This window comes from Anoplopoma fimbria, chromosome 20 (genome assembly GCF_027596085.1).
Source record: "Anoplopoma fimbria isolate UVic2021 breed Golden Eagle Sablefish chromosome 20, Afim_UVic_2022, whole genome shotgun sequence".
Classification (NCBI taxonomy): Eukaryota; Metazoa; Chordata; class Actinopteri; order Perciformes; family Anoplopomatidae; genus Anoplopoma; species Anoplopoma fimbria.
Genome location: NC_072468.1, coordinates 21,142,627 through 21,214,715, shown reverse-complemented (window position 1 = coordinate 21,214,715; position 72,089 = coordinate 21,142,627). Strand labels below are relative to the sequence as shown.

At 41.3% G+C, this 72,089-nt stretch overlaps 1 protein-coding gene across 1 annotated transcript; it reads left to right on the top strand.

The window, feature by feature from the left end:
* The first annotated feature begins 32,976 nt into the window (after positions 1-32,976).
* Positions 32,977-64,390, top strand: slc9a1a (solute carrier family 9 member A1a). Its single transcript, XM_054620973.1, is given in 13 exon segments — positions 32,977-33,871; positions 44,191-44,663; positions 45,444-45,694; positions 47,142-47,359; positions 49,132-49,334; positions 52,324-52,413; positions 54,296-54,366; positions 54,594-54,770; positions 56,218-56,344; positions 56,699-56,800; positions 57,504-57,585; positions 58,423-58,556; positions 58,559-64,390. Coding segments are annotated over 13 exon segments (2,382 nt in total). The 5' UTR covers positions 32,977-33,594; the 3' UTR covers positions 58,736-64,390.
* Positions 64,391-72,089: the final 7,699 nt, after the last annotated feature.

The following is a 72,089-nucleotide window of genomic DNA, read 5'->3' as shown; positions in this document are numbered from 1 at the left end:
AACACTGCTGTTGCTCCCTTCACATGCCAGCCTGGCTTATGTGACCAGTGTCTGCAACACATCCCTGGACTGGGAATGCACTTTGCAACTCAGGGTAACACAGGTCTCCCATAAAAAAAAAAACTCTCTACTGAAGCTGTTTATACAGCACAGTGCATGGACAGAATTCTGGGCACATCCCTCAAATCTCCCAGAGTCTTAAATTATGAAGGCCTGCTCCCACACTGTGCACCCTCATTAAGCTCTCAGCTGGTGAGAATGCTCTGAAAGACAGCACTGTCTGGCCGGCTTCCAGATGTTTTATTTTCACCAAGTCGGCACATTTTTCACTCTGCCAGGCATATATGTCTGCTTCCCCAAAGTGATAAAAGACGCTTCAGTTGATGGGATCTGTTAGACCCGCAAACGGCAACTAAAATGTCAAAACATGGTAAGTGGTGTTAAATCATACACTTGTGTACCTGCAGTTGAGCCGAGTGAAACTTCACCACAATAAAAGAAGTGACACCACACTGTGATGGATAAACATGTCTTCATGGAGAGGGTGGAATCCACTACTTCAAGGTTTTGTTTTTAAGATTGAGGACGTTGAACGAGGAGATTTTTGGTGATGCTCAGAACTTGGAAAAACTGAGCTCAATAAAAGAACTCCCAGAGCGACAAAAGAGAAAGAAAAATTAGTGTAACATCTGTGTAACCCCACCCTCTTTTCACGCAGACACACCAGGTGGCCAAAAGGAACATTCAAACAACATTTGCAGAATTATTCCAAACACATGTTGCTGATGTCAGCAGTAAAAAGGGGTTAGCACCGACTTGTGAGGACTCGTGACGGGGCTTGTTTGGGGTTCGTTAGAGCTTAAAGCTGCTCCAGCTGTGCTGTGTCCCCAAATACTGGGTCGTCTGTGACTGTAGTGTCAAATCCCCACCCCACCCCCCACCCCCACCCCACTCACTCACACCACACACACACACACACACACACACACACACACACACACACACACACACACACACACACACACACACACACGCACCACCACCACTCTACACCACTTAAAATGTGCCCACATCGATTAGCTTTCTGCACAGCTGAACACTGTTTGGTCAGGTTCATTTAGTACAACAAAATGCTCCACCAACACTTCTTATTCATGTACTGTTTACTGGATAAACATCATCCAATCCTGGTTTTTGAGGCACACCATTTAATTGAAAGTGGTTTTTTTTTGCTTTAAAGTAAAGTATTAAAACCCCCTGAAAACATGGTTTCAAAGCTTGAGTATTTCTTTAGAACAGCAAATATTACTAATATATAATAGACATTGAAAGATTAACAGTCAAAAACTCTGCTACATCAGGGATGTGTAGGTTTGATCAAATGTAATTGACAGTGCTGAAATCATTAGCAAACAAACCACACAACTCCAACTTTGATTCAACTGTTGCTGAAACCTGATTGGTGCAGAAACAGAAATAAGTTCCGCAGTTCCTCTTCATGCCAGTGACAAAAGAACAAGGACAAAAGCACATGTGCAGAAATCTCTGGTGTAAAATAACAAAAACATCGGCCAAAATAGTTCATGTTAATGCCCCATCACTCCTAAAAAGCTGATTCAGAAAAGGTTTTTTTAGGGCCTTACATCCAACATTAATCTCTTCCAACATTCCCAAAACAAAACCTCACTCAAGCATAACTACTTTCCAACTATTATAAAACAATCACAGAATAAATCTCTCACACAGAGACCTTCGATCGAGCTCTTCTGTTTATCCTCGCTGCCATCTACGCTTAGCTGTTAACCTCCCCTGAACCTGCCTGCTGTCCTCTTTCATTACCGATCGAGCGACCTGCTTCTCGGCAAACGAGTGCCACGGAGAGAGACCCCCCGCCGTTTCCGTCCCTCTCCTCCTCCTCCTCCTCCAGTCCTCTCCTCCCTCGCCTCCTGTCAGAATCAGAAAACATCTGGAGGAGCCGGAAGAGTTTTGTGGAGCTGCATCGACGGTCCCGCATCCCGTGATGGAGGGACCGACGACGGGGCCTGTGTCATCTTCCTCACGCTTGAGCGGCAGCGGCGCGGCAAAAAGTTGAGTGTTATGGGATGTGGCGGAGCTACAGAGGCGCCCGCTCGGACTGTGAACAATTACGGGGATGTGAGAGCAGCGGAGAGAAGGGCTGCTCTCACAGCTGTCACCCACACACAGGGGGCTGTCAGGAGATGGAGATCTGTCAGATCATGTTTCATGATTTCGTTGGCCACAATGAATTATGGATTGAGTTATGAGCCCCATGGCGATGCGAGTGAACTTCAGGCCTGCAGAGAACTACAAAACTTATTATGGTAATGATCAAATCAGCTCCAGAGTCAGATACAAACATTCGGTGCAAATTTTAATTTCTGCCAGCAAGCTAAAGCGAATTCAAAGGCATTTCTTTGAAGGAGAGCGCAGCATCGTAAATATTTCAAGAGATAAGCCAACAAGTAGAGGTTTCACTCCAAAAGAGATACATCTATTTGGAAAAATATGTCTTTGCTTATCAAATTATCACTTCAATGAACACATGATTCCACACTCGGCTGTTTACAAAACAGGAGAAATACTAGCTTGGTACATGCAGCAGATGGTTAGTTTTTACTTCTCCTTCTCAACCAGCAATCTTTTATAAGAGAGGGTATCACTGTTTCATAGCGTACCTGCCTGAATAAGTTGTTTTGATGCTGGATGTAACTGAGAACTATGACTTTTTTGACAAGCTCTTCCTCTTTTTCAAACAGTTCCTCCTGAAAACTGTCAGCGATGAAGTTCCCAGAGACAGACTCCACAACGGAGGCCCAAACAAGGAGCAATAAAGCTAAATTATAAGCCTGGTGTTTAGTATGTGTGTGTGTGTGTGTGTGTGTGTGTGTGTGTGAGAGAGTGTTTGAAGTCTCACACTGTTGTGAACCTCAAATCTCTAAAACCAGCTGCTGTTCAACAACACACACACACACACACACACACACACATACACACACTTACGCAGTGCCAGGGGGAAGATGATGTCATTATCAGGGTACGTTTTCTTCTCTAATTAGAAACTCGAGCTTCCCGCCGTAACTTGGGGGTCTTTTCGTGCAACCATGCAACAAAACGGCGGATTAAACAGAACAAAAATGTTTGACGTCCGTCTTAAAATGTGACGTTCTCAAGGCTGCGCTCTGCAGGAAAACAAAAACCATGCCTCCAATGTGACTGTGGTGCAGCTGAACCGTGAGTGATAAGAAACACCAGTGGCCCATTGTGAACTAAAACCATGAAATATCTGCCGGCTTCCGCCAGTTCTCCGCAGTCAGCACTGATGTGGCTCAAGCCGATCAGATTATACACTTGTAGAGCCTCAAAAAAAAACCTTCTTGTTCTTAGGGGAGAAAGATTGGACAATGAAAGACTCAGAGGAATCCTTGTGTGCTATTATGTCCCATAAGATATTCCTGTCTTTGACCTGTGCTTGATCATGCGGACGCCAATGGTCTGCTTGGCTTCTCTTTAGACGCCTACAGTTGGGGTGAGCGTATGGAAAAGTGTCTCAAAAAGTCATAAAGTGAACATGATTCTTCCTAAAGTCTTCCTAAATTGTTGCACCACCAACAACATCCTCATCAATGTTTCGCTGCTGGTGCCATGAGCCAAGCTGGGAAGGCAGAGACCTAAATTACATTTAATTTAGTCACGTTAATGATGTCAGGCCTCCTGCAGCCATCGGCTCTGCGCCCTCCGGCTCTCTCTGCTCTGTAACGGCAGGAAGCGTTCTCGTCTGCTCCGCTGGGATAAAGCATCAATCACAGATGCAGCCGTTTTAATAGGAAAACTGGCGCACTGCCACATGAATCGAGGGGAGAACCACAAAAAAAAGGAGGGACTGTTTACGACTGCTCCACACGGTCATTTCGCAGGTACGAATTCAGTTGGGAGAGATTTGTTTGGTTCCTGCGTTTAAACACGTGCAACATGTTGGACGTAGGTGTTTACGATCTGTGACTCATTGTGGCTCCAAGGCAGAGACGCAAGCCGAGTCAGATTAGTGAGTGCAAACTTTCAAAGGAAAAGAAAAGTTGAATCATGGAAAGGTAGGGAGATAATGGGCCTAAATCTTCCTTCTAGTAATTCATTATACGTCATGCATAACAAGTGCCTTGAGGGTGATCGCACCCAAAACTATGATGACTGTAATCTTATATGAGTTTATCTCTTCAGCCAACATAAACTCCTTAAAGTGCTCAAAAGATGGAAAGTTACGCTTTGTGTTAAGTCAGTTAGTTGGAGTAGAATTTAAAAGATCACCCCCCCTCTGCTCTGGAAAGTAACAGCAGAGCTTCATAACTGCACCATCATGTCGGCGATCCGCATCAAAAAGCATGAATTAAACCTGCACGCGGGCCAAACCGACGCGTGCTCACCTATGAATCTCGGGGCGAACGTGTTTACAGGACACGTGTGGTCTGTTTAGTCTGGCTGCCAGTTGTTTATCCTCCTGACCCCACAGCGATCAGACCGTTTGCATGAAACACATCAGCAGAGAGTGAGGTGGGTGGGTGTGGGGGTGGGGGTTGGGGGTTGGGGAGGGGCAGAGGCGGGTCAAGGTGGAGTTGACCCCGAGGGCACGCGATTGTCTCCTTTTGGAGGAGAGACGGTCTTCGCAGTCTTTTCAGCTTTCAGAGAGTGGGTGCGTTGCATAATGGACCCCTCAGGTCCCCAGCCCACTTTTGTTCTTTTTAAAAGCTCTCAGGTGACGTAAGCTTTATAATGTTTCCATTCATGCGACCGACTACAAAACGACGACATGCGTATGTCACAAATGAACTGATTGGTAGGAAAAATGCTTTATTTAATTCAGCATTACAAAAACCTTGTCCTTCCCTGATTGGACGTCTGGAAGCCAGAGCCTCACTTGTGCCGTCTCCCCTGATTTCATCCAGATGTAAATATGTTGTGTGGAGCCGAGTTAAGATGGGATAAACCTGCAGCCCCGGGTTATCTGCTTCAATCAGAGCACAGTGGCCCGACATCATCATCTCTCCATACCATGTGGCTATTACTGACTGCTGCTGGACTTCAAGGCTGAGTTAAACCAGGGAGAACACTTATAGGTCCACATGGCAGATGAGGAACTGCTGCATTTGTCAACTTGTCAACCAAAAAAAAAAAAAAAAAAAATAACATCCATAAACCTGGCGTGTTGTTTATGGATCATCCAGCTACAAAAACTCTGGCATCCATCACAGACATATACTGCCAAGCAGCCTCATAGGGCATCGGCCATAAACACACCATAAAGATCTCAGTCATGACTCTTAAGCAGACAAACTGTCAGTAATCCTGGAGTAAACTTTAAAAGGGCAGACACGTGTGCTATTACTAGGAGGGGAGAGATTGATCCAATTTAGGATTTAACTTGAATTAATCAATAGTAGAATAGGACTTTTATACCTAGTAGCCCACAACGAGGTCTAGTAATCAGCAGTGAGTGCCACACTCAGTGCCACAGCATTATAAGGTCATTTAGTTCCCGTTTCAGCTGTTCAATTGGCATATGGTTCATTCAGTGCGCCACCGATCCGTGCATAATAAAATATTGCTGCCACATTATGAAAGCAGAATTCCAGAGATTACAGATGAATCAATTCATACCCAAATCCTCCCTGATCGGTGCCCAGAGAAAGAAAAAAACAAAAATAAACTTCCCAAATGCATATCTCGACTCACGCATTCACTTATAAAGGAAACAGCATTAAAAAAAAAAGAAGAAAAGAGCCAGCTCTGTCTGTTACCTCGTTTGTTCGGTTTGTTTTTATCCACGCTTTTCCAGATCCCGTTGAAGGTGCGGAGGTCCTGTCGCTCTCTGGGACGGTGCGGGGCTTCAGCGCGGCTCTGCTCTGCGGGGACTGACGCTCCGCCGTGGAAGAGGGAGGGAGTCCCTCCAGAGGGGGGAGGAGGGAGGGAGGGAGGCAGGTATGAGTGTAAACCGACTCCTGGGCAGCATGTAGGGAGCTGAGTGGAGGGGTGTGTGGGTGTGGGTGGGGGGACTGCAGACTCCAGTGTGTCAATTTGAACCATCATACACATTATTACAGTATCAGTAGTATTATTGACAGAAGTGTAATCAAATCAAGATGCATAAGATAAGATAAAATAAGATAATCCTTTATTAGTCCCGCAGCGGGGACATTTGCAGGCTTACAGCAGCATAGAGTAAAGTGCACACAAGAGACATAGTAGAAGAAAGACAAGATAAAAGTAAAAAAAAATGAAAAATAAGAAATAAAAAAAACAAAAAAAAACACAAGTATTATAAATAAGCAATAGTAGAAAAACACAATAACTGAAATATAATATTTACAGACAGAAAAAAAACTATTTTAACTATTATTGCACAGTGTTTTTATTGTCATGTGTCATGTGGTCTGCTGGGAGCAGAGCTGGTTGTGCATATTATCCAATCTTGAGATCTGTCATTGATGTAGAATAGGCAGTAGTTTGTTTCTAAAAGAGCAGCTTAACAGGAGTCTGACTTAAAGCTAGGGTAGGCAATCTTCTTAAAAAGAATGTTTTGGCAATGTTTGTTGTTTACGTTATGATATGCTGTCCGTGTTGCTGACTTGGCGATTCATCATGTGTGATTTAGCAACTTTTGGAGCTGGTGCTGCCAGCTACTTTCATTGGAAAAGATATGGCAACATTAGGCTGTTTTATTTTCTTCGGTTGGGTTATTTTTTAAATGTTGCATTCTCTTTGCTAAGTTTCTCAAGATTACCAGCCCTTCCATTAATAAGTTATTAATGTGTTGTAGACCGTATAGGCAGGAAGGATTTTGGGTCTTCAGATTTGTGAACAAATCCATCAATACTATATCATTAAATTAATAAGAAATAGTTGTGTTTTACATTTGTTTTTTGCAGTAATCTTGTAGCCTATACTGTTGTTGTCAAGGCCTTACTACTTATTTTCTGGAAAGAACTGGAGAACAGCTGAAGCAAAATATGTTTATTAACAATTTATTAACTTATTAAGTCTTTATAAAGTATGAGGTAGGGGTAGCCCACCAAAAAGTTTACTACCACTGAGACCTGCACATGACTAAGAGTCAAGACAACAATATTCTAGCAGCTTTGTGGTGCTTTACTGAGCGAAATGCTAACGTACTCATGCTAAATGATAATTCTAACATGCTAATGGTTAGCAGGTAATGTGTTTATCATGTTCTCCATATATTGGGTTGGAGTATTAGGATGGGAACATTATTGTTAATCGGCACCAAACTCAAAGTGCCACTTTAACAGATGTTTGGTCATAAACCAAAGTATGACCAAAATATATTTTATTTTAGAATTAACTTTCCGACTAAGTAGTTTGATAATAGCTTCATTCATGCTGATTGGTTATACTAGCCTACTTGTTAACTAATGTCAATCCAGCATTCAGTTGACTGATTGATTGATTGATCAGGATTGTTCTCCTGCTGTTGATTAAGGAACCTTAACAGTGCACTTCACACATTATCTTAGCAGACTTTAAGCTTTTAATAGCCTCACAATCACCACATGATCTGAGCAGCATTATCCCCTTTAATGTTGATAATAGTCACATGTGATGCAGTTAAAATCAAAACAACACCAGAAAATGTTCCTGATGTGTGAACCATGGAGCTGGGAAAGCATCGCATTCACATGAATTATTTTAATGTAATTATTTTTTATATCTGGTCCTCTGCTTATTGCTGCCTTTTCTTAGTGAAACGTATTTGCTGATTAGCTGTGGGCTATTATTGATTAAGTAACAACATGCTGTTGTCCTCCTCAGTAAGTGATTCAAATCAAAGAATAAAGAACGTTGCAGCTCTGAGTTGCTCGTTCTCAGCAACCATCCTCTCTCCTTCTGTGTTTTCTCTGCTCACCCTCCTCCCTTCACCCCCCGTCATAAAACACAGCTCACCAGCTCATAGAGGTCGGGAGAAGGGGAGGTGGGGGGGAGAGTGAAAGAGAGATAAAGGAGTGATCCGCACATTTCACACACACCTGTTTCTCATTCTCAAGCTCATCACTCCTGACAGGGTCGACAGGCGAGTGAGGAAGCACAGCGCACGCAGATCCACTGGAAATATTTCACTGAGAATATAAACACGCTGCAAAACAGAGCCGTGCTAGGCCTCACATGATCCACACAGAGTGCGTACATCACATGCACGCTGCTTTTCCTTATTCTGCTGTGGTGCCCCTGCAGAGTACTTCACACTTAACAGGCCAAAACGGAGGCAGCTCAGTCTGCCGCTCACAGGAAAAGTGTTAAACTGATAGGAAAGTGCGTGAATGTGAAGTTTAAAAATAGCAAGCACGCTCAGCAAAGCCTTGAGAGAATAGAAGTTTTAAAAAAAGAGATCAATACGCTCCAGTATTATTAGAGTTATGGCATTTCTTAAAATAGAAGTTCCTCTTCCTACAGTCACGCTACAGACTGGAGCCGTGGCTGGCCTCGGCCACATCTGGGCGCAGGAACACGATCCGCCGGTCCCGTTCCATGACCTCTGACCTCACAGCCGCGACTCAAGGAAGCCACACTTCCTGCGGAGCACTGTGTGCGAGGTGGCGAGCGACCTCAACCTTGTTTGAATCCATCTTTCTCGCCCCCCGCCCCCCACCCATTAGGGCACTTCCTGTGACCAGTTTTTTCTCACTGCTGTTGTTATGTGGTTGTGGATGGCCGATGTAGCAGGTGGCTAATTCCTAACTGTGATTCCTGGTGCCAGTCAGCTGTTTAAGACCCTGTTAACTCGGGGCGATAATCCTGTAAAAGCTGTGAAAGATCACGCACCGAGTGAAGAGAACGGAGATAGGATCTGAAATGTTTCAACTGTGAGAGATCAGATTGGTAGTGGTATGCATCTCGAATAAAGGCGTCAACCAATCATGTTGTGATATTACCACAACAGGGTTGAACAGAGAAACACACACATTTGCTTTCGTATATTAGAAAGGACCCTCAGTGGGTATGTTTGTGGGCTCTTGTACTAGATTTGTGAGGACCAATTTTGAGTTTTAGATTTTAAGGGTGAAGTCATTTTGACTGGTCCATACTTCATGAATGGGCTGTTTGAGAGGTTAAGGGTCACTATTTCGTAGAAAAATAGATTCAATGAAAACTGTTCATAGTAAGGTTCTGTGGGTTATCTGGAATATACTGGAAAAAATTTTTAATTCTGTAAGCACCAAAAACTTCATTGGCTTCTATTATATTTGGATGGGGGCAAATTTTCGAGACAGATATTTTAGTTTGTTTTGCATGTTTTTTATTGTAGATTTGTATCTGACGCTTTTAGGAATAAGTGGTGATATTTAATATTTTTCTAACTTCCTACAAACTAACGATGCAGTAATCCTACTAGTAAGTTAACTAGTATCTCTGTGACCAAAGCCTGATTTTCTTCTGTGCTGTAGAGCTCCATCATTGTTGTCCAAAAACTTTATTAAAACATGAAACAGCCTCGCCATTAAACTGAATGACACATTCTCTCAGTAACATGAACATGGACACATGTAGTTTATTTTGAGTTGATCCAGTGTACACCGTCCTGCTGCTGTAAATACTCAGGCCACCAAATGTTTGCTGAACCGCTGGAAATAGTTCAAATAATACAAATTTACTTTTTACTCCTGTTTTAGTAGCTTTTGCTAAAAAAAAACCTACTGTGCCCAGATAGGCGATTACAGGACAGGCAAGTCAGAGAGTATGATTAAATACTTCATTGTTGTTTTTCAGTCTTCAGAGATTTATGATTGTTGGATCACACGCACATGCATTGGGAAAATTGATGACAAAATATCCTGACTCTCAACATCTACGTCTCAATGTGGTTCTCAAAGAAATGGAAGAACAAGAGCACACACACACACACACACACACACACACACACACACACACACACACACACACACACACACACACACACACACACACACACACACACACACACACACACACTCACATACACAAGCTTCAGAATTAATGACACTTCAAAGGAAGGAAGCCGCACCGTGGCCAGCTTCCTGACGCGGACCATCTTGGACCATTTGCTGGCATCTCTGTAGCTGACGACGGACTTCTCGGCCATGTGGTGACTATTTGGAGCCACGGAGGTAATCGTCTGATGCAGCGCTTTGTCTTCCGTATAGGTTAAGTTCAACAATAAGCGGCCTGGGGCACCTTAACCAGTTGTGGTATTGCTCAAACTTGATGGAGCTTGATGGATTTGTCTTTGAATGAAAAATGTTTGGCGAGCTTGATTTTGAATGCAGTTAAAAGAGGAGGGTTGTGGAGTCATTCTTTTCTTTCTTTTTTTTCCGTTGACCAATTATTTATTTTGTTACCAATTCAGGATGTCCCAGGTTATGTCGATCTTTGAACTTGTAAGGACTCTTAAAGAGGCACTAATCAAAATGTTCACAGTAACAATGGATCATATCACCCAACTCTGAAGTGTTTTAACATCTTTCAGCTTATTGTTTCGGTTTTAAAGCCCACAAAAAAATAATAAAAACACAGCACGACACATTCCCTGCACCAAATGGCATGCAGAAACAGTAAGAAACAAGCTGGTGGACATAGTAGAGCATTTAGCAGATAAAGAGCCCGATATCTCCTTCACGAGTCGGAGACTAAAAACGGAGCTAAATGGAGAGTGACTGTCAAGCGTTATTTCATCAGTTGTCCAGAAACATGACTTCAAATGATACTAGTGATGTTGGATATCAACTTTATAAGACAATAATATGTTAATGTTGTGTTTACAGCTTGTCCCCTCTTCCATGTGGCCAAAAGAAATCCATAAACACAGTTTTAATGGTGGTGAAGGATTAAGGTTTTAGTTAGATATTGAGGTTTAGAAAGTTAAACCTTTATTTATATTTAACCAAGATGTTTTCCATTCCTTCTCCGACCTTAATAGAGTGCTTTGAGTTACATAAGTGTCCTACAAAACTTTTTTAAGACTATAAGTATACTACTACTACAAAAGAACATAATTTCTGGGATACAGCTTTGGCTTTTTTGCATTAATTTCATCTTCAGTGCTGCTTTAACCCACTAAGATATCTTGTTTTTCTCTCCAATTCCTCTCATTCTCTACATGGGTGTAATGACTTATGACTGACCTAAACATGCTCCCAACGGTGTGTCCTCTTTTGTTTATCTTGCCCCCTGTACTGACCTTTACCCTTCTCCCCACCACGCTCCTGTCAGTTACGACGCCTTTTGTGTGGAGTTTGGATCTAGTGGAGGAACAGCATGCCCTTACATTGTTTAGTTTTAGCACTTACGATCTCACAGAAAGAAAGGGAGGAAGATGTTCGCAAAAATAGAAAGTCCTGAATATGTTAGAATTGTTGACCCGTTGCCACAGTCGTTAGGATGAACATGAAGAATTGTTGTGTTTGAGCTCCAACATGCAGCGCCTCTGACTGACGTCTGGGTTTACGGCCAAAGTGTGAAGTGCTGCGTTTTTGGATCGGAGCCATCTGCTGACATGTGTCTGGGCAGCTCACAGCTCTTATTGTTTACTGAAGAAGTGTATGATGGGAATGTCAGGAATGCAGTGTGTGTGTAATATTTCCTAATATTGAAGATCAATATTTGTGTACTGAGAGAGGCAGCTATCTTATCACAAAGGTAGACATTCTCAGGGTATTTCCACTTGGCTGAGGGACTCACAGACGTTGGCAGAACTTCTTTCCTGTAGTGAAACAATACCAGACGTTGAAGCGCCTCGCCAGAGAAGGAGGTGGCATTATGAAAAGAGCTCTACAGTCAGACTTAGAGGTTCGTCAGCCAAAAGGTCTTCACATTTAGGCTTTCTGTGAAAACAAACACTGGAAAGTAGGGGATTAGTTTTAGTATGTCGGTCGTTGTCTGTCAGCTGGATGGCTGGAGAGGTTGTCATGTCAAAATGGCAGCTCTGCCACCTGCAATAATATTGAACATTGTGAAAGTTTGTTGGAACAATACGAAAATGAGGACGGGATATGTTGTTTTATTAAAGTCCTGATATTAAAGGGATTCTTCACCTAAAATCAAACATTTGACGATCAAATATTCACCTCATGTTGGCTTGAGAGTTGGCTGCGGAGTTTGATCCATCGGTCATCTTGAGCTTTCAACTTGAAGCAAAGTAAAACACAGACTTGAACATACAAAATAATAAATACATGTCACATATGATAACATAATTCATTCCAGGTCAAGGAATCCATAATTTTCACAAGTTAATTCAATTTATACAACAATCAATATCCCAACTGACTACACAGTGTGATGATAGTATGACATAGAAGCAGTATATTTAGTTAAATTGAGTGATATCCAGAGCTTACAGGTGGACAATGGAGATGTGATTTTTTTGTTTCCATGGATGTTTATATATTTGTACAGAATTTATGCAACCAACATACTTATTTAAGCTAAACACAGGTATTCCTTCCGCTTACCTTATTTAGAATACTTTGGGTTGTGGCTTTTGAATACATCTAAATTATCATGCAGTATTTCCTCTTCTGATGACCTCACTGTCTGTGGAACATTTTTCCATTGTAAAGTGCTACCTTGCAATTCATATTTTACACTTTCTTTTAGAGTAGAGACTTTTGGAACAAACTCCAAAGTCATGTCAGAGTGTTTTTTTTTCCCCTTTTGAATTACTGTTATGCCCTGTAATGGAGGATGAATCTGGACAGTCGGCGCTTTACTGGAAACAAGGCAGACTTCAAAGGTCTTTTATAACAGAAGGGAAAACCTGCCCATGCCCTCCAAAAGAATCTGTCCAACAGCTGGCACGGAGCAGATGTGGATCTCCATCCGGGCTAATCGCCTCAGTACAACCTTCCACTCAAGACACAGCAGCTCCAGCCTATAAACCTGCGCCTATTAGCATCATTATGGAGCGCTCCACATCCTAAACAGGCCACTTCCACCTCAACTGTACCCCTACAGCAGAGGGACCAGGAGAATTCAAAATAGTTCCCACATGCCTGGTGATGTATGGCTCCTGTAGGCCGGCTAATGAGCTGCATCGACCATTATGCAGAGATGGTTAGCAGATTGGGGCCTAACTCCCACCGTTAGAGAACAAGCTAAACAAAAGCCTCACCTAAGGAGAGTCATGCTCCAACCGCTTTTCCTGTTCTAATTCACTCTCGGATGAAGCCGACCGAAAGAGGATGTTGTCCGTCCGATAGTTCTCTCTGATGTATCCTTGTCCGCCTGCAGGAAGACGGGAGCCTCATCACCTGAGCTGTGGCGGAGGTGTTGAGCAGGGTAAGTGTCCCTGTGACAGGCCTTATTGTCCCCTCAGGGATGGAAGTTCGGCCTCTCTTTGTGCTTGTCCCTCAACAGGAGACACACTCCTTTAACCGTGCAGGGGTCTAAGCATGTGGGGACATGCATGGATTCACATTTACCTAATTTAGCCGCTCTGCTTTTTGAACAACGGGGTGGTCGGATGTGGACAAAACGAAGCTTGTCAACACCTATGTCGTCCCAAAACACGGGACTAAGTGGACATATCTTGTACGTGGCTCCAGGCGTGGTGACGTGGCGCAGTTTGCTCGTCTCTCGCTTGTTCCTGATTAGCTTCACACGGGTACGACTTTCCTGAAGCTGATTTAATCTCTAACAGATCGTTTGGAGCAGAAGTCTGCATACTTAAAATGTTTTTTTCGGTTTTAAAGACAGCAAGCAAGCATTATGATATAATTTGAAGCATGTGGTGAAGTTAAACACAGTTCATATTTTAATTAGTGGGGGCTTGCAACTGTTTGGATCGGCCATGTGTTCACCAAACGCTGTTCCGGTTGATGAGGGTTGGAGTGCAGCAGCTTGCTTCCAGGCCGTATTGGCTTCACACCCATGTGCCAAAGTGTTTGTTGCCTTTTTTTTTTGACGAGGACAGTGACAAGCAACCGGCGTCCTTGCCAAGATGTGAGCTGTAACTCAACCAGTGTCCAAATGAGCATGAAACCACAAGTCATGGATCAAAGCGGATATGAAGTTCTTTAATGTCCTACTCGTCTATTCGGTAGGGCTTGATTTGGAACGACAGCCGTTTCTCAAACACATCATCTGAATTTACAACTTTGTATGATGTTGTTCCTATGCAGAGAATGTCTGCTAGTCTCTAATGAGATTGCGACCCCATGGGGAAACAAATTTACAGTCGCTTGAAACAGCAAATGTTTCATGTTAACTTGTTCGGCTCGAAAGCGTTGGTACTTTTCATAATGTGTCCCAGTAGGGCATCTGCCAGCTCTCTGTGCAACCTTGCAAGAGCTCAACAAGCTTTGATTCTGCTGTTTGGCAAATGTCACTGGCAGTTTGTGCGCTCCCATGTTTCATGGCTGTCAGTCACAGAGGTGGTCTTTGCTTTTTAACCCCGTGGAGGTTCAAAGAGAATACATTTTCCCAGTGCCATCAGCCTTAATCAAAATCACATTGTCTGCAGCTATTGGCCCATGGTGAAACTCGGAGGCTTATCCAGAATTTAACTTTGATTAGCCTGCCTCCTGGGATTGAGTTGCCCACCGTCCCCTGCTCTTTGATCTGCTAGAGCTCTTGCAGGAAGCTTTAGTACCCCTAATCAGCAGTTGGTGGACCAGTCCAAGCTTCCCTGAGGGGTGAACGGAGAAGACTGAAGGAGAAAAACAGGACCAGATTGGCAGACACACAGTCTGGCTCCAGCCGTGGATAACCTCAGGGTACTCTCACGCCTAATGTCACATGGTCATTAAATCAAGGAGCCTCCATTAAACTGGACACAACTGCTATTGACGCCAGTGTCTGACACAGTGACACCCTTTATGTGACCATTAAAAGAGATCACTGCCCTGTGCACAGTTGTTGACATAAAGGGGAAGTTTAACAATGCTTGAGGGCATATCTGCAAAACACTTAGCTTGACCAGTGGCTTTATTGTGTAGCGTCTTGTGTAGACTATGAAGTGATTCCAGGTTAGGAAGCAACCACTGGTCCGGTGCTTCCAGGTGTCCTGTTTTGCTCAGTGAGGTCATTCTGGGACAAACTCAAACACAAAAGAGTTAAGAGTTTGATTCCTGCATGCATGTATTAAACTGTGGAGGTTCTAAATATATAAGTATTTTTGCGGATACCCAGCATTCTGTACTGCTCATCTGTAAAGCATCCTTCAGACGTTCCCGGGGTCAAACAGTTCGGGTTAGGCCTTGGTTGGAGACCTGAAACCTTTATGTTCTCAAAACAGTGTCAAATGGACCCTGACCTCAATCTCTGCCTTTTGCCTCAGACCTCCCACTCACTGCTTGTTTTCCAGAGGTCACAAGTCCGCTTTGGTCAGTATCGCCTGTCATTTTGTGCAGGAGCTTTGCCTTTAGGATCATCTTTTTTTCTTGTTTTATACCTCTTCCTGCTGAAACTATTACATAGTCCTTGTATAATATTAGATGTAAATATGTATTTCAGAAAACCGGTTGCAAGATTTCTTTCACAGGGTCATATCTCCCAGTTTTTTTCTTTGCGCCTCATCCCATCCATCTTAACATTGATATGTTGTGCTGTAAAGTGAAAGAAAGCCACTCAAGCCCACACTCTTTAAAATAGACAGACACGGCTGTAAAAGTTTCTGGTAGGTAAGTATCACCATGTTTACAGATAGTGCTACAAGATTACTGTTCTGATATCACTAATAAGAGATTAGCCGCGGTAAAAACAACCCCATCGTAACTTCAAACCTGTTAGTCCTCTTGTTATTCTTAACCCTTCTTCTGCACCTTTTATCAGTTGGGAGGTTTCTGTGTTGTCTCCTGGGACAAAGCATTAACAGCGGAGATGCTATAAACAGGAAACAGAGGCCCTCTCTGCTTTCGTTCCTCATTGCTCCCAGGAAGAGACAGTCCTGTTTCAGTGAGTGACAAGAAACAGAACACGCACACACACACACACACACACACACACACACACACACACACACACACACACACACACACACACACACACACACACACACACACACACACAAACACAAAGTCCTCAGCATCGATCGGGTATCAGGGTTTATTTACCAACTTGACACCTTAATCCTCCACTTGTCGACGCAGTGAGTGGACATTTACCTCGGGTTTTACAGTGGCTGCCCCGAGAACAGTGATGCTGTCTGAAAAAGTACAAGAACTTGTTATCCCATTTGAAAGAGACGGACATGGATGTGAGACATACTTACTGTAGGTCATGACGCTTTGCAGTTATCAGAATTCAGAGATATGGCGTGAAGGAAAATCCTTTTTAGTGGAAGTCTGGTGATTCATAAATGTGGACGCTAATGCTGTTATTTCTTCACTTCCTTGTTAGCTTTAGGTTGTAGGAGTCATGTTTTCTTTTGATTCTCTGGCTCTGACAATTAACAATGCCTATGAATCAGAGGAAAACAATGCCTTGATTAGATGTTATTTTAAGTCTGAAATGTTGGGAAACCCCAAAGAAAAGTTGCCTCTCAGATGCCGATAACACACTCCGTATGAATTATTTACTTTGGAAAAACTTTCCACCGAATGATAGCGAATGGCAGATTGAATGCCCTTTCGCTATTAGGAGGAATTTATCTCTCTCTAACAAACCTCGCCTCGTCAGCTTCTATCAGTTGGACAAACACACACCCACATACAGATGAGGATCATCAGAGTGGGAGTCCGACCTGGCTGACTTGCAGCTGTGTCAGCAGGAGTTGGAAAAAAAACAACACAAAAAGAGAGGGATGGATTGAGAGGGATGAAAAGGAGATAAGAGAAGGAGTGGAAAGGAAATGCAAGTGTTTATGTAGGCCCGCCTCTTCCTTCGGGCCCTGGAGTTTTCCTTGATGTGTTTGTGTAAATATGGGTTTGTATGTCCTGTCTGTGTTTTTGTATATGACTGAATGTATACCTGCATGGTGTTTTGGAGTGAGTGAGTCAGTGTTGGCAGGTTGGTGCTAATGGCACTGATAATGCTGAAGGATGAAGTGGCTCTCACTGACAGACCGCTCTGGGCTGATGCGAGCAGGACTGTCAGCCATCCGTAAACTGTATAATGATGACTCATAACTCTTCTGATTGAATGTGATTATGCGACTGTGTTTGCTCTTTCTATTTCTCCCTTTTTCTACATTTTTTATGGGGAGTGGCGACAACTAGGCCAACATAAAATAACTGTAATTGTAGATGGATTCCAGGGATATTCAAGCTGCTATAAAAAGACTTATTCTCTCTGGAGCTTGATGCGTTCATGGTTGTCTGGTCAGGCATCTCTTAAGTCTCTAAAGCTTGAACACTGCATGTTTATATTTTCCTTGCATGCTGCATTAATTCACACTGCACGTTGCAGAAGGACACTTCTTCAAAAAAGAAATCACAAAATAGGAACATTAAGGACAGGCAGAGTTACTTTGTGCAATTCTACTTTTAACAGGAAGCAAGAAGAAACAACAAAAACATGGAGCTGCAGATGGCTGGGCGATGCAGACAAAATGGCCTGCAGCAGAGTCCTTGTCCCAGTCACAACTCCATTTTTAGCCACAATATGTAAAATACTACTCCAATTATATTGAAACTTTTGTACATTCTTTTTACAGCTGCCATGGAAGAAATGAAATCATGGAACTGCTCAAACTGCAGCCAACCAAATAATTGACATGCTAGGACTTCTTCCGATTGTCTGACAACCAGATCATTGATCATTTAGGCAATTAACTCTATGTCAAACAAGTAGTCTGGCAGAAATTCAGTTTGATTTCAAAAAGTGTCTCGGGCAGACAATTCTGTTTTTAAATGGGAATAATCATGAAATATTCACTTTACATCAAACACTTTAGGAGACGGAAAGGATGCACTGAGTGAGAGATAAAATAAATCACCTATGCTACCTTTAGTACTAAGAATAAAAATATTTTTGGATTGCTCAATTACGTACATGAATGTGCTCCTCATTGGTTGACATTACATTACAGTTACATTACAGTCATTTAGCAGACGCTTTTATCCAAAGCGACTTACAGTCAGTAGTATATTACATATCATTCACCCATTCACACACTGATGACAGGCTACCATGCAAGGTGCCACCATCAGACTCTAACTAACATTCATGCAACATCTAGTCCACACCGATGGCAAGCCTTCGGGAGCAACTTGGGGTTAAGTGTCTTGCCCAAGGACACATCGACTGCCGAAGCCGGGTATCGAACCACCGACCCTCTGATTGGAGAACTACCTTGCTCTCCACTACACTTGGTTGAAAAGAAGTCAGTGCAATCCTGTTGAACCCAATAATAATAGGTCAACTTTTTTTGCTTGTGAAAACAACAACATTTCTCTGTGTGGCTACCAATAACCAAGACAATTAGGTTTAAGATCACAAAATCTAAATATGAATTGCACTGTGGTGTACTGTTGGTTAATATCACATGGTGGGAGGATGACATTGGAAAAAACTGTGTCTACATGGACTCCCCTATTTTTACTTGAGAGGTGGGGCTCATCAATAATTTCATCTGACGGAGGCTGTGATAGACTGAGGATCTTGTTACACACAGACTGAGTTACATGGGCTGTAATTCAAGAACGACAAGTGTCCTCGAATAAACTCTGGAGGGCACAATGGAAGACTTATCATTGAATACAGAAGGTCAAAATTAACATTTTAAGTTATTTTATTAACTTTTACTGGAACAATTTTGATTCATCACGTGACCAACAGGAGGACAAACACAACTTACTTGGTAGTTGTAGTTTGTTTCTGTAATATCTGTTTATCTTTACATTTTCAATGCTGCAACTGCTGCACATGTTCTACTGTTAATACTGTATCAAGCATGCTCATATCACACCATTCATACTGTATATATCTAAGCATATTCATATATACCCTATACAGTTTGTCCTATATATCACGCACAGTACACATGCACATTACTTAGCACGTTAGCAACCAACAAAAGGTGCAAAAAGCAGTAAACTGTGATTTGTTGCCTCAGTTCTTATACTCTGTGCACTGACAATGAAGTTGAATTAAATCTAATTTCATAATAAAATATGTTGATCTCCAACAGGGCATTGCATGTAATATCTAAGTACAGTACAGCATTTTTAGTTGGCATTTTAATGTGCATGCATTTGTGATATGCTGCTATATCAGCCAAAGGGCCTGACCCTAAATTAGTCCCTATAAATAAATAATAGAGTCGAAAGCTTTAATCTTGGCCAGAGCTCAGCAAACGCATGCTATATTAAGTATGCATTGTTCTTATAGTGGAAACTAGCTGAGCTTTATCGGGACATGAAGTACAGACATGTTTACATTTTCCGTTCCTGCCTGTCTCTCTTTTACGTAGTACAAACATAGGCCCATTAAAATCTAACAGCTGGGATTATATGTATGCGTTGACGCATGCAGACATACAATGAAGTTATCACACATGCCTCCACTCCACCCTGAAACACCAGCCACATCACACAGTCCCCATCGCTCTCCTTAATATTTAGGGACTGTGGTTCTAGTTCTACCCCAAACCAACACCATGACATGTTTCTTTGTTTCTCTTCCCCCCCTTTTCGTTTTTTCCTCATGATCGCTGACATGCACAAACTCAACAATCGCTCACTTTTTTCTCCCCTGCCAAAAACAGTACAATTGTTTTTTGTGTCTGTCTTCTTCCTTTGCTGCTGTTGTTGTTGCTGTGGCTGCTGTGAACTAAAGACTCCAGACAATGGCGCATTCAGAAGAAGCCCCTGTGAGTGCATCTCCTTGTACCAGACATAGACGATGTGGTCGAGACAAAAGAAGGGATCCTGTGTCGCTGCAGCAACGATTGAACACATCTGGATGACCTCTTTCAAAGGCTTTTTCTCAACTCCAACCGTTTTTTGGGTTGAATCTTCTATGAGCAACCTTCCCACTCACAATTAAATACAGCACCTTAATCATCAGTGTTAATCTCCTACTTTCCGAGTCCATATTGAGTCAGCTATACAGTGCTACAGTAACAAACCTGTTTCAAACATTTCCTCTATTTTGCATCAGACTGAATGTTCCAGTTCCCAAACAGACTTGTGCAGAAGATGACATCTTCATTTGGAATCCATCAGTGGGCGGGGCCGATTACAGAGCAGTGTTTGTCTATTGTATTGTTTCCTTGGTTGCCAACACGTCTGGCTCTCCAGCGGGCATTGTTAGTGGCTGTGACTCAAATGAACACTCAACGCAGCGTTGTTTTTAAATGCATTACCGTATGTGAGCGTCGCGCTTTACAATGGCTATTGTGGTTAATGGGTAGATCTTACAGAGTTTGGGCTTTGTACTCGTGTTTGTTTTGTTTAGTTAGATCATGTGGAACTGAGCTGCCAGATGTGCCTTCAACATCTCTCTTTTATCATTTCAGAGTGCTCCTTACTATGAGATATAATGTAGCCCACATAATGTAGGTATTTAATGTTGAAATATTCCCTATGCAAAAGCTAACTTTGAGTCTTTATACCCACATTCACTTGTCTCTGAGTCTGTATATTCTGCACTGACGTTGGTTTTCAGGAATTTCGGACATCTTCCTGATTTTTTCTATTCAGATCCTTATCCCTGCTCTGGAGTTCAGCCCAGCCCATGACTGCATGCTCCCACCCTTCTTCACTCTAAACACACAGGGCTCTTGTGGTTTTGGGTTCGGTCCAGAATGCAACTCTGTGGCCAGCCGCTACTTAGGAAGGCTGAATGAAACGGGAGCTCAGTTTCCCTTTCCTCACAGTAGCACCTACGAAACATGTCATCACGTTCACACAGGCAGACACACGTCAGCAAAATGTGGCTCAGACTCAACCATGGGAAACTCTTAGTAAGATACACTGAGGAAGAGTCTGGTCCGGAGTTATCAGGTCAACCGAGGCTGAGGCTCTGTGGGTGCCTTCCCCCAGATTGAGGGTTCAGGGCTGGGCTAGAGCTCCACAGAGCCTTGGGGGGTACGGGAGAGATAGCTCCAGTGCTCTAATGCAATATTCAAATCCAGCCTGTGTCTGATGCAACAGCGTGCCCCGCTGCTGTAAAGCTGTCCTGTCTCATCACCGTCCACGCTGAGTCACGCTCCCCGCTGCCTCCACTGCCTCCGCTGCCTCCGCTGCCTCTTGACATTCTCTGTAGCACTCGAGGGCCGCGGGGGTGAACACACATGCAGGAACACGGGCGAACACACACACATGCACACATGTTCTTTAAGACAAACGTTAGTGAGCAAAAACGCACTTCATGCACCTACACACATGTGTACAGACACATAAACACATACTGTCTGCTTCAAGCTCAACACTTTAATTATAACAGCCTAAATGAGTGTAAACACACATATCCGCATGACCCACTTTGACATGCAATTATGGGTCATACATTTTATATGGTCCCGTTAGAATGCTCATATTGCACGATATTTCATAATTGCATTGACTTTAATACAAATATAACTCAAACATGTAGAGACGTTTTTGGGAGTGGTGAAAAGTATTTACTCAAAATGCTGTACTTAAGTACAGTTTTGAGGTTCCCCTTGTACTTGACTTCCATTTTATTTTACCTTTTACATAAACTTCACACTATTCAGAGAGAAATATTGTTCTTATTACACCCCTATATTTATCTGACAGCTATAGATACTTGCTTATCGAGATTTTTCCAACAATAAATATGAAGCATAGAATTAGAATTAAGTTGTAAAGATAGTTTGAACAGCACCTACTCGCCCGGTACAGTATGAAAATTAGAGCTTTAAATTTGTCCACTACAGAGAGCTGACGATGATTTTTTTCTTCTGCAACTGTAAAATGTTTTTGTTGATTTTTACGTGCTATCTGCCCTTATATGGCTAAGGAACTTTTAAAAGTAGAATATTATATGATTAAAATATTGCTTACATTTTAATGCATCAGACATAATCAGCAGGATTATCACATGTGAAATAATATAGCACTCTGGAAGGGGCCAGTCTCCATAACGAGTACTTTTACTTTTAGAAACTTTGTAAATTTGGCTGGTTTTGTGCTGATAATACTTCTACCCTTTGATTTAAATACAATTATATATATAATATGTGTATTTCCACTCAATTTAAATATCAGAATAATTATTTCGCTACAATTGTTTAGTCAATCTTAGGTCTCATTTGATCAAGTTCAAGTTACAAGCTGATTACTTACACTCTCCCTTCAGGTCTTCACTTAAACTCTCATTACATCAACACAATAAAACCAACAGCCTCCTGCCGGTGATGATTTGAATATCAGTGTATCTGCTTTTGTGCAAACACTACAGCAGCTTTTCATAGCCCTCCTCTTTGCAGCCATCTCTTCTGAAATGAGTATGTGTTACACTTTAAGGCTACTCCCACAGAATTACTACTCAGGAAGCATAATTCCGATGTGCAGAATGGTGCACAGAGATACAGCGAGAGCCAGGAAGGATGTGGCCTCTCCTGTGCTCTGCTTGCCCGCTCTTCCTGCCACTGTACTATACACTGTACGTTCACAGGCAAAGGTTACGCTTCACATTCTCTCCCTCACTCATAAAACAAGTCATTGCGTTGTAACAGTGAGTCTATAAACCAGTTTAAGGCATGCCCCAGTAGGTCCCATAGCTCCCTTTAGCACAAACGTGCTGTCTCCCAGAAATAGACCCCTGCATATTTTACGAGGACTTTTATTTTTGTCCTTTCCTGCGCTGAAAATGGGGTGAAGACACAGAGTTTTGTGGTTCTTTCTCTGCGATGGGCTGCTCCCTTTATAGACTTGATGGTCAGTGAGTCTCTCTCATGTGGTTTCACTACGAGGCTCACTGGCAGTGAACTCTGGAATTGACTCGTCACCCTAAGCTGACGCAGTGGCAGCGGTTATGGGACTAAAACTGAGAACTGCTGGACTGATTAAAGAGGTTGATGGAGCATGGTGACATATTTAGCGAAGCAAATGACAGTTTACTTAAGAGGAGCAGTGTTTAGAGAGAAAGGCACACGGCATTGTGACACATGTGACAGTTTGTGGGTGGGTAAGACACACAATTCTCACTATGGAAATAACAGCTTCTCTGCCCAATCAGAAAGCATCTTGTGTTGGAAAGGACAAAAACGAAATACAGCTGGGAACAGAGTCAAGAAAAGACATAACTCTACTGTTTAAAGGAATACTCCAACCCAAAATTACTATTTGTATATCAGTTAATCATCCCTTGTTACTTTGAATTCTTGAAGAAAGCTTTTCTAGCATGCCTCCATAGTGAACGGATAATCCGAAAACTATGATAAGTACTGATGAATTGACGTTAATGAGGGCCGCGTTTGACAACAGCATAACTACGTAAAAATTTCCATTTACAAACTCTTGCACGTCAATTTTCGCTCAAACCTTAAAACACTTACGTATAAACAGACGCAAGAGCACAACTCGTTCAGACTGGCATGGACAAGTAGCATGTTTTAGCTAGTTTTGGTGACGTTACAGACCTTATTCTTTATTCGGCAATTAAGGAATAAAAATCCATAAAACATTATACATTATACAATTCTTTAAAATATCTTGCACATGTATGCATTTGGTTATTTCTCCTTATTCATTGCAGTATATGAGTGCATGTGCATACTGTTATGGGTGTCTGTCTGTGTGGTGCAATACAAAGACTTTATCAGTATATGTCTATCTATGTGTATCTGTTCTTCTATCTGTGTGAACATGTCCATGTTGTGTGCTCGAGCCAGTGTCCAATTTTTACTGAACTATTTTTAGATCAATTAGTTTTTTTTTTTTTTTTTATTGGTACAGCATTCTAAGAATCTATTCCATTTACGAAATAAGACGACTGACCACAAGTAGTTTTGTGCTGTGCAGCTACCCCTTGATGATCCAGCTGATGATCCCCTAATGACTATTCTATTGGTATTTATTTTTGTGACCATGGACAAAGTACAGCTGGGGCTTGATTGTTTACACACATTTAAAAAAATCTGTTTAATAAAAGAAAACTTGAGAAACTATCATAACTAAGCAACTTCTACTATGTAAGAATGTATAGTGATGCAATGTCTTTTTTTTTTTCATTACTTTTAGTGATTTAAATAGCGATGCAACAGGTTGACAGTTGACTGTAAAGCCTGGATCACCTAAGTAACAAATAAGTTATGTACATTTATTAATTGGGAATCCGCTGTTTCAGCAGAATCCACAACTTTTGCATTTTATACATCTATAATAGTGTTCCTTCTGATACTCAATATCTGTTTGTGCTGTATACTGTATACATATTTTAATCATTAAATACTCCTAACAATGTTTCATAGTGCATTCTGTCTCCAAATAACCAATTATAGCTAGTAAATAAATATACCATAATTAGATAAAGTAAAAATATAGTCATATAACCTAATAGAATACACAGCCTTTATGCATCCATACGCTAAATTCACTCTATTTAGTTTCTAAATTGAGACCTACCACATTATTACATCCGACTATTAGTGTCTTTATTCAGTTTCACTACTCCCAAACTCTGTCAGCTCTGTGGACATAATTGCACACGTTCTAACAGTGCAGAGTCCAAATGATGGGTTATTCCGTTTAATAATACATAGAAGAGGAATTTCTTTTGCGGTGGTAAATTATACATGAAAACTGTGTTTGGTGAAGTACATAGCCGCCATGTCAAGGTACATGCTGGAACATCTCCTCGCGGCTGGCTGCACCTCGCCGAGAGGATGATTTGTGTTCACGCCGGTGCATTGTGAGAGGTTGAGTCAGAACACTGTTAGAACGCCAACAGCTTTGCGAGTGGCGTAATGTGTGTGTGTGTGTGTGTGTGTGTGTGTGTGTGTGTGTGTTTGTGTTTGTGGGTGGGGTGTTGATCCGTGAAGTGTAAGGACAGCAGCAGATAAAGCCCGATGTGTGCATGTATTTGGATAACAGACAGAGTTTATGCTCTTTTTACGCCGTATGTTGATATTTCTCAGCCTGTAGAAGGTACTGATATACGACTCATATCACAGCTGGCCTTGGCTGAGGTAAGCCGTGCACCGTCTCCCTCTCATCCTCGGCCTTGGTGATGAAGTCATAACTCTAGCAGATGTTCTGCAGTAAACATCACTTTGGAATTAATAGGGCCCTCTACAGGTTAAGTAACAAAACTGACAAATTGTGGCGTAAAACAAATTTGCTGACTGAAATAATCAGTCTCTTCTAAGAAAATGAATGTTCTGGTGTGCTCTAAATTTTGCAGATAGTTAAAATATTTACGTGAGATACCTCTCAAGTGCTCAATCTCTGCTCAATACAATGTCATGTGTGTATACAGTGAAATCCCTCCAAGCAAAATTTAACGCCTGCTTTGAAGTTCAAGGTGTTTCCCCCCCCACCCCTTCACCCCCTTCCACCTCTTCCCCGTCTCGTCTGTTCTGGGTGGTGCCAGATGTGACCTGGGCAGAATCGCTGAGCGAGCGCACCTTTCATGGTTAATGAGGCAAGAGTTATGGTTCGCCCCCGGAGCCAAAAGGGCTGCCTGGAACACAAAGAGAAGAACACCTTGGCAACCTCGACCCCGACAGCACGGAGCAAAAGTCTGGCTCTGCCGCGCTGAAGAACACTTTTATTAGAACAGTGTGTGAAGGAAAACAACATGTGATGTTTCATTTTGGGATCAGGCCTCATGGCTCCCATCTGAATTTGATCTACATCTTTTACATATTATGTGCGTCTTTGCTCAGGGATTTAAGCGTGTCCTCACTCAAGGAGCTGAAGTCATTTCTTTAAACCACAACAATAGAACATAAAGGCTATTTAATACAGTTAAGTATCTTGCTTCTAGTCCTGTCAAAGACTGTCTGGACCCTGATGATAGCCATACTAGTGAGTTCAACCTCAGTTGCAATGTAATCTTCCGAATCCAAAACATCATGATGTCAATTTCCCCAATATTTTTCCTTACATTTTGCACTACATGTTCCCTCAGTGAATATGGAAACAGATTTTGACCCGCATGTTGTGTCTTTTTGATATTTCCAGACAGATGGCACCACCTTCAGGCAGATAGTCGTACGTGCACTTTTTCACAATTGCAAGCAATGACATGTGGTTGACTTTGGGAGGTGGTGCTGCATTAACATGAGACAGCTCGAGTGAGTCAGGGTTTTTCTTTAGGTGAAAATGTCTTCTGCATTCAGGTAGGTGGCACTAGGAGGAGAAAGTGTGGGGGGGCAGAGGAAGGAGATGGGAGGAGGGAGGGAGGCTTTATATCTAATTAATGAATCTCATGCTGCAGTGGAGAGATGAATCCGAGAAACCCTGTCATCACATCAACCACATTCATTTGGTTGTTGGTTTTGTAACTTCCTGATGTGTTTGCAAAATGTTCTTATTTCTCATCTGTCATCAACTGTTTTCCTCATCCGGCAATTTCAAAATGTATTTCTCCATCTTTGTTTCGCGGTTTGAGCCGAGAACAGAAAGAAATGGAAGAAAAATTTAATTAAAAAGAAGAATCAGGGCAAAGCAACCCAGCCCACATTTCATAGTAATTCAAAGAGGAGCATACTCCACCAGTTTAGCATTGCACTCATTGTCAAACTCACAATTGGACAGTTTAGAAAATGATCAGAATCAATGCAGCAAAACCAGTTACATTACAATTACACACATCCTTCTTCCTCGTCACAATCTGGCGCTTACATTACCCACAATGCAGCTTGATCGCAGACTGTTTGGTCAGAGATTTGGGTGTATTATGCTAAAAGCGGCTAATGTAGCATCAAGCCCACAACCATCAAGCACAGATGAGTATTTGGCCTTTGTAGAGGGTCTGGTAAGCTCACTTCTTCCTAACTCCACAAGCCCAGATTTGTTTTTCATTGACAAACTCATAGTCTTCAATTCAAACTGACGCTGACTCAAGCGACATCACTTGAGGCAGTTTATCAGATTGTGTGCTACTCCCTCTAATTATAATAATTAAGGTTTATTAGTCCCACAATGGGCATTTGGCCCATCCCAGAGGAGCAGTGGGCTGCAATGAAGCGCCCGGGGAGCAATTTGGGGATAGGTGTCTCGCTCAAGGACACCTTGGCATGTTGTCTGTAGAGGGGTTCGAACCACCAATCTTGTGGTTGCGGGTCAAGCGCTCTACCTCATGTACCTACCTCATGTACCTCTACCTACATACCTCCGCCGAGGTTATTTTTGTGTATGTAATAGTACGCCTATGTTTTAAATCTGTAAGGTTCCCCTTTGTGACTCCTATGTGACATGCTCCACAAAAATAATACTTTCTAAAATAATTCAACATTGTGTTACTCCTGCAAGTAAGAGATTGGACTGCACTGTTCTGCACACATATACAGTATTTCAGGTGAAGAAAAACACCTCTTCCTGTTGTGTCATTTCTCCATGCTCTAATTTATGATAATTCTTGGTAATCTGGTAATGATAACCTACATCATGCTGTCAGCTACAGTAAGCTTCAGAGTGCGTTTCGATGGTCATGTCGATTCTGAGCAGCCACCAGATTACACCAGAGACGTTACGTGGATCACTGTCTGACCCTTAGGCCACACGGCCATAATCATGAAAATATCCCTTTGCCGACAATGATGGGAATTATACCCCAGGGCCACCAGCTCTGCAGGAGCTGTTGTATACTCACTAAGCATGATGTGATCTGGCATTAGTTGAAGCAATGATATTTGCAATAGCACAGGGGAAATGGGGGTTGAAGTGGTTTTTCAGCAATACGATGAGAGAGAGCTGCACTCTTAGAAACAAAGGTGCTAACTAGAACCATATAGAGTTCTTCAGTTTTGTAGGAGAATGATTTTTTATTTCTGATAAACATTTTAAAAGGTTCCACCTGGAACCCATTCATAGGGTTCTACCTATAACCCGACACAAAGAGTTATAACTAAAACCACCCGAGAAAAGTTCCACTCAGAATCTTCTGCGTAGGTTCCATCCAGAACTTAAACACCTTCCAAGGGTTTTTAATGTAAACCCAGCAAGGGATTCTCCCAAAAACAATTTTATATTCCAAGGGGTTTAATCTAGAACCCAACCAGGAGGTTAAATTTAGAATACTTTCATTTTCCAAGATCTTTATCTAGTCAGGGCTGATACGGTGCAGCGCAACCCACAATGTCTCAGTTTTTTGTAGGGGGGGGGGGGTGGTCTGGATTGTGGGAGTTTCCTTTTAACACCCTTGCCTTTAAAAAGTCTTAAAGAACTCTTTCATCATAAAAAAGGTTATTGGGTTCTTAATGGAACTTTTAGTCTTTCAAAGAACAAATGAAAAACCCTTTCCTCAAAAAAGCTTTCTTTCAGAAGTAAATGGTTCTGGGTAGAACCTCAACCCTTTAAGGAAGAACCCTAATTTCTAAGAGAGGACATTATTCAGATGCTGTGTCAGAAGTGACGGTTTGCCCAGCGAATCCTCAAACAACCACCTCGGCCTCAGGGGGTTCAGAGTGCGTTTGAAACCATCGGCCCCTGCTGACAGACGTGCTGTCAGAGCTCGTCATCATTTACAGAGCTTATGTCAGGTGGCATCATGTCACCATATGATTTGCTTTTAACCAGTTTCATCCCAGATTCCTGCTGGGTCATCATCCACCAGGAGCTGACAGCATGAGATCCTGCTGCCAGCCTCTAATGTTCAGCTGAAACAGGCATCCAGGGACAAGTCATTCTGAGCAGGGGAATGTAAAAGAGAAGTTTGCACATAAAATGTAAATTTGGTGTATGATTTATTCATTTATTCTGACCTTTGGTAATCAGCATGTGTTTGTAATGCAGAAACTATGATCCCATTTAGCCTGATTTTACTTGTTTGTGTTTCTCTGAATAAATGTGATTCTGCTGTAAACTCTACAGGGGTTATATATTAGAGTCACTTTTTCCAAATTAAATAAACATAAACACAAAAAACACACACAAGGCTCGTCATTTACTCTGTTTTTAATTCAAGTGGAAATAGTCAAAGTTACAGCAAGTTTTTTTTTTCTATTTTTTAATGCCGCCTGGCAATAATTGACTTGTTTTGTTCCACATAGCGTGGTTTGTGGCAGAAGACACAGTGACTAACTCCATGCAGATAAAGGCAGAAAATAGAAACTTCAAAGTGGATATCTGACCCTTTTTGGGGTCAGGGTGAGCTGGTGGAGTTTTATGATCTGAAATTGTGTAATTGCACAGTTCAGAGTTCTATCACTGAGACTGGACTTTCTTTAGCTTCAGGAAAATGAAAGAAAACCTCTCCCAAAAGCAAAAACAAATAAGCTTTGGACTGCAGGCCTGCTCGCTTGGGTTCAATAAAAAGGTTTTAGCGTGATCTTGGATGGATAGAAGGCTTTCAAAATGCAACTCAGGCGGAGGATATATTTTTAGCAGAGTGCAATTAATCTTTGATCAAATCTGAATTTCTGGTTTTCGCTGTAGGTCGCCGAGTTGACTACAGCATTGACCTCCATGTGGCCTTAAAGCACATGTTCTTTTCTGCTATAAGTAGTCTCAGCATGAATGCTATTGGCCAGGCATGTGTTTAGCTCTTTTCTCCGGAGTAATTTCCCTAAAACCACAGCAACATGTCTCCTTTTATTTTCTCTAAGGTTTTAGTGATGCTTGGAATCGTGTTGTATAAATGTGGGTTTCTGCAGCAAAGCTCTTGGCATCAAAGTCCCACCACCACAGAGCCGAAGGAGGTTGTGTAAGTTATGCATGTATGTTGCGTGTTCCAACATGGACTTTTTATTGACAAACTGTTTTGTAAAGTCATGCTTGGTATGGTTTTACAAGTTCTGTTGCAAAGTTATTGGTGTGATAGCGAGAATTTCAGCGGTAAGCATGCTTATATAAATGGACTGAAGAGGAAGCAGAAATAGATGTTGTGAATGTGCACGTGAGAAAATAGAAGAGACTTTTGATATAAAGTTGTTATGAGACCGTTATTGTAAAAAGAGAAAGAAACACAAACAAAATAAACACGCTAAAACAAACAAAATAGCATAATAAGCTAGCAAGATATCCTGACAAAGAATAACTAACACCCCCCCCCCGTCTTACAAATGACATGTACAAGTACACATAAACAATGCTGCTGATCCTGCAGATGTAAAAGGCGTTTGTAATAAATTGCAGACAGAAGGACATGCACTGAACCCTGATGCGTGCTGTAACTTTTTCCATGACAGCAGGTCCCAGCTCCCCTGACCTTATTTCTGTAGGTCAGCAAAATGTCTAACTTAGCCTGCCTAAACAGAAAGTGTTCAATTGTATATTCGGTTTTCATTACATGGGAATTGGAACAAGAGTTCAAAGACACAGCGGTCAGTTATAAGTGGCTGGTGGCAGCAAATTCCATACTTCATACAACTTCAAACATGTTTTGAGTGTGTTCTTATTTTAGATATACTCGAATCAAAACAGTAAGCATACTTAAAACCCACATGAAAATGCATGTGTTGGTGTGGATGATTGTCCAACAACGCAGTGCACAAAGTAAATAGATGGACTGCTCGCAGCTGAATGAAATGGAACATTTGAATATGCATCATAGGAAAAGCACGGGTGTTGATAATAATATTAACAATGCTTCTGTTCTGTTAAAGTTTCAATTTACAATGTCTTCTCTGAGGATTGGTAATTGTGGTGAGCTAGCGCTAAAAACACTTGAATTATTAGGGAGAAATTTAGCTTTCTTTTAGTGTTTAATTTTCAGTGACGTTGCAGTTTGACCGCTAAAGATGTATTGCATAATTTCCTGTTGTTATTATATGAAACAATAAAGCATTTGTTGTACAATAATGGCAAAACCATTAGACTGTCTACATATATCATGTAAAATGAATCAGGACTTGTATCAGTGGTCTTTGGGTGTTTTCTCTAATCACGATGCATTATCTTACTGTGGCGGTATATGAGGTTGTAAAACATCAAAAACAACCTTTCAGTCATAAAGAGTGATAAAGACATAGTCAGAGACAGAGACAAAAAGCGCCACAGACAGTCTGTCGCTTGAACTCTATGACGATGTTTAAATGTAGGTGTGTGGTGCAGGACACTGTTATCAACACTGACCATACCTTGTTAATGTTCCCCTCCAAGATCATTCTGAGAGACTAGACATGATTTAATTCATATTTATTTAGCAGTTTTGCCACAGAGCAATTAGTGACTTTATAATTTGCCTTCACTGGCCAGTCTCTTCTCTCAAAAGTCCAGAAAACCACTATTCGAGCACAAAACTATAATTAAACCATAATTGTTGGGGACTCAAGACAGGTTACTGGCAGAATACACAAGTGGAAGTACTTCTCAACATTTATTACTGTAATTTAATGTTAAATCACGGTAGAGACAAATGGGTTGTTTGGATTATAAAAACTTTGAACTAGCTATTATTATTTTCATTATCAATTAATCTGCTATTTATTTTCTCATTTAATAATCTAGTCCATAAAATGTCCAAATAAAGATTAAAAAAGCCGCACATTAAAGTCAATCAAAAAGTTTGGCTTTTCATTTAATATCATATATAACAAAAAAGCAGAAAATCTTCAAATTTGAGAAACTGAAAGCAGCAAATTGATGGCATTTTGCTTGAATAATGACCATACAGATTCATTATACACTTAGGGTTACCCTGTGCTGGCACAGAGGCAACATCACTGTTTTGATAACTCGCTGGTGTCACTTCAACACGGAACAACAGGCCTGCTTAAAGGAAATGCTTTTGTTATAAGGGGAATTATGTCTTACTAAATCTGAAAGGTGTGCTTGGAGATAAACTAGTATTTACTAGTTGACTCATAGTTTTCAAGGCCCCACCCACAGCTACACACCAGGAACAAGAAAACAGAAAGCAGTAAACTGGTTAGTAAGACTATCCTTGAACATAACCACCTTGGTTCAACATGGCATCCTTGTGATCCACTTAAGTGTCTTTGAGCAATATATTGAACCTGCTCTCAGGGCCCTGGTTGGTAGTTGAAGCTGACCCCTAACATAATGTCCTTAAATGACATTTATCGCCAGTTTTCCATTCCAGCTAAGTCAATTTCCGCAAATGTATGCACCCCCACTCCTCCGACAGACACTGTGAAAATCTCTACTTGTAATGCTTGGTCACATCTCGCTTGATAAGTATTCAGATCGTGGAGCGACCTGGTGTTCGCAGGCCAACACTTCTATCATCTCAGAACATTGTTATCGTTTTCAGCAGAGAAGTCACACTAGTAACAACTAGTAAGGTGGCGTAGCTGTAAGATGACAATGTTAAAGCGTCAACGACAGCGAGCACCGACACTACGTACTCATGCATTCAGTGTCCTTGAGGAAAATTGACTATGCTCTCTGGGCTGTAATTGATCCTGACCTCTGACCTCCCAGCAGGATCCCTAAGAGATTAAAAACAGTATTGATTGCTGACATTCACAACACTGAAAAAGCATATCCAATTCAGGAACAGATGTGTAGATTGTTTCAGCATTTATGGAGATGCTGTTATTTTTCTTACCCCCACAAGACAGCTTAAACCTCCATTCCTATAGGTGTCACTATAGCCGGCCAACCCCCCTCCCCTTCCACTCCTCCTCCTCCTCCTCCTTCTCCTCCTCCCATCCAACAAACCTCCGCGAAAGGGTGTGCGTTTTGAAGGTTGTATGGAGCTAAACAACCACCGCAGACGCCACTTGCCTTGACATCAACCCGGGCGGCACACTCCCCAAGTCTCCCCCTCCTCCACCACCACCACCACCACCACCCATCCTCCTTCTAAGGCTGAGCCCCGGAGCAAGGTGTTGTCATCCTGGGGACACGATTGGAACAGGCGCATAGGCGGACATTAATATATATATATATATATATAAACAAAAGTTAAAAATACATAGGGGTGCTGGGCAAAATGCAATGTGGCAGCAGTGCGGCTTCTCTTCCAAGGTCACTATCTGAGCACCGCAGCCCAGCGGACGTGCTTTTTCTCGGGCAGTCGGAGGGAAGGAGAGGCGCGGATGGGATGCCGCTGTGTCTCGCTCGCCTCCAGCATCAACGACATGTTTCACCAAAGGAGGACATTGACAGTCACTGACGGGGGACACTTGTGAAACAACAACAACGTCGTAAAACAGTTTTTATTTTTATTTTTTTTATTTTAAGCAGCATTGTTGTGTGTGTGTGTTTTTTATGAAGAGACATTTTTGGCGTTTCCTGCTTTCTCTCCACGGCCTGTGTCGGCCGGTGGGACTGTTCACCTGACGACGACGACGGCGCTGACGTCACCTGACAGAATGGACGTTGGGTTCTGTTCAAACTAGCCGAACCGACCGTTAAGTGTCAGTTGGGATGTTCAACGTCTGAAGAGTCGGTCAACTAACCAACCAACCAACCAACCAATACAAAGTTGCATTCAACTTCCTTGAACTTTATTGACCCGACTTTCACACACACTCTCTCTCGTTGCTGTTTCAAATTACATCGCAATAAAACATTTATTTTTATTTTTTTTATTTTTTGTTCCACAACCATGCCTTCCAGGACCGGTTCACGCAGCCCGGCCGGTATCGGTACGCGTTTACCGGAGCGGGGGCTGCTGCTGGTGGCGGTGCTGGTGTTACTCCCTCTCGGAGCAGCGAGCTCTCCCAATGTGAACCGCCAGGAAAACTCTCCCGACCACACAGTGCCGCAGGAGAAACACAACTACACTAAAAAGGCTTTCCCTGTGCTCAGCCTCGACTACCACCACATACACATGCCCTTTGAAATCTCATTATGGGTGCTGCTGGCCTCCTTAATGAAATTAGGTGAGTATCAATGTGGAAGTCACATGCATGCAGCCCCGGCGTTTTGAGTTCAGCTCATCCAGGAAATGCTTGCTCAGGGTTAGGCTGTAGGGTTGGTTCACTGCAGGTACGTTTTGGAACATTTGCAGACATTTGTTCAGATGCATAAATGCATGCATGCAAAAAATAAATCAAGGTGCACAGGTGTTTTAATTAAAAAAATGACATGTCGAAGAGACAAACTTCAGATAAATCCAGCAGATGTGGCATCTATAAACCAACAGGTATGTTATCATACATATTACATGTCGCAGCACATCAATGATTGACAGAAAAGAAGATACAATGTATCACTTTACAGTTGCATTACATTACAGTCATTTAGCAGATGCTTTTATCCAAAGCGACTTACAATAAGTGTATTCAGCATAGGTATTCAAGAGAACTACTAGTCACCAGGAGTCATAAGTGCATCTCCTTTCTTAAACAAGCGTCTAAAAGCATAAACCAGAGCAAAAGTATAGTGCAGAAACAAACTAATACGAATGCAATAAGTGCAACAAACTAATACGAATGCAATAAGTGCAACAAACTAATCCGAATACAATAAGTGCAACAAACTAATACGAATGCAATAAGTGCAACAAACTAATACGAATGCAATAAGTGCAACAAACTAATACGAATACAATAAGTGCAACAAACTAATATGAATACAATAAGTGCTACGAGGAAGGCTCAGGGTAGTACTTCTTGAAGAGGTGAGTTTTCAGCCTGCGCCGAAAGATGGGCAGCGACTCTGCTGTCCTGACGTCAGTGGGGAGTTCACTGTGGGGCCAGGACAGAAAAAAAGCCAGAAAACGCATAAAAGCTCAGATAAATCCAGCAGATATGGCATCTATAAACCAACAGATATGTTATCATACAGATTATATGTCACAGCACATGAATGATTGACAGAAAGAAAGATACAATTTATCACTTCTACAGTTACATTGTAACCTCTGACCACCGGTCCACATTGCCGCCGTGCACTCTGCATACTCAGTGAAAGATGCTGACGTAGCAGGTTGGACCAGAATAGCTCAATTTAGTTGGGGTGAATCTATACTGCTGGTCACGCAGGTTACTCATCAGACTTGTCAGCTGCATGTGCAGAAGGTATTTTGGCTTGTGCTGCCCTTACACCTTAATGCAGTGATGACTAAGCACCTTGGTGCAGCGGTCTGGATGTTGGACAGCAACTGTTTAGTACATTTTCAAGACAGTGGGACTTCCTGCTACGCATGAAGGATGTCTCAAAAGCTAAAAATTTAAGTTGAACTACTTTACGATTGTCCCCAACTGTGAAACGCACTGAAAGACTTCTATCCAGCTCTTTACTTTCCTTTGTTGCTTTTGTGTTTTCTGTGTCCTCTCTCCACTCCTTGTTGCTCTCATTTTCTTCCCTCTTTCTTTCTATATCATCATGTTTCTCCCTCTTGTCATCAATGCCTCCCCGCTTTGTGCTTAACACACAAAACACCGCATTGTCCCCCTGCTGTCTTTTTTTCCGAGAGCAGGCAGCTTGTCGGTCGCCCGTGACATCAGGGGCCCCAGCTGAGAACCGGCCGGTTGCAAAAAAAAAGGAGGATACTGCCTCACTGTCTGGGCGAGAAGCCCGGTGTCTCCTGGGAGGTGGTGGTGGTGGTGGTGGGGTGTTTGGAGGCTCTCTGTCAGGTCGCAGCTCAAGGGCATGGAGGGAAAATGAGAGAGTTAAGGGAATGATGGAGGCGCAGGGAGTAAAGGGGGAGGCAGAAAATAAATGCGACGAGATGAGTGTGCGCACTGACAGCAGTGACCTTTAAGCCTCTGATTATCCCGGGATGTCTGAAAATGGGCAGTGGGTAATTCAACGTGGCTGCTACATTGCTCAGCCTTGCCACAGCGTCTGGCTCATATCTTACAAGCCTAGTAGCACATCCACGCAGTCCATTTGTCTCTTAAGCAAACCCTGTCACTGTGCATGGAGCCTTTCTGTCCTTATTTATGAATACTCTGAATTGATTTTAACCCGGTGCAGAAGCTTTTCATATAAATCAAAACCCAGGGGCTGTAATTTAGAAGAGAATAATCCCTAACTGTGGCAAATCCTTATATTTATGAGACATCCTGTTTTTTGGGATCCTGTAATTAGGCTACAGACCAGTACCACTAATAAATATCAATTCTTTATCAAGCTGTGACTTAAAAGCTATGATTAGCATTGGAAACCTGCTATCTAGTCCTCATAAAAGTTGAAAGGTCAGTTCAGGTATAATCAGGAAGAATGAATGCAAACAAGCTAAGCCGTTATCTAAACAACCTTGCTCCAATTTAAGTTTTGAATGTAATATTTAACAAGGAACTCATAAAGAGGACTTAGTTGGTACACTGTAGCAGGTAGTAATGCTTCGAATCCTTTATATCCTTATCAAACATCCACCGACTTTCATATTGACCTTTCGGCTAGATCAGATCTGATAATATTCACACTAGTAATACATGAGTGGGCTGTTGGACACTCCTTTTTATTTAATTACCTCTGGTGGCTGTGAAGCGGCTCGGCTTCGGTGTTCCCCTACTTCAAGCGAAGCTCCGTGTAACATGTCTTACAAGTCCAGTTAGTCTCCGCTGCCATTTATAATTCAAAACTGGTCAAACTATTTGAAGAAAGGGCGTGTGTTACTTCAGTGTGTGTAACTCCATGAAAGACACACAGCTTCACATACAGAGTGGCTGTTTTCTGAGTATAGTTTATTGTTGTTGTGGAAGTTGGATGCTCCCTTAACTTTAGTTCCTACAAGTAGGAGTGAAGAAAAGGGAGCGAACATTGGCTAAATAGAGTCAAAGTGAAATGACAAGTTTGTGGTGCTCCGTTATGGATCTGTTCAACAAGAACTGAAAATATGAAAACAATTTTGATTGCTTGTAACTTTATGGGAGAGTTGCATCAAATAAACAAAACAATAACAGCCAGGCAGTTCTGAGCTTGCAGTGATTTTAATTGTCATGTCATGACCATGTTCTCAGCAGTGATGCAAGTTTGTCACCATGGTTGTTGAGAATGTTTTGGCAGTGCAACAAAAAGAAATAAACTGGTTGTTGGCAATTCAGGGTTTGTTTATTATTATTATTATTATTATTATTATTATTATTATTATTATTATTATTATTATTATTATTAGTATTATCAGTATTATCAGTATTATTTATAATTATAGGTGAATCACAAAATGCCAGTTAGTCTATGCTAAACTCAATACTAAAAATGGAAGCTATTCAAGCACTTATAGAAGAAATACATATATTTAACAGTCGTAACAGTCAGGTTATTTGTGATTTTGTGTTTTTTATGTTTATTTAGACAGTAAGAAGAGACATAAGGGGAAATGCAAAAAGCCTTTACTCGCTCGTTACTGGGACAGCGTGGGTACATGCAGGTTCCAGAGGTTTGGGAGTGAAACTAAAAGTGTGCATACAAGTTCATATTTTGAAAGCGTTAACTTTGTGTCTTTTGTCAATGTTATGTAGTAAGATATGGCAAATATTCAATGGCAATGCAAAATTGTAATTCAGGAGACATAGAGTGATTATCCATCGATGTTGCTCATTGGTGTTTTGCCCAGAAGTGTTGTTTTTATTGTATCTATGGATTTGGATACTTTACTATACTGATGGGTTAGTCTGTCTGCCCCTTTTGTGTGTTTCTTGTTGTCATTTATTTATGTTGTATTTTTCTGAATTATGTTAGCTTAGTTTTTTTTGGTTATTGCTTGTTTTTATACTTTAGTAGAGGGGATGTCTGTCGTATAGGCCTGTGGCTTTTTGACCTTTCCTGTCACATTTCTTATTTTTTCATTATCTGGATTTTACGAGTGTGTTAGAAAAAAACAATGACAGATTTTGTCAGTTGGTTAAATAATTGTAGAGCTGATTATTTATTTTTTATTTTGCTCATTTCTCTGATCCCTTTATCACTCTTAACCCTGAGGAACTGCCCAGCTGCAGGTTGTTTTTTTGCCTTGTAATTACCAGACACGACTCTGGGATCTTAAATCTATTTTTCCTCACAGTGTGTAGCTGAATTTGAAAACTGCACCGAGGTTTAATTTTCTAAGACCCATTATCTCTTGATTAACCCTGTTTGAGGAATGCTTGTGTTGAGTAAATGGTTCACTAAAAGACCTGCCTGTTCCTCAAAGGGTTGCTTATCTACAGTAAACAGTTGGTGATAACTAAGGTGGGAGACATTATCAGAAAAAATGAGTTGAACAATAAACCCCCTGTTCAATCAGTCCTGGACAATACGTGTCCCTCCTAGTACTTCCTGTTACAGTTATTATGCTTAGATTAAATTACAACCAGTGCACTAGAATCAACCAACATACTTTCCAACATTACTGGTCCAACATTTGGCAAACCCAAGGGCCATAATGATGTCCTTATTGATAAAGCCGTCGTGGGAAAGATTCCAGGTACTTCATTAGAAGCCACACCCTTGGCAACGTTTGAGTAAATATGTCACAAGCTATACACATCTTATCTTCATTTTGTTATTTCGGTTATATGGCTTGGCACAGAAAGTGTCTTAAAGGAAAAAGAAAAGTAAATGCCCTTAATCTTAGAACTAGATGTCTTTGCCTCACATTTGATAGATCGATTCCATATTAACTCAATCCAATTTAGGTAAATAGCTTCTGAAGCAGTGAAGAATATCGATTGGTTTAATGGCTCTCCATTCCCCGCATCCGTCACAGGGTTGCAAACAGTAATCATCATTTTGGGTGTCATAGGATAAGGACGTTCTAGCAATTAGTAGCTGCTGTTGACACCATTATCTGTTTCATTGGTAGACCGGGGGCTTGGTCTCTTTACTATTCTAGAAATAACTGTCTTAACTGAATTATTGTTGTCGTTCCAATGAAACAAGCAATTTCCTGTCAGTCTCAAGACGACCTTATGAAGGTGGATCTACTGGTAGTACAGTGCGTTTCCTTTTAAAACATCAGACTAACTAAACATCATCACTAGAGGACCTTTTGTACAGTATTGCTTGCAGCCGACATTTGATACTGTCACTGAATTCTACTCCATTCAGTAGTTATAGTGGAAGATGTGCTTGTGAATTATAGTAAGGATCAAACATTTCTGTTGCTTAGAACCATGACGATGTGAGGAGTCACCCATGTGAGCCGGTGTTGTTGTGCAGATCTGGCGTAAGGGATCATACTGAAATATGCCAGCCGCAGCAGGCCATTATTAATAATTTAAACCAACACTGGCCTTGCATAAGCAACTCGAGGAGCACAATGATCTGCATCAAACAATGACTCACAAAAGTTTAGTTTGTACACAGCACTATTGTTTAGGAGGAGGCCTTCATCGCTTTGAAATAAATGTTTATCTTGACCTCCCTGTGATCTATGTGTCATGGTGTAGGAACGCCTGCCAACCGGTTTAACGTCTCGATTTCTAGGAAAAGAGTCAAATGAGCGTTTCATTAATCACCTTCTTCAACAAAGCGACTGTTTAAATGTTTTCTCTCTTTTGTGCTTGCCTAGTCCAGCAGATTTGGTTGCCAGCAGTGTACAATTAGTCACCTGGCAACAGGACACAGTTCCTGGATTTGGAAAATGCTCTTGTGTAGCGAGTAGCAGTCTGTGCTGACACTGGGTACACATGCAGAAGCAAAAGAGCGGTTACCCTTTATTGGTTCTCAATAACCTTGCTGCACAAAAGCACTTAGGGGGGGTGGATTGAGGTAAGGACACAGCGCATGTCATTATTGACAAGCGGCCAGAATAAACCACTTGATGTTATAGTTCAAGACTCTATAAAAAATACTTTCTCACACTTTTTTTTTTTTTTTGTTCTTCCATTGAGTCCACTTACCGCCTATCTCCTTGGCAGCATTGCTCTTATGTGCAATGACTTCTTCTTTGAAGTTCACTGCCCTCCTTCACACTTATCTTATCTCCTGCGGCATTGGCTCTTCACTTGATGAGCACTGAAGGCCATAATTGGACTCACGCTGGAGACATTTAAGAATGTGTGAACTGTCACCACTTAGCTTAGGTTGGAAAATTTCGCTCCTCCACTGAGCCTTTGGTCCTGAGTCCTGTATGTGTTGATCGTTTTTAGAAGGGTCAGCATTGATGGTGAAAGGGCTTTTTGTCTCGTTCTCTTCCTGGTTGTCTAGCATGCACAGTCTTCACTTGTCCCTCCTGGTCACCCATGAATGATAATGGGTCATTAAGAAGAGTGTCCTACTGCTTGAGGCCCCAGCAGTTATACGTTCAGGTCCATCCAGTCGAGAGCTGTTTGCTCCGTCCTCCAGGACTTCACTGCCCTTCTTCTTATTGAAGGATTTGTGTCAATGGATTTTATTGCTTCCTGTCCTTGATAATTGAAAAGTTATTCCTCTGTGAGCTGCTGAGACTAGAATACCACAATATCACAAAATGTTCAGACTCAAGAATGTAAGTTCTCACGCTGTGACGGTTTTAGGATTGATCTTATTTTGAAATAGGAGAACTGTGAAGCATTGCTTTGAAATGGATGATGATGCATATTAATATTGAATTTTATATGGAACCCTTGACAGGAACAGCCCAACAGAACTTTAGATGGTGTGTTGATACCATTTTCAAAAGATTTTATCTTAAATTGCATGATTCAACTTAAAATTCCAGTTTGTTCTGGCCTATTTATGAATCATGATTCAGGGAGTGAAAGCTTGAAGCCAAAAGTACCCTGGCCCAGGTTCATTACTTAATGTCATTTAGAAGGTCACTTAACACAAGGAATCATGGGACTCTTGTCCTCTAATAATACCCCCACTTGGTGTCCCCTTTCAGTTATACTTATTTTAGTAGAGCTGAAGTATGTTCATTTCTATTATGAATTTCAAAAAGCTCTGCAAAACCAGAAGTTCTCCATTTGGCTGCTCAGTGGCCAACAGAAGTTTGAGACCACTCCCAGGTGTAAGTGATTGATGTATGGAGGATTCATAAAACCCTGTCTACTTAAAGTCAAGTATCATAAGCTGTAAAGCAAATGTTGTAGGCTTAATTATTAGGATTAAAATACACCTTGAGGTTCAATAGACTGTATATAACAAGTGGATGTAGTCACAGTGATGTCACCCATTGGTTTACCTTCTGCCATTTTGAAGCCTCGAGTTAGGCATTTTGGCCGTCACCATCTTGGTTTTTGCAACCGACAGTGTCACCCTGAAGCATACCCTTCTTTATCCTTTATTTTACTATGAATTGGACCATACATTCTTAAGAGGGGAATCTTTGAATTATTTGCAATTCTCTACTCGAATGTGTTTCAAAGCAAATACTGGCAGAATTGTTACTTTTATTTTTTTACCATTCATTCTTATTTCTTTATTGCTAGCATACATTCAGTGGAAGGCCTGTCACTGTAATTTGTTCTGTTCATCTGGGAACCAATTAGCTTACTGGAGGTTTGCAGGCCCACTTGTGAGATCTGGTGTCCCCCCACACCGAGCAGAGATCTCGGCTGTGTTGAAGTCTCGACCACTTAGACACAGCTTATTAATTATGAACCAGTGTCTAAAGGGGGTTGAGATGTTGTGACCGTTGATGTGCTAATCCTTTTGCTTTTAATTTGAAGCCTTCAGTGCAGCAGATTGATGCTTTTTATTCTGAAGATGCACTGAGCCGGGATAGTCTCGAGACTAGCTGTGGAATTTACATCCTGCTCGCCACAAAAGCCTTCAGGGGGAAGACACACAAGGTTTCTGTTCAGTGTGTGTTTTCAGGCAGTGATCACAGAATATCTTTGTTAACCCACCTGGTTCCTGTTTTTCTATAATTTTAAGCGCAATCGAAAAAGACAGACGAGCACTCAGTGTCTGACATCTCGCTGTGGGTAAATTAGGTCTCCTTAGACCGTTTAAGACAAAGACTCCCTCACTATCCTTCCCCAAATCTCCAGAGTCACAGCTGCAAGCGGCTGCACAATCCACAGGCATGCACTTGTTGAGCTTGTGTGCTGGAACAGTAATAGTGTTGTCTTCAAGCTTTTCCAAGTTTAAACACCCCCCCCCCCCCCCCCCCCCCACCTCAGATGTCTTGTGTTCTTACTGAAAATGTCTGTGATGCTAAAGTTTCACGTACTCTTCAGAGAAAGTCCCCTAACACTGACATGATGAAATGGAGCTTTGATATAATTCCAGCTCGTATTGTCTCGATTTTAAATCTATCTTTCAACACGTAGATGGTGCACACACGCACGCCTCTGTGCTCTCCTCAGCGCCGCCTCTCGGTATGCCAGTTTAGACGTACTTCAAAAGTCACGTTTTTGGCTCCGCCCATTATTCACAGCAGCTCCGGCAGTGCTCCCTCCACATGGCTTTCATCAAGCCTGATACAAGCAAATAGATTAGGGAATTCGCTACTCCGCCATCCTCATTGTACATATGTAAGCAAACCTGAGCAGGCCTGAGCTGTTCACCTGGCTGCCCCTCCCCTCTCAGCTCAGGAGGGAACACACCCCGTGGATACTGTGTGCCAGAGGGTGCTGCTGTCACGGCCCCCTCTACTGTTGTACCGAAGAGCTTCAACATAGTTTGACATGTAAGCTTGCAACACGACCACGGGCTCAAATTCTGATCATCCGTTTGGATCTAAAATATTAGGGCAGCGTGGACGAACAGCTGTAGCTTAGGGCGCGGATGTGAGGAAGAACTTGTTAACATGGCTCAATTAACACGCTCCTGTCTTTTAATATAGACTTACTTACAAACAGACCGCAAAGTACAGGTCTTACTGTGTCATTCACAAGGGCATACTGTGTCATTCACAAGGGCATTTTCATCCTCACGGAGCACGTAACGAGAAGCAGGCGCCATTTTCTCACGTTCTATTGGATTCATTCATCAGTCATTCTTTGCCCCCATGAGATTGTTTAACCTGCATGTTAGCATGTAGCCTTGCTTGGTTCATATTTCTTGTTTGTGTGCCAGCGTTAACGCAGCATGTCGTTGACTGATACAGTGCAAGCTGGAAAATCACATGTCCGCATGCTGCTGTAGTTTACAGTAAATATAGCCGGTGAAAAGCTTCTCACTATGCCATGACCGCTGCGGCCTCTTTGAAGTCTTCAGCTCCTTTTTGTTTACCATTTAAGCCCAGGATTCAGTTGTTCCGTCACCTCACCGTGTACATATGTAGCCTTGTCTCTGTTAAGAGTTTCATGTGAAACGTCCCAGCAGCTCAGGAATGGTGGTATTTGCGGTCCCGTATTATCTAACTAGTTACTTATGTTGGGCTAGCCTTTTTAAGGTCACACAGCTTTTGTTATTTGTCAGGCGGTAAGTCTCACTGCTTGTAAAGGCATCAACATTAACATGTCTCGGGATTTCCCCGGAGAGCTGCTTGTGCTGTGACGTGTGAGCCCTGCAGCCTCAAGCAATAGCACATCATTGCAAAAAGGTTATTTCATTTAGGCGGGAATCCTCCAAAATTGCATTCGTACGTAAACGAGAAGACAAATAGAAGCTGAAAGGTTCTCTTTTCATTTCAGTGGCAGCACATTTTTTACTAGTCTCACTCTCTTTTGAATTTTGCTTCTTGGCAGCCATTAATCGCTGACTTGTCATGTCAGCGATTAACAGTTTGCATGTTATTTCCATTTATTTATTTCAAGAATTCCCAAGCCCATTGCGTTGGCTATGTGTCACACCAGTAACTCCACAGCATACAGTACACTTATTATGTTCTTTACACAAACTATACACCTTCAACACTGGAGATACCAATTTATTTATATTTTAAGCAAATTTTTCTGTTACAGACAGGTAATAGTCTAAATAATGAAATGTCTGCACAGCCTACACTAAAAGCAGAAGTGTGTACCCTTTGCATTTCCTACAAACGTTCACTCTGCAGAATACTGATTAGTGTGCTGAAAATAACATCGAAGTGTACAAACTGTACACGCAGCGCAGCTTTTTCGAACCTCAGAGTCTTAAAGAAGTTAGAGTTTGTTGCCAGGTTGGTGCTGTTACTCAAAGAAGTGTGGGTATGTCAAATCTGATTTCTCTAGTAATGTTGTGTAGCGAGTATTCAGTTTGCCAAACCGTTGGGAACAATTCCAGTTAATCTTTCCTCACTCATCACTCAGGCAGAAACAAACAAACACACACAGACTCACAAATACTGTTTGGGCCTAAAGCAATGAATCCGGCAATTGATCTCCTGGTAAATCAATCCCTCATTCTTGTTTATTTCTCTTCCTCCATTCCACTGCATCTTATCTCTTTATATCCTTCCATTTTCTCCCAGGGTTCCACCTGATTCCTCGCCTGTCCGGTATTGTGCCAGAGAGCTGCCTCTTGATCACGGTTGGTCTTCTTGTTGGGGGGCTCATCAAACTAGCTGGCGAAGAGCTCCCCCCAGTGCTGGACTCCAAATTGTTCTTCCTCTGCCTGCTGCCGCCCATCATCCTGGATGCCGGCTACTTCCTGCCCATCCGTCCCTTCATGGAGAACCTGGGCACGATCCTGATGTTTGCCGTCGTGGGGACCTTGTGGAACGCCTTCTTCATCGGAGGTCTGCTGTACGCCGTGTGCCAGATCCAGCCGGCCAATCCGTCCAACCTCCACAACATAGAGCTCCTGCCCTGCCTGCTGTTCGGCTCCATCATCTCGGCTGTGGATCCCGTCGCCGTGCTCGCCGTGTTTGAGGAGATCCACATCAACGAACTGTTGCACATCCTGGTGTTTGGCGAATCACTGCTCAACGACGCTGTCACTGTGGTGAGTGACCAAAACAGGAAATATGTGGCTGGTAGGAAGCTTTCATGCTTCCATTTGTTTTGAGAGAATGCATTTTATTGTTTCTCCAATATTGTTTCTTTTTAGATTAGAAGCAATTCTCTGCCTGGAACACATATGCCGGGGTGTAAACCATTTGTTGTAGCCTTCAGAAGCTCATATATCCTCACAGACATAACTGGGTGGTAGTTGTGACATTTATGGAAGTGAGTGCTCTGTTAAGTATTTCCACAAGTCTTCCTCAGTCTGCTGACAAGTCGTATGTTCAGCTTAAAGTTCAATGCACACTTAAACAAGCCGTGTGTCACTGTGACATCATTGACACAAGCCGCTATGAGTATAGGATCTGGTGAGAGCTCATCATTCTTGCAGCTCTCGGCAGTTGATCTGCATGATTATTATCCTGTCTGGCATTACAGCAGCCTGTATATCACGATAGTTAGATGCTTAGTAAATGCTTGGTACGGATCATAAAGTATTTTTTTTTTATCAATATGGCACAAGATACAATTTGCAGTTGTGTTTTCCCTTACAGTTATAGGATGTGCTCAGTTTCTACATGTTCAAAAAGCATTTTAAGTAGGTAAGAACCTGGAAATTTGCTAATAATAAATAAACAATCTATTGTCTTTTACCTTTGCTTTTGGATGTTAGTGCTGAGTCAGAGAATCAATACGTCTGTATGAGATAAAACACTAAACTTGTTATCATCCTATCAGCATCCTGTTACTATATTATCTCTCCATGCTCCTCTTCTCCTAGGTGTTGTACCACCTGTTTGAGGAGTATTCGGGTGCCGGCACGGTGACGGTATTGGACTGTGTTCTGGGAGTCATCTCCTTCCTGGTGGTTGCGGTGGGTGGCGTTCTAGTGGGAGTTATCTACGGGTTCCTGGCCGCCTTCACCTCCCGCTTCACCTCCCACACACGTGTCATAGAGCCACTCTTTGTCTTCGTGTACAGCTACATGGCCTACCTGTCAGCTGAGATGTTCCACCTCTCCGGCATCATGGCGTAAGTTTTGGGGGTGGGCGGTTATAAAGTTAGAGAGAGTTAAACATTTTCAGAATGTACTGTATATATTGACAGTTTTATTTCTGTAAAACTAAAGCATCATTTTTTTCACTCCTCGTATCTATTCCATATTCATATTTTATGTTGAATCATTTTCTGTTTTGACCAATTTTCTTCAGAAACAACCTGTATTTGTTTTTTTTATTAGAGACAGAGCTCACCTCATGCATCTTTAAGTTCATCATAGTTCACAGGTTTATAGAAACACTGTAGGTGTGTTTCTTAGCAAACATTGAAAAGATTAAAATGAAATTGGACAAATCCAAATGACTTTATTTTACATATGTGGCTGTATGCTTTCAGTAGACGTCTTTAAAGCCTGTTAGAACAGTGACACCATGGATTGTCAGCACAGCTCCTCTTAGAATCAATAAGACTGATAGTTCTGATGTCTTCACCTGGTTCTGTACAAATTGAGCATCTAGTGTGTCATGTGGGCTCTCTGGTATCTGTGAAATACTCCAGCTGTCTCAGGGACGTCCCTCCTGCGTCACCTGTTTTTAGTATGTGGATCTTCCCTCAGTGATGAGATGTCATGGTCAATGTACAAACCTTGCCAGTGGAGGGAAAATCTATTTCAGTCATTACCCTGACACTATCTCAACTGTATATCTTGGCAGGTCGCACTCCATATAACCAGTAGTGGAATTAATTAATCTGATCCAACGTCATCTAAACCAAGCCTCAATTTATTGGCATGCCAGCTATCTCTGAGGTGCCGTTTCTCATCTTCTCCTCCGGTATTTTTCAATCCATCTTCTGGTTAAGGTGCTGGGTGTTATTAATGCTGCAGACGGGAGGGGGATGATATATTGAATCTCAGTGCCGAAAAATGTGTAGCTTCAAGGACAATCTCTTCCAAAGCCTTTGGCTGTCCTCTTGCTCCACGCATCAAAAACTAGATTTGTATAAGGGTTTATAAAGAAGAGGCTAAAGAGCCTACTGGTGTGAATTCCTTTCATCTTTCCATAACGCCTTGAGCACCAAACCATTATGCTGAGGCTTATGGGACATGGTTGCCGTTCATTTCTGGCGTCTACATTTTTTCACTTAGAAACATTGCATGACACCAGAATGGAATAGAGAAGTGGCCCCCAGACAGGGAGGAAGACATATTTATTGGTGTCACATGTTTCCAAAATCAGTTTTGAACCCTGGGAAAGCCTTTCGAGGAAACCTCTGACGCTACTGCTGACGATGACTCACGTTAAATCATTTTTTCTAACATTACTTATTTCTACTTGGCTTCATTGTTCAACAGAGTTTCATTTTGGATGACAAACATCCAAGCATTTACAACAAATTTGGAGACATTGAATCTATGAAAATATGTGTGATAGGATATATATATATCATTTGAGCAAACATCTGCCTCCTCTCCTTCCAGGTTAATAGCTTGTGGGGCGACCATGCGTCCCTATGTGGAGGCCAACATATCGCACAAGTCCCACACCACCATCAAGTACTTCCTGAAAATGTGGAGCAGCGTCAGCGAGACACTGATCTTCATCTTTCTGGGCGTGGCCACGGTGGACGGACCTCACTCCTGGAACTGGACCTTCGTCACCGTCACTGTCATCCTGTGTCTGGTGGCACGGGTCATGGGTCAGTTCTGCTGCAGTTTCTTTAAGTAAATGTAGTGGTGACATGCTGGGGTGTGTACAAATACCGCATGAAGAGGGAACGGTTAACCTGCAACAGAGGAAGTGTTGTTAGTTCGTTACATTGTTCGTCTTTGGGGGAAATTCATGCAAGATCACTTCGATGATGTGGTTGGCTTTCATAGATAAACTTTATAATCAAACAGTCACTTCAGATTTCATCTTGAAGTGCTTTTGATTTAACAGATTTGGGGCGGCTGTGGCACATGAGGTAGAGCGCTTGTCCCGTAACCACAAGGTTGGTGGTTCAAACCCCTCTACCGGCAACATGCCGAGGTGTCCTTGAGCAAGACACCTAACCCCAAGTTGCTCCCCGGGCGCTTCATTGCAGCCCACTGCTCCTCCGGGATGGGTTAAATGCAGAGAAATAATTTCCCCATTGTGGGACTAATAAAGGATTGATTATTATTATTATTATTATCAACTGGGCTTAAAATGCAAATCAAAATGCGCACCAAAAGTAAATTGCTTTGTATTTATGAGTCTTCAAAGGAGATACTCGTATTATAGTGCACCTTGAAGTGTGCCCTAATTTAGGAAAGCATGTCTATGTGTGTAAAAAGTCATTTTACTCAAAAACGGGAACTGGGAGGTGTCGCCATCGCGTTTCATCACGCAGCCGTCGGTGTGTGAGAAGGAGCAGCTGCCCGAGGATTTCCGTTTTGACTTCAGGCTGTCACAAGTCCTTCTGTTCATGATTTGTCATACCAGAGTTATTGGTGTCGTTGGAGAGAGAGAGAGAGAGATAGAGATACTGAAAGTGAAAGAACGATGAGGCGCCTCTAAGCGAGCAAATACCGAGATCTTTCTATGACATTCTCAGTCTTAAGAGCTGATGAGACTTTGAGCAAACGATCCAAACACAAATACGCTGTCTGTGACTGTTGCAATAGGTCATCATGCATATGTGACTTGCATCACATGAGACAAGATCCTCTGATGGAGAAGAGTTCAAGTGGTTCCTTATAGTTTTGTATGCTTTAGAGTTTTAGGATTTTCTTTTCATCTACCAGGCAGCAATTGGTTTCAGTTTACTTCTATTTGATATTAAGTTTCAAATAGCAGACTTTGCTTGAGATAGGCTGTCCATTTAAATGATCTCATGTCTGCAAGTACAGATTGATTTTCAAAAAGTTGGCAATGCATTACCACTCATGATATTTGGGGCAAAAGCAGATGTGATTATAACTGTGAGGGTCTAGCTATATTAAGGGAGTGTAAACTCTTGTTGTTAATGTAGTCCTGGTGTAAAAGTCAGGGATTAAAATAAATTAGAGCCTCATAAAGTTAGATGAAATAACTCAGTAAGGCAATTAAAAAAAAAAGTAATTTAGTTTAATAAAAATGTGAGATTAAGATAATTTAGTCATAAATAAGGTAATATGTGAATAAGAGTTGAAATAAACAGTTTTCAACAATATTGAAGGCAAACAAGGGGTTTAGATAAATTCAAGTTAAAAAGAAAAATACACCTGCTGTAATTGGTCTTAGCTAAAGGAGGGGGTGGGGCGTTAAATGAAAACAGTTGCTGTGTGAAAGAAGGGGAAAAGCAAATTGAAAAATCTTGTAACAGAAAGTATATTCATTTGACATGTAAATACTCTCTTGTTTTGTACTAACTTATTGGCAAGCAAAGCCATCCTAAAAGGCTAGAGAGAATGCTGTTTGTCTATTACACGCACAAACCTCACCTTCTCCTTACATTGTCCTCTCCAGGTGTGATCGGTCTGACCTTCGTGATCAACAAGTTCCGCATCGTCAAGCTGACGACCAAGGACCAGTTCATTGTGGCCTACGGTGGCCTGCGAGGTGCCATCGCCTTTTCTCTCGGCTTCCTGCTTGACAAAGACCTGTTTCCCATGAGAGAGATGTTCCTCACCGCCATCATCACCGTGATCTTCTTCACGGTCTTTGTTCAGGTAAGAGCCCCCACTTTAGTTTTAAACCGACACTCTCCTTAAGTCTTAACCTTATAATGGGATGTTATCATGACCACAATTTGACTCTTAACTTGCAGTGAAAACGTTTAAAAACATCTGGTGCACTATTCAAAGTAGGAGACAAGTTTTTATTCACACGGTTTGTACTTTAACCAATCATTTGCATCTATTATTACCAACTGTAATGGTCTCCATCACTGTTTGAATTCACACTGACAAAACCAGTCCCTCTCAGAACAAACGTTTTTATTTGCAACCTTTCAATTAGACGTTGTGCATCTTGTTAATCTTACTGCTCATGCTGAGGTGTGAACATCAAAGGTACGCTCATGTATTTGCATTTCTATTGGATGCCACATCAAGTGGTCAGACGTTCTTGGGTCTTTTTGGTCTCCAAGTAATAAGCTCCAGCTGCTTTGGGAAAACGTGATTTCAGCTTCTACTGTAAAGTACGTTGCAGGTGGGCTAATTAATGCATTGAATCTAAAACGCATGCAGAAGGAATACAAAATATGGTTTATTTAGAGACACGTTTCTGCTGCTGTTTTTTTAACAGAGTCAACGTCAACTAAACATACAATAACATGACAAGATAAAGATAAGAGGCAGCGAATACATACATTTAATGCATCTACCCTGTCCTGTCAGATAAACCAGTCCCCTAGGAAAACTGTGGGAACATTCTTGGATGTGATTGGGATCCAGAATGGTAGCAGCTAAATTTAAAACCCTGAAGACATGTAGTCTCTCCTCAAAGGCGAGACCAGGAACATGTTTTATTCATGCTGCTGCACTGGCAGTCTGATGCTGACACAGAGGCAGACCAGGAGGGGAGAGGCCCCCTTTCACCTGCAATGTGGAGTTATTTGTGAGAGTTTGGGATTGTAGTTTTATTTTGAAAGAGAGTTATTCTAGATGGTCTGAAGTGAAGATCTCTATCATAATAAGCATTATCTATATGCCAATTTACATTTAAACATTTAATATCCTAATGGATGATATTTCCTTTCTTGTGTTGGACTACTTCTGAAATACTTTATTACAGTATAACCAGTTACAACTCTGGATTTCTGGACTTTTCCTCTGGGCTTGTTGGCTGATTGACTCGTTGAGTTGTCTGCTTAGTTGTCGTTGGTTATTGTAACTATTGTCAATATCAAGTGAGCCATCAAACATTCTGGATAACCATGAAATTGTAACGTTCCTCTTGTTTAGAGCTAAGGAAATATTAGTAGTTATGGGAAATTATTTTGCTTGTCTGATAGCATGGCTGGCTAATGTTAAAGAGCAGGAATCTTCAGTCATCCACTTTAGGCCATTACAGTAAAGCAGATGGTCGGCTTAATCTCTTTACGAGGCAGAATAATAGGCTGGACCCTTTAGGTGCAGACAGGCAGGAGCACACACACATACACACACATATACACACACAAACACAAACACACACTGCTAGACTGATGCTTGATTTTTAATTTCTCAAGCCATTCCGTTGTGGCAGTGTTTTCTACTTAATCCTGTTGACAACTGATCAGAAATATACCCTTTCTAGTAAAGGAATTTGGTTTCAGACACATTTTACAGCTTTCTAAAATCAAAGTAAAAGTAAAGAGAAGTTTTGGTGCCAGAACATAAGAGAAAAACAGAGTTCATTTGTTTTCATTTTTATCTGAGTTGTTTGCTTATCGACATAAGACGCATGGTTGGAAACGCACCATTTGCTGCTTTACAACCCATTTTAAACAGGAACAAACAACACAATGTGTACACACTCAATTAGTTGTTATTGAAGTATGCACTTACCAGTTGAGTGTGTCTACAATCACATTTCCTCCAAGCTGCGACCACCGGTGCTGAGAAATGAAGCCGACGCGACAGTGCCAAAAGCTGCAGTTCCTCATGTGGCCACTTGGCACAGTGGCAACAAAAATGATTTTAATCCAAATTGACCACCATGTCAAACAATATGCCCAATTTAACAGCAGAAATCAACATGTTTACAGCCTGCTACAATAAACTGTTTTGGTCTCTGTAGCTATTATCCTCACTCATGTATACTGTCAGGAAGGGGGGGGCTTGAGGTTATACATATTTAAAGGGGTGATCTTGAGTGGCAGGTGGGTACCGTCTCAGGTTGCTCGCCGCTAGCTGTCTCATCTGCTCCGTCACACGGGCCCACCTCAGCTCCACCAACGATCCACCTATTCCCCCATCATTGGATTAGCCAGGAGTCAGCCGTGTCGTCACAGCGGCTCTGCAGAAGCCTACGGGTGACGTCACGGAGACTGGGTGTATATTTTGTAAGTTGATTACTCCAGAGAATGTAATCACAGCGACAACGATGTGCTAACAACGTAATGATGTGAAGAAAGCACTTTTGTTTTACTTTAATTGAAATGAAATTGATTGAAATCACTCCTTGTCTATAAAGAACATAAACATTTTAGCAGGTCAGGATTCTTTCTTAAACTGAATTTGTTCTTGCAAGAAACATCTCTCTGCCTTAGTCTTAACCACTAGTATACCTGACAGAATGTCTATTCAGGGGAACAAAGGAAACAGAAAATGACATTGTTTTGAACTGTAATCTTACTAGGGCGTGGATTTTGCAGATTTGTTACAGATTTATATCTGTAACTTTCCACATTAGACTTAAGGAAATAACACCGGGGTTGTTGCGAAAAGTCGTGTGGCGACCTGGTGTGTTTTGTTAATCACCCGTTGCAAAATTTGGGAAGTGTGCCACAGGGAAGGTGTGACAGATATCAGTATCCCAGTGTGAAGGTGTATGTTTTCCGATTACTCTGAGACACTAAAAGATTGTAAAACAGTACAGATACCAGTTTTTAAACCTTCTACTTTCATTCTTGCATATCATAGAGTTGGTGATAAGCGGCTGCTTCTATCTTTAGCTCAGGTCAGGAGGGTGAATAATGAATAACGCTTTGTTCCTCTCGTCCCCATCTTGCAGGGCATGACCATCAAGCCCCTTGTGGAGCTTCTGGCGGTGAAGAAGAAACAGGAGGCCAAGCGGACGATCAATGAGGAAATCCACACCCAGGTAAGAGCTGTAGAGTCTGATGGTGGCACCTTGCGTGGTAGCCTGTCATCAGTGTGTGAATGGGTGAATGATATGTAATATACTACTGATTGAAAGTCGCTTTGGATAAAAGCGTCTGCTAAATGACTGTAATGTAATGTAACTGTAAACAAGCTATGAGGCCATTTCTTGATCGCTGCTTCCACCTACTGGCTGTGTGGCGGTACTTCATCTCAAATGTTGTACATTAGAGTGAATTTCAATCCAAAGATTTGAAAATTACCTTCCAGTTAAATATAACTCTCTCTCTCACACACACACACACACACACACACACACACACACACACACACACACACACACACACACACACACACACACACACACACAGCGTCTTGTATCCACAGTTTCTGGTACTCAAACACATCCATGAGTGACCAACATGCTCCACAAGCCCCGAGTGTTTTAATGCTATTAATACAGCTCAGATAAACACACACACACACACACACACACACACACACACACACACACACACACACACACACACACACACACACACACACACAGTTCCTCTCTGGGGCTTTGCAGTAAGTCACCAGTGCTCAAGGCTAGAAGAGAGGCTGTCCTAATGGCTTCTCCTCCACTGTAAAACACCAGTGATGAAATGTTACCCAATCCTCTGGAAGGGGCCAGGGGACGCACCTGTCACACCTGTTTAAAAAGATGCAGCTTGTTGTGATTCTACTAGCTGTATTTTTCTTTTTATTATCACTATGGCGATGGTATCGCGAATAATTGTCATATATAGATCATGATATTCTTGTGATTGAATAGGGAATCATAGCCCTTAAACTGTTAGACATGTTTCATATGTATATTTGTTGATAGAGGGGCTTTCAGATTAGCACAACTTTTATAGATGGGAGAAATAAAACACAAGAGATAAGATAAGATAATCCTTTATTAGTCCCGCAGCGGGGAAATTTACAAAATAGAGTCTGAGCCCTTTGAGCATACATACAGCAGCATGTTTACCTTTCCCATTCTTCAAATGACAAATGGACAAACAGTAAGCTGGAGAAAGGAGAAGCCAAGATGCAATAATACATCTATGACCCAGTATTAGTGCAACCACAAGAGATGTATCATAATATATTGCTGTATTATGTCACCCTTAGTGAACTGGAGAAACTTTTCATAATGTCTGACTTTTTCACCGCCACCCACGCAGCGCTGGGTAGTCTTTACATAAATCCATCCCTCCGACAAAGCAGAAGTAAATTCTGTGGCTCGGCTTAATGACTCGTTCCCATGGCTACGCTGAGTCAGAGCACCAGGGCCGACCTATGGACAAACTGCAGTCCGAGCAACAAATGCAGTCGGTACATTTCTCTGGTTCTCTGAGCAGGCCTGCTGCTCATAAACACACGGTCCCATCAGTCACCTGGCTGCTGCTGCTTTTCTTTCCTCCCACCATCATCAGTTTAATGCTCGGCATCACCTGCTGTTGTAGATAATGATGTTGGCTGGGAGGGTGTGTGTTTTTTACCGTGAGGAATGGTTACTGTGGTGAAACAAAAAGGTGTGAGATGCAGCTGAGTAACGTCTGTGGTGGAGTGTTCTTGTAACCACTGTTAATAACACTGTTGATCAGAAATTATAGTTTATACACAAAAAAAACATATACATTTTGCCTCCAAGTGGGGATCTGTACATAAGACATTGGAAAAAAGGTAAAGTAACGTTGAAATATCTGTCTTTAACCAATTAAATGGCTCTAAATGACATACATACTACAGCAGATGTCACATGGGTGTTTATTAGATAGCAAGGTTAAGAAATATCACGCCTGTGAACTTAACAAAATACTTTTCTTTTGTTTGCCTCTTTTTATCCCCAGTTCCTTGACCACCTGCTGACTGGAATCGAGGACATTTGTGGACACTATGGACACCATCACTGGAAGGACAAGTATGTATATTTTATATATCGATTGTTCAAATGGTCATTGGTTTTATTCTTTGTCATAATCAGCTAATATATTTAACCCTTGATTAAACAGTAACTTTGGTTCTACAAATGTATTTTTCCTCTAATGTGCACCATGTGTCTCTCTCCCTTTCCTGTTCTCACTCCCGCGTCTGTCTTTGTCCCTTGTCTCCTCTGTTTGTCATCCGTAACTCATGTCTGCCTCCCAGACTGAACCGCTTCAACAAGAAGTATGTGAAGAAGTGCCTGATTGCAGGCGAGCGCTCCAGGGAGCCACAGCTCATCGCCTTCTACCACAAGATGGAGATGAAACAGGCCATTGAGCTGGTAGAGAGCGGAGGCGGAGTCAAGCTGCCAGCTGCTCTGCCTTCCACAGTTTCCATGCAGTAAGTATGAGCGTACACTCAATCTGTCTTCAGTTAACGCACTCAGAAAAAACAAACTGGCCAAAATCTACGTCTGTAAACGTGCAATATTGTTTTGGCCACAACAAGTCATCACATTTGAAGTTGATTTGGCAAAATTGTAAGCAAATAGTTACTTAATTACACATCAAGCAGTTAAAGAGCAACATAAGCATTTATTTGGAGGACATTTTTGTGTCCACCTGATGAATATAAGACCAATAATCGCTCTCTTTTAGCTCTGATTTTGGTCTCAACCTACTCCATTATGGAGCACAGCTAAACAATGAGCTGAAACTTGCTACGCCTCCATAAAGCAGACGGGAGCTGCATATTAATGTGGTCGTTCTCTGTAAATTCATCACTACGAGGGACCCCTATGAGAATGTCATTTGATAACTTGTAATTATATAAATTATAAAATATAAGTAACTGGATATGTAGTTTCACCATGCTATGCTTATTTATTTGAGTTAACTTTGCATTTCCTACACTGCCCTCATAGTCATTTCATGTTTAACAAGTGGATGGATTTAATGACTTCCTGATGTTAATTTCTTTTTTACAGTTAAATAGACTGAAAATGTATTTTTTTAAGGAAGATTGCGGAACATTACAAATGTTATCCAGTAAAGGTAGAGAGGCTGCCTGTTGATTGGAAGGTCGCTTGTTCTTTGACCAGCACTGATGTGTTCCAGTTGTTTTGTAGCTAGTTTTACATAAACAGCACTTTCATCATCACCTTCTCTGTCATGTTATGATTCCCAAAGTGGGCGAGGAGTCTTTAGTTATATTTAATTACTCAAAAGGCTCTGACCTTAACAAAAACAAAAAAACCGCACTGTGAGCAGCTGCACAGGCCTCATTAATTCTACATCTGCAGTACCAATTAGTCAGTGATGAATTGCTAAATTAAGCGTTGGTCAGTTTTAATACCCAGTGTGAGAGCATGAGTCATACTTAATTAAATGAAAGTAAAAGTTGGAGAAAGTTGGACACACAGGAAGAGATCCCCAGTTTTCAAAATAAGTCTGATCACCCTAGAAATGACATTTTCTTTTTTTAACTCTACTGCAACAAACCGAAGGACATGCAAGGTCAGAACTGTCCGCTAAATGAATCCAGCAGAGCCAGAAATAACATCACTTTACAGTTATCGAGCCGCTTACATTGTTGACATGAGTGTCCGTTACAGAAAGAGCTAACGTTAGCTCTAACCTTGACTGTTTAATAACACAAACTGCTACTGACAACCCAAACTTGCTCTTAGTTATCTGCTACCAGGAGGAAATAATTCTGGGAAGTGAGCTTTCATTATTATCACAACAGTTTGTCACGTGTCTTGGCAAAAAAAACACCCCATGACAGCCATGTGTTTATATTACACAAACTCTCTTAGTCCTAACTTTTTTGCTTTCATATTTCTCAGGAACATTCAGCCCAAGAAGCCTCTTGCTGCCAAGCCCGCAGAGAGAGTTCTGCCCCAGCTGCCTAAAGGCCGAGAGGAGGAGATCAGGAAGATCCTCAGGAGTAACCTGCAGAGGACACGGATGAGGGTAAGACTGCTACATGAACGATAAGACGCGTATCCGCTAATGATGTGTCGTCTTGTATTACAAGGAGTTCGGAGCATATTGATTTTCACTGATAAAGTGTTATTAGACTGCAGTGTAGCGTATTGATTGTTACAGAGTCAGAATTCAATCAGTAGCTCTGCTCATACGTTGACTAATACTGACTTTGATTTCAAGGGACACAGAAAAGCACTTCTCATTGATTTTCTCCTTGTGGTCATCATGATCATGTGTAACTGACACAAATGCATTTTTTATCATAACTTTCTGCAGATCTTTGAGATAAACCAGCGCCTCTTAAACTGATTTTGTTTTATGTGTCTTTTCCTGTCTCAGCTGCGCTCCTACAACAGACACACTCTGGTGGCCGATCCGTACGAGGATGGCTTCGGTGAATTCCTAATCAAGAAGCAAAAGATGATTGAGCTGGAGAAGCAGGTATGATTGTCGGTCTGTGTGCAGGGGCAACACCTCTTAAATCAAGAATCGGTCCGAGCCAGGCTAGTCTGCTTTGGAAGAATTCGATTATCACATTTTGTTGATTAGGCAACGCTAAAGAAAACATTTTGTGATATCGTAGCAGTTTGCAATCTGGTGCGTAACAAAGTAGACGTTATAAAGCAGGAAGCAAAAAAACAGGAGAAACAGAGAAGGCTAAAAAAACCCAGAAACAACAACAGATGAACAACAGCTTTTCCTCATTTCATACCGGGACACCAGCAGTTAAATGATTTGCCAAATTTCTGATTTGTGTTCTAATTATTGTCCACCTTCAGTTCCCGTGAATACATTTTCTCGACACAAACAGGGGGCTAATTGATTTGCACGGTTGAGTGGCCCTACCGCTAAACTTTAGTTTCATCCGCCTGTAATTACATAATGAAAACAGACTCTTGTTTTGGGTAAATTGAATGTGCTAGAAGCCAACGTAGACTCAAGAGCATTTTTTACAGAGTTTACAAAAGCGACACGTCATTTTAACGAAGTTCCTCTAAGACATTGATGAATAGTGAATTACTGAACATGGTTGAGTTTGCCTGCTGCGCCGCAAACGATTAAATGTGTATTTTCTGTATACGTGAAAACATGCAGAGGCCTAAATCCTCCCATAAACAAACAACATCTTTGTGTTTTCCCCCAGATAAAGAACATGAATAACTACCTGACGGTGCCTGCTGCCCCGCCCGACTCCCCGACCATGTGCAGAGCCAGACTGTCCTCAGGTAAACACATCCATCTTTAGCCACAGCCGAAACGCAAACACTCCACAGCTAACCACCATCACACTGAAAGGTACGACGTGGCACAATAGGAGAACACTCACTAGGCCACTGATGGGACCCACGGTGATGAGAGATTATATTTTGTTAGGCTCACAAGGCAACAATAAAGCGTGTAGAAAGCACTGCTACTGTTCACATCTGCAGAAACAGATATTTCCCCACTTATGGAAATATGTTTTGCATGTGGCTGCCGGCATGTAAACCAGTGTGTGGTCTCATTTTTAGGCACAGATACTGATTTCAAACCTGCTCAGCAGCAGAAAGGAAACAAAAGCGGTCCAGGTATGTAGCGAGTGTAGAGAAGATTCATTCTGAGCTGTGATAACCCAGCAGCCATCCTAACATGCATGTGTCGGTTAAGTTTGCTCGCTAACACTCATTAATCGTCCATCACTAACGAGGAGAGCTCATGGCATGAATGTCGAGGTTCAAACTCGGATGATTTATTAAAACCAAGAAGCAAAGACCTGCTGTTTAGATATTAGAGTCCAGCATGATGAAATTTGAGATTTCAGTATTAAATTTAAGCTAAAAGTGGAATTATTTCCCAGCATGTGTTGCATCGCAAATCATTGTGACTCACTCTGCATTATTTTTGTTGTGTCGTGACATATTTGGAGAGGTCTTGCAGCCTGCATTGGTGCAGTGATTGTAGCTTTTGGTGACCTTAATATTAGTTGACCCTGATCTTCCTCCCCCTTGTACATCGAATGACCGAATAATATTCAAATCCCTCTTTTTAAAGCCTCCGTAAAGCTTATTCCTATGATCTTGCAGACCCACAAGCCTACAGCATGAAGCAGTCGTCGGACAGCGTGCCCACCATCCAGGTCGACCTGGCCTCTCCTCAGTCTCCAGACTCCGTCAACCTGATGGATGAGTTCAGAGGGAAAGGCAAGCAGAGCAGCAGCAGCAGCAGAAGAACCAGGAGGAGGACCAGGGCCTGATGATGAAGCCCCCCTCAGAGCAGAGAGGACCAAACAAGACGGGCGAGGCTGAGGGAGGCAGGGACCAGCAGAAGCTGACGAGGTGCCTGAGCGACCCGGGCCCCAGCGCCGACGAGGACGAGGACGAACCCTTCCTGCCTTGATGCAGCAGCCTGGATCTGAATGGAGGTGATCAGGCTTCACTCTTCTGCTCCAAATCATCTCTTTGGTTCAGACACCAAACAAAGCCAAAACTGCTATTGCTGTAAGAAACCAGAAAGAAACAAAAAAGAAGCAAAAAAAGGAGATTGTCTGAGCAGAAATCAAAGAGGCATCAGTTTGTTATAATCATTGCTCTTTATTTTTTTAAGACGGGAATCGGAACAGCTGCTCTCTGAGAGATGGTGGAGTTTATGCTTGATAGTCATTCAGACATTCAGGAAAGAACTATGCATTAACCAAAGGTCTGGACTGTTTTAGTGTCAGACAATATCATTCTTACTTTCCTTTTTTAACGACTGCATAGTTGCTGTCTTTAGAGCTTCTTTCTGTGAGACACGCTGGGCCTCTCGTCCCACGTTCAATCAACAAAGCAATCTAGTTTTCTTTTTCAAACATTGCACTTCAGTTTAAGGTGCTTGTTTTAATCCAATATCTCAATGACACCGTTCTCTCATTCTGTCACTTGAAATTGCTAAATATTCAAACATTTGGATTGTTAAAATATTTGGCCTTATTTAATGTCAAACTCTTTCACTTGGTGCTTTGTCCTTTTTTTTTTAAAAAAGTTATTTTTAATTTCAGGGGTACTAACGTGTTTGAGTTTGATCCAGTGTTTCGTAGGCGTGCTTACAGACCTTTCGGCCTTTTCCTCTGGCTTCCTGGACTTGGGGAATTTCCACACTGCTGTATATAAAGCTGTTTGGACCTACAAGCGTGGAGCAGAGCGAGTGTGTTTGGGAAGCTCTTGAGCCAGGCGGTGATGTAGCACAGATGTTTTGATGTCGGCGATCATGCTTGATTCCTCATCTTCTGAAGTTTAATCACATGTCGTTTCCGTGTAGATGTTTTATGTTTTACCTCAATTTTAGAACACCCTTTAAAACTAAACTCAAGTAGCGGTCGAGTCGTTAGCAGTAGTTGTCTCTCTCTCTCTCTCTCTTTCTCGATGTTATGAATAAGTGCCCATCTAAAAGTCACCTTCACACCATCTTTGTAACTTTCAGAGCACATGAGCTGATTTTCTAATATCAGAACAAAGCTGCTCACTCTGTTTAACATGTTCATTTGTATTCTTCAGTGTTGCTCCTGGCCTCGTCTAGAAGCATTTGTGCTCAACATCACTGTTCAGCTTATTGCACGGCGAGGGAAGGCTAGTTTGTGAAATCCATCCACACGTCTGAAAAGATTCATGGCCGTGGTCACAGTTGTCTTTTCAATGCGACTATTGTCATCTGTCTGTACGCTCCGAGATCTGATCCACATGCCGAGGTGGCTTAGCTCGCATTGAGTTTGGATCCCATGAGGTGTGGACAGCATGTGGGCACAATCGGGACAACTTATCAAACGTAGATCTTCATCATCTTCCTCCCAACAAAGGAATGTCCTCTCCCAAGCGAGAGCAAAGGGAAGGGGGGAGGAAAAATCATGGCTGGAGCCCAGATGAGATCCTGTTAAGTTACCGCTGATGAGAACCAAACATTTCCCCGCTTTTTTGCTGCTTCAAAACAAAAGCTTTTCAATAACCAAATAAGGTGTGGGCTTTTATTATGAAGAATTTTTGAGAGTTTTTTTCAAACATGCTTCTCGACCTGGTGCATCCGAACACAGACGTCGCATTGAACAGACAAGTGTACCCACGGCCAAAGACTGTAGGCATCTCATGGCAAAAAAAAAAAAAAAAAAGAAGTGAATTCTATGCAGTATAGATGTGTAAAATATGTAAATTGATTATAATATCCTATATTTATGAAAACCCTTTATAACTCAAGTCGTGTAATCTTGCAAACATGCAACCCACTGAGGCAAACCACTGCGACTGTCAAAGCTAAAATTATAAACGGGCATTAAATACACAAAATACAGTTTGTCTGACTTTATCTGCAAGCACAAAAAAACGTAATCACGTGGTCGTTACAGCCGCCATTCTCTGTACTGTATACGGATGTGTAAAAAAAACATTGCAAGCAACTATTAGATTGTAAACCCACAAGTATTCTTTCACCGTAGTCCGTTATAACTTGCAGGCCATCCAAAGAAGAACGTACTCTGGGAAAACAACCCTTCAGCACTGAAGCACAGTCCTCCTCTGAAGCAGGCTGACTGAGTCACTGCTCCAGTTTGCTGGCTGTTTTCTCTCGGTGTCAGTGACCGTTGAGTCCTTCCTGATCCTCTTCCATCCAGAAGGCTCACATTACAGCTAATGGGGAACGAGCAGAACAACCTGTCAGGCTTGTTCGTTTTCCTTTTGCTCTTCTTCTCTTCAGCATCTGTAAATGGCTTGCTACGGTTGCTACAGCGAGGATAAGAGGATATCTGTCCGTGCACAAATGCGCTCATGTAAATCTGAGTGAGTAAATGTGCAAATGTGAGCGTTCTTTCACTGCTGGGCGAGCACGTTTTGTCCCTTTTTTTTTTTTTTTTTTTTTTTTTTTCCCTTTGCCCCTTGTGTCCCATTTTCTAAAAAGGGATAATTGTATCTGACAGATGGGAGGGTCCACCCTCAAAGCATCTCATTTCCCCGTCTGGACCAAATTCAATTTACTGTCGGAAAAATGTCAGCGCCTGACGGAGTATCGAGCTGAAAATGTCAACAGGGACAAGGTCGAAGAGAGAGAAGGGTTGTTTAAAATCCAGAAGCGACGAGCCAAATGACATGCCGCATTTTCTTTTCCACCCCCCCCCCCCCCACCCCATCTTCAAAATCCTCCTTTTATTGCTGCTTAGAGGACAAAGATATTTACACACGCAGAATCTAATTCATGCATTTATTTATGCCCTGAGAAGTGCTCCTCTCTAGTGAGCTGCCTCTTAATGCACCGCCGTTGGGAATATTTTCTAAATCATCCTCCCCGATGCTCTTTGATTCGGCTTCCATTTAAAGGCAGTTTGTTTCTCCTTTAACCCCTTAACTGCTCTGCAGAGACGGATAAGTAGGTTTCAGGAAGTAATGAATTTCTCTACACACTCCCATACTTGTGAATACTTGAATCTGTGTGAATGCAACAGAGAGAGAATATTCACGCTGTATTTTTTTTTTCATATCAAAGTCGATTAGTTAGCTTTGGGGGGGGGATGTGATCAAATATGAGAAACCAAAAAAAACTCCAATATAGATTAAAACAATCATAAAAACAAGAGACATCAAACCCAGTGATTACTTCACATTATCCCAGACACTTTTAAATCCCTGTAAGAAGAAAAGAAAAACACTATTTTCATACTTTTCCTTTTTTTTTTTTTTTTTTTCAAACCGAATGCATATTTTTTGGGCAAACATTCTCACACCGAAATGTTTGGTGCAGGAAAACCTTAATCTTAAGCCATACAGCCTACAGAAGAACCTATTTAATTGTATTCATATGTTGAAATATCATAAACACGTCATGTTTGCCTTTTGTGTTGCTCGACAAGAACAACAAAAACAATGAAAATCTTTTAGATTTCAATCGACTGTATCTTCAAATGAATGCTTAATGCTCTTAATTTCCACACTGGGTGTTTTTCACCAACGCTGAATCGCTTTAAGTCATTATTTAGTTGTTTTTATTGAATGTGTTGGACTGAACTACAACAGCACCGTTTCCTCACCAGCATTCACTTCAGCTTTACGTCTATTATTTTCATCTGTTTGCTTTATTAATGTGCTTTATTTCTGTAACTGATTTAAAGGGATTTCTGTAATTGAAAGTCCTTTTGCTTTTTATTATCAAGTGCTTTATCTGGATTCATGTGCATTACATCACTCCATGTGCTTTTTACAGAAGTTTATAACTTCACTGCTGGGTTTTGTTTTGCATCTCATGTTTAACCTCATTTGTCAACCAAATTTTAAACGGTGGAGTTCAGGCTCCAGTAGAAAGAGGCCGGATTTACAACTATAACCTCTAATCAGTCCGGCTCGTACGCTTTAAACCCAAATTCTGCTTCAGTTAGACGGTTCCACTGGGACAAGTAAAGTGAAGGCATCAATTATCAGCTACGCATGCGGACCAAACGCTTAACGTTAAAGGCAAACTTCAGTTTTTTGTGGTTTTTCTCTGGTCTCCAGGCAGCCATTGGTTTCCATTCATTCTTCAGAGTATTAAAAAAAACCTTATAAAGACTTTAAACCTGCTTTAAGTCGGCTTTTAGGATGTTTTCAACACTTTTTAAAATCTTTGTTAAAACAATATTGACATGCTCATATGTACATTTAAACCTTTTTTGTTTTTCCTGTCCATAGTAGCCAAAAAGAGATTATCATTCTGTGTTAAAAGGCATTCTTAAGTTTAGCCAAAGATAATACCAACATTTAGCATGTCCTCTGTTTGTCTTACAAAGTTGCAATCTTTTAGTATGAAATGTACCCTTTGTGCTATTATCCCTCCACTGCAGCTCAGCTAGATGAAACACAAAAGGGTAATATTCTTCCAAAAAGACTGTCAGTGTGGAAAACAACCACTTTATTTGTTTATGTTAGATTGCTGTTTCAAGTTCATATTATCTCCTGTGGAACACTGGAATGCATTTATGTATGAAACTGTATTTTGTCTTCCATCAATTACATTAACATAGGTTTCAGAAAGGATCTTTTAAGTGACTGAAAACTGTTACTATGAACATATGGGCAGAGCAATTTAAGAAGAAACACAAGTCACCATAAAATTCAAAAGTAAATAAAAAATGAATGGAAATAAATGGTTGCAAGAAAAATATGAAAAACACAGATACAAAATCTACCATGCTTTGAAAAAAAACACTAATTTGTGTACCACATGTTTTTTACTAGATGTGCTGAAACATAGAAAACACTGGTACGTTCCTTTAAGTACTGTGAACTCTGACCGGCTAGCAGTAGAAAGCTAACGGTTAGACTGTGGATGAACATTTGACTCTCCAATCACAGTATGACACACACACACACACACACACACACACACACACACACACACACACACACACACACACACACACACACACACACACGTACGTCATCGACCTAATGACCCCTGCAGTGTGAGTACTCCTCTACCCGGAGACTGTTTTCCTCCCTCGTTTACCTCATCGCTCTCCACCGTTTTACACCACACGAGCACTTTAACGGAGCTGTACCTTTATCTCAAAAACACCGATGTTAAAGAGAGCAATAAGTGGCTTTAATGTAGTGTACACGCTGTGCATGGTTATCAGGTGACACATCACAGGGAAAAGGAATGTACTTCATGAAGGGCCTTACAAACGGATGTGTTTGGGGCTTCTAGTCCTGAGGCAGAGGATTGCATTTCCCTTTTATTCTTTTTTTTTTTTTTTTTTAATCTTTATCTTCATGTGTTTTAATTTATTTGTCGGTCATTTTGCAGTTTGCTAATTGAAATACTGCAATAATTAAGAGGTTTATTTTTATTTTATATACACATAAATGGGAATATATATATAATAAAGAATAAAAAACATGTATTAGAAATTTACTAAATATGTACAAATCAGAAAGGTATCAAGTGTGCACTTTCTTGTTGATTACTCTTCAGCTTTCAGCATTCCATTCCTGTAATGACCAGTGAAACTAACAACCAGAAATGAAACAACGTCAGAATCTATAAACCAAAATTAAAGTTTTACTTTATAGCAGTGCGGTGTCCACGTCTCGTGATTTTCATGCATCTCTTGTTCGACATTTCAGCATCCTTTTAATCTGATGACTACGTTCAAGTTTACACTTTAGCAATGTTGGAATAAGTATTCAGATCCTTTACTTAGGAGTTAATGTAGAAATATCACAATGTACAAATAATGTCACAAGTCAAAAATCCTGCATTCAAAATTAAAGGGAAAATAAGTTTTGAAGTATTACGAGCCTTATACCCTTTCAAAATGTCATATACTATGTAATTGGATTATATTTTTTGATGTACATGTATGTTTTTAAAACTGTATTCAGCAATTTGTGACCACAGCTGTCTGATAAATGTAGTGGAATTGAAGTACTAAGTAGCATAACATGGGAATACTCAGGTAAAGTTAAGTTGTACTGTACTTAGTTACTTTTCAGCACTGTACACAAGCAGGTATCTTCCCCTGCTGGTGTGCCCTTGAGCAACAATATGAAAAAAGGTAAAGAGCAAACAACTTCCTTGCAACATCAACCAACTCGTCTGAAGTACCTGCAGTAACCCTTTTTGGCCACAAGGGGGAGCTCTACTCAATGTAATTAAAATAAAAATAATCATTCAGCATTCTTAAATCAGACAAACAGAACGAGTCCCAAAAGTAAAAACAATTAAGTGAAGAGTGGGATTTATAAATCTTGAGGACATTTTATAATTGGATACTTTGTTGAGTCTAATGAATCGAGGATGAACTGTCTGCCTTATTAAAAGTTTAACCGCATTACTCGGCCTGACAGTGTTTGTGTGGAGAATGTGAGATATCCGGAGAGAAAGCTGAGGCCGCTCCGGCTGAGGCGGTTTGTTTATTCCTCTCTCGTGTCTGTTAAATGGGAAATCACAATGACTCATGTGCTCCTCAACCGGCTTTGCCGAAAAAAACAGCCACATTTCCTCTGTAATATCTCTGGAATGGATAAGCCCTATTTATAATAATCATAATTTTAATTGTTGGCAGTTGGTGCGTTCTATCATTTTCTCGCAGAGCCTCCGGGTGGCCAAGTTCATTTTACATCTGAGGAGTTTTAATTTCAGACTCTGATTACGAGTATTGTTGTTGGCTGAAAATCCTCTTCACATATTTGCATTTGAAGGACTTTAAAGCGATACTCATCCGGAGGAATTAACCGCGAGTAAACAGCGAAATCAGCTTAAGCTCCCAGATCACCAAGAGTGCAAGCTGACGATGGAGAAGCTGTGTTTGTCACGAACCATAAATCTGTGATATCACTGATTGGGAGACAGACTGAATGTTAATGTGTGTTTTGATTCAGATAACATCACTTTTATTTATAGATGTTTTATTTAAAAACTCCAAGCGAGATGACATCAGAAACTTGAGATCTTCAAATCTCAGAGTTTTCCAGATCTGGGGTCAGATTGCCATGTCTAGTCCAGATTAAATAAATAGTTTGCTATATATTGTGAAATATGCTTTTTGGCATGGTTAGATAAGAAAGTCAGCCCCTTTCTCTAGCCTGTATAGTAAATATGAAGTTAGAAATAGCCAAGAAATAGTCTGACACACAACCTCCTATAAATGAATCTTGTTTGGAGTAAACAAACCAGATATGACATGTTTATTTATGAGCTTTGGAGGTGCAGGTGGAGGTGTGTTTTCCGACCTTTAGCCTTTCTGTTCTCCAGCCGTTCCCAAGGAAAACTTTTCTTAGCAGGGCTGGACACAATAACAACTACCCAATACTACGGCACTTCAATAAATACTTTGTTAGAGTCCTTTAAACCAGTTATCCTTGGTACTCTATCAAAAAAAAGACTTGATTCATCTCTGTGGTAAATGTAGATGGAGGTCGTACTCTGTGGAGGTTTTTGTTTTGGATTGCTCAGCTACTCCAGCACCAGAGACCACATCACCCCCAGTCCTTCAAAAACCTCCACCGGCTCCTCATTCAGCAAAGAAGCAAGTTCAAATTCTCCTCCTCACCAACAAAGCCCTCCTCCACCTAAAGCCCCCTCCTACCCCTCTGATGCGGTTCAAGCACCAGACCTAAGGGGGGGCTTTCTCCATTGCTCTCCCTCTAAATCTCTCTCCCCCCAACACTTCAGGTATTCTCCCTCACTCCCCTCATTCAAAACAGTACTCATAACCCACCTATTTCAATCTGCTTTAAATCTGTCATTCATTATTTTAATAATCAATACAATGTAATTTAATACTGTTATAATGTTATTTGTTTCGTTTTTTCTTTTTTTTTCTTTTAATGTTTCTGTTGCTGTTTTTACCATGTAAAGTGCCTTTTTATTTGTATTATTATTATTATTATTATTATTTTTATTATTATTATTATTATTATTATTATTATTGTACAGCTGCTTTTTATTTCATCATGTATATTGAGCATCTTTGACGCAGTTTATTTTTCTTTGGTTTGATTTAAGTTCTTATCTTATCTTATCTTATCTGTCATTGTGTCTTCTCTTTCGGATCTCATCATATTTTACAGCTAGAAATACTTCAGTGTATATCTGTATCTACTCTTGTGAAATAATTTCAAGCTGCAAACAGAATTGAATTAACTGACTGACTTCACGGTTCCTTTTTTTAACAGTCGAATAAACACACAATAAAACTCGTGCCAAATATTTAATAGCCTTGCTCGGTGTGAATTGAGCCTGAAAGCTTTTTAAATGGATTGGTCCGAATGTTTTATTCACTTCTGTTAATTAAATCACCGGGTGTCATTTGACTGTCGGCAGGGTTCCCAACAAGATGGAGGCCGGTTAAATTGGTCTTGTTTGCATGACGCCTCCTCTGTCCATTTCCTCCTGATTGCTCTTTAATGTTTAGAGTGGCTGCCCTTTACATATTAAGATGCTGTTTGTTTTGAGTGTTGGAGCAGTCTGACCCACAGTCACCTCTGAAGACAAAAGAGGAACCGAGGGTTTTTTTTGCTGTTATTTGTTTAAATGCAAAATCTGTGCAGTCAGCCAAAACTATAATCAGCTCTAGTGTTGGTGCAAATGACTAAAAGGTGAAGTTTACAGCAACCAAAATTTAGCCTCCACTGACATCTCAGATCTCTGCGTGCAATACACCTAACCACCACTAGATGGCATTGTGTAGCCATAAACGTCCGCAGCTCCTTAACATGCACCGTCATCTCTGAACATGCTCCTACTTTTTCCCCTATTTTTTTAGGAATGGTTAGCGCACTAAAAGCATACTGGCATGCTTAATGGTTGTGTTGGGGAGGGAATCAGGCTCTTCTGTGGCCCCGTTCCATCAGCCTAATGGTGTGTTTGCTATTGCATTCCCTCTCATTTACATGGCCCATATACCCGCTCTAATGTATGGCTAATTGTTGTGTTTAGGCAATAAAAAAAACTCTGAACCATTGCAACGAGTGAATGTTCTGGTTTTTTTTTTTTTTTTTTTTTCAGCTTCTCACAACGAGAAATGTTTTGATCATGATTCTGGTGGAGGCGGGTCACTCGAGGGCCACATGCACACAGCAGTTTGCCGTTTGTCTCGTCTATAAAAGGAACAGACAAATATAACTTCGGCGAGGCAATAATGCTCAGCTTATTGTTCCACCGGTACTATTTACACTGATGCAGCTGAGCCGAGATGTATTCTATTTATGTTGGACGGAGGAGACGAGGAATGTAACATGCCACTTTAGACACATCTTATTTTCCAGAGGAAGTACGCACACAATAAGAAAAGTAGTAAACATGCAGCACGAGAAATGTTTGAAGTCAGGTGGTGTGAAGTAACCAGAACATTTTCACTACTTAGATGAAGTTTTAAGTTACTTGTACTGTACTTGAGTATCTCCATTTTATACTTTATACTTTATACTCCAATACATCTTTGCAGATTCAGACTTGACATAGAAATCACATGATCAGTTTATGAAAGATTGTGATATGTAGAAGATGAAACACTCTGACAGGGGCCATTCTGCATGAGTACTTTAAAACGTTAAGTACATTTAGGTGATAATACTTTTGTACCATTTCATAACCAAGACATCCATTGCAAAAACATTGTTTTTTCATGCCCTGGTCATTATTAAGTGTCTTCTTTCAGACTAGTGCAAATTAAAACAGCCAAAATAAACATTTAAGTGTTTATTTTGCTGCACTTTGTCTATTTGCGTCTGTAGATTTCTCCTCAAATCACCAAAAGTTAGCATTAGATAATGCCTCATTTGTGTATTAAAACATGATATTTGAGAATTCAGACAATTGTCTCAATGTAAGTAATCGACTGGGTGGGGTTTAATATGATATCTATTAAATAAAATGTTCCCCCATTCGTCTGTAGTGTCTTGAAAATATATGGAATTTAACACTGCGTGTCTTTAACGGCCGTTTTACAGAGAGTTTTGTTCATATATCATTCATAGCTTGATTTATAGAACCTTCTATTCCTGAAAACATGGTGAAAATGGATGTTCTTTTATGGCTGCTGTCATTATTTATGACTTAAACAGTGACACAAAGAGATATCCAAAACCCCCTCTGTAACAACATTTGACTCTAATATGTCAACAAAATGAAACAAATATTTTGAACCTGACTTTATTCAGTGTTTTAGATTCCTGTTCTGGAAATGCAAGTAAATACAAATTAGCACATACATGATATGATAATGCCTCATCTGCACATTTAAACCTTTTTATTTAGAAAACTTGTAATTCAAAACATAATTGTCTTAATGTAGGTAATCAATGGAAGAAGTTTAATGGCGATATCAATACGTTGGAGTTGTCTCCTTAAATCAGGTTTTTAATCCAGGACATAAACTCGTAACAGAGTATACCTCACTTTGTGACATTACCACTTCTACCTAAGCAAAGGATCTGAGTCATTTCTCCCTCACTGCAAGAGGAACACAGCTCCAACAAACCACCAGCTAATAAGATGAGGCCATCCAACATCATTCTCACCAGGATTTAGGTGCCAGTGTCACATCTTGTCAGGTGACCCCAGAATTCATGGGGGTCCCTATCTCCAATATGCTTCGTCAGGTATCTCTCCCACCATGCACCAGGATCAGCATCCCATTCCCCCACAACCAAGAAAAAGCCATTCCTTAATATTTATGACTCGACATCAAGCATCCCGCGGCGTCACGATTCACAGTGTCAGAGAAAGCTCTGCAGCGGTGCTTAAAGAAAACAAATAGCGAGCACGGCGACATTATTAATCTGGACACCTTGGCACGGGCCAATACATCTCCGCCCGCTGTTTGATGTATGGGAGTGAGTAGAACACAGAGATGGACTTTCTCATTGGCATCTTGTTTGATGAATAAAACATCAGAGCGGGGCTGGGACTGAATTGAATTTTTGAATACAAGAGCAGAAATGGTTACGGATCAGAGGACTTATTACCGTCTGTGACCCTCTGCAGCTGACTTTAAAGAAAGTCAGCTGTTCTAAGTCACATCCTGCATACTTTTAGAGACAAAGTGGTTATTATGTAATTGTTTTTCAAGAATCCTAATTATCAGTGATTATAGACCCTAGACTGTCATTTAGCTCATGTCTTTGAGAGCAGAGTTAAAAAAAAATGCTTTATTACAGTACATCTGTCCTCTGATCTTTATTAAATGCCAATTTAAAGTAGAACAAAAGGCACTGAATCATATTCTCTACTTCTGAATGTACTCTGCGTGGTAAATGTCTCCCAACTGAAAAAAACAACTTCACATGCAGCTCCAGATTCCCTTCTCAATGCTGATAAATTATGTTTGTACACGGAGGATCAGGATGCCAGCGTGTCCTTCACTGAACAGCATCTGCAGCGCTGCATTATGAAGCGCCAACAATCCACTAATCATATACCTCAAACCCCGGACAACATCAGCTAGTTTCATTGGTGAGACTGAATGCAAAGCACACAACCTCCGTGGGAGCCACTCGCCGACATAAACCAGTTGTTTCCTGTGAAAAAGGCCCGCATTTTGATTTCATCCGTGCCTGTTGGTGGTGGTGGTGGTGAGACTGTATTGCCTCGCTCATCCATCCTCATGATAAACTAGGCTGTCACAGGCAGAAGCAGCTTCATGCAAGCTCAACAACTGGACTTATGTATAACTTGGCCTTTTGAGAGAAATACTGACTTGACATGTCTATTAAGTTGTTTAAAAAAAAAAAGGGCGAGCAGTTGGTATTTTATTCAGTTGGAATCAGCATAAACACATGAATAACCCATAAGGGGGAAGTTATTTGAAATGCCTCAGTGATTCCATTTATGGTATGCCTGTTTTCAGGAGCCGTGCAACATGTTTACAAAGTGGCTACTTTATTAGGAAAACCTGTACAAGTTAATGCAAAAGCTCTTTACAAAGTCTATTAGATTGTGTTGATATTGTCAGGATTGTGTAAATGTAATCAATTTTTATTATTGGTGTGTTATATAAAAGTGTTGTTGTACTGGACTACTTTATATCAAGAGGTATTTCTATTTTTTTTATCATCTTTATTTACATAATTGAGGATGCCAGAACATTAGAAACATCAAAAAATATATCCTAGTCCATTAAAACTCCACCACTAACTATGACCCTAAAGCTGAAACATAAACTATAATTGTGACAAAAAAACCCTGATAGGCTTCATAACTTTATGGCAGTTGCATTGTACTGTATTATATTATACAGGTGTACCTAATAAAGTGGTCACTGGGTGTGTCCTGCACTGCAAAGAGTGATTATACTCATTCCACACAGACGCTCATCACAAAGCCCCTCTTCTGACTACAAAACTGTCCTTTTGTCACTGATAAAGCCCATGAAATGCTTTATAGATGTGCCTACTTTCAGAAGAAAAGCTCTTGGATCTGAAAAAAAAAAAGGCTAATTCAACAGTTCTTACTTCCTCCTCTGTTCTGTAAATTACAGACAGCCAGTCTGACGCAATTAAGGGTTTGCTGAGGGAGACGGCCTTAACAGTGAAAGTGTGGGGTCAAACGAATTCAAATTACCTCAAAATTAGCTTGTCACAACATATGAACCTCAGGAGTTTTACGTGTCAGACGTTAATTAGGGCTAACTATATGCTTTCACATGAAATGTTAAAATTCTAGTCAACTTTCTTGCCTGAAAGAGAGAAAAAACATCCACTTTTATTTTGAAATGAGCTTTGCAACAACAGAGAAGGAGACAGAGGGAAGAAGAGAGGAGGATTCGTGCTTGAGTCTCATCAAGAGTTCATTAGACGTCACAGGCATTGTCAGGAAAGTCAATGACACTGATGGTCCGGACTGAAAACACTGATTGTTAGGATATCCTGGGGGCAACTTTTGGACAGCAGAATGACAATAACCCTCTAAGGACCAGCAGAGGCCGGCGGGCGGGGGATTGCGGGGGTTGTGACTTGTAATTAAAGACCAATATTGAATCCGATCAGACCCTTTTATTTTCTTATTCCTGCTTTCAGGTGCATTTATTGAATAGTGCTGTGCAGGCTCTTCAGTAATGGCCAACTCACAGGCCCATCTATCTTATTTAATACTCAGAAAACACTGTGTTTACACTTTAGCTTCTATTTTGCTTATGTCAGCATTATGTAAACTCGCTTTTCTAAACTTCCTGTCTACCAACACACCTCAGTCATGGGGAAGATGCTTGGAAGACAAATTCAAACAATGATATATAGCTGTACATTCAGTGTGTTGGGCT